The sequence below is a fragment of the Anomaloglossus baeobatrachus genome, chromosome 9 (genome assembly GCF_048569485.1).
Source record: "Anomaloglossus baeobatrachus isolate aAnoBae1 chromosome 9, aAnoBae1.hap1, whole genome shotgun sequence".
Lineage (NCBI taxonomy): Eukaryota > Metazoa > Chordata > Amphibia > Anura > Aromobatidae > Anomaloglossus > Anomaloglossus baeobatrachus.
The window spans coordinates 29,317,886-29,384,955 of NC_134361.1; the positions used below are offsets into that span (position 1 = coordinate 29,317,886).

Sequence of the window (67,070 nt, forward strand, 5' to 3'; positions counted from 1 at the left end):
TCTTTCAAGCGCTGGGGTTGCCGGCAAGGGGTAGAGGTCTGCGCTCGCTCGGGCCTCCGGGCCCCTCCTGAGGTTAACGTCCAGCGCAAACCACCCTCGCTCCCCAAAGTGCCGGGTATACTGCACAATATCTCCCGGCATCAGGTTACGGCCGGGATGTTCTTCGGGCAGGTGAGCATGCACATCCTGCCGGGCTACAAACACTTCGGCCTCCAGGCCCGGCTCGTAGATGAACCCGTAGCCCCGGCGGACATCAAACCGCCTCACCTGCCCCTCGTACAGCGGTCCCCGGTCACGGAATGTCGCTTGCCGGAGATTCTCTTTCTCCCGGATCGCTCTGGCCACCAGCTCGGCCTTCTTCCTCTCCCTCTCGGCGATCTCCAGGCCCAGCGGTACCGGCTCCCTATCCCAGTACGGCGCTGCTGCCAGCGCCGGCGCACGGGTCGGGCCCCGCGGGACATCCTGGACATTACCCACTGTCAGGACTACGGGCGGCATGTCCCGCGGTGTCTTGGCCTTGGGCGCTGCCTTGCAGCAACAACCCGGCGCTACCTCAGCCGAGGTGTGGGGGATGGGCCTAGGGGCTTTCCGCTGCTGGGCCTTCGGCCCGGAGCGGGTCATCGGCTCCGGCTCGGGGAGTTTCTCAGGGGATGCCTCCGGTTCGGTCTTCGGAGTCTTCCACGGCAACACCGCTGACTTGCTGCGGGCTCCGGCTACAGGTTGGCCCGCTTGGGCGGGGACGCTGGGTACTGCTACCGGTTGCGGTGGTAGCAGGCCTAGTGGCGGGGTCACGGCCTCCGGGACGGGTGGCGAGGGAGGCAGCGAAGGGAGAGGGCTTGGACCGGGCCCCGCAGCCGCGATGACCGGCCCTTCCTGGGCATCGGGACATGGGTCACTCACCCTCCCTTTCTCCGCTTCCTCCTCGCATCTCCGCACGGTGGCTACAACGTCCGCCATGTCGGCCTCCCACTCCTCCATGAGGAGCTGCATCTTTACCTGCAGCCGTTGGTAGAGCTGCGCGGTCCGGATCTCCACCCACGCCGCGGTTCCAGGCGCGGGGGGTACGGTGTCGCGGGACGGCATCCACATGATGGCTTTCTCTCTTTCTTCCAGGAACAGGATATTTGCAGAGTCCTGGCGTCCCTGCTTTTATAGCCGCAGCTACATGAGTCCAGCCGCCATCGCGTCCCCCTTAGCTCTTTTCGGCCCCTACTCTCTCGGGGCGGGGTTCTGGCCTTCGCGCCTCTACTGCTCGAGAAGACGCTCGAGCGGGAACTTTTCGCGCCAAAGATGGCGGCTTCTGCAATTTTTCTGCCGGATACCTCCGGCGGTAACAAGGCGCACCTCTACCAGACGGCAGAGCGGTAAGATCCTGTTCGTGACGCCAAGTTGTCGCGGGCGGGGAGGAGGGTGTCAGCACACCGCGCTCACCCCTTCTGCTCGGGTCCGGCTGCTCAGTGGTGGCTCGAGCCGTAGGCCGGATCCCGGGGGTTTTCCTCGAGCGGCACTCCTCGCCCGTGAGTGAAAGGGGGGTTGTTTGGGGTGTTGGGATAATGTCCGTGACGCCACCCACGGTTGTGGTGATTGGTAGCACCACCGCTGCTTAATACGGGGATCCCGGGGATGGTGATGTGGAGCAGCCAGGTGTTGTGTTGCCCCTCCGTGGGTAGGGGTTGGTGATCCCGGGGCCCGGTGATGGCTTGTGAGGTGCGGGGCCTGGTGAGCGCAGGGACGCGGGGGCAGCGCTGTGCCTTGCGGCACTGTGGTACTCACTCAGCCTGAGACTTGGACACAGTTTGTACGGTAAACCAAACGGCTGGTAGGACAGTCCCACAGACGGCTGCTTTGCTCTCCCGGTAGGTGACGGTGATGTCCCTCTTCCTTGCACCTGTATGTACGGATGGTTGCGATGGGTCCCCACCGGTAACCCGCTCCCCGGCTTCAAGCTGGGCCGGAGGAGCACTACACTTTGCCCGCAGGCGCTGGCCCTCAGAGACTGGTGCCCTGGCGGTGGCGGTGCCTCTGTTGTACAGGTTGGACTGTTGCCTTCAATCGGGACTTGGTTGTTGGGGGAATCTACGTCCCCTTCACTGACGGATTCGGCAAATTTGGCGACTCCTAGCCTTGCCGCGGTCCGAGAGGCCCCTGCCCTGGTGCTGACTGTCCTTCGGAACACTGCTCCAGACCACCGGGCACACAGCCAACGGGGTCCTTCCAGGAACTTCCAAACGGTCCCCCTCCGGACAGTCACCGCCGTCGCTGACCTTGCTGTACTGGCCCTACACAAAGCTGGGCTCTCAGGCTTTCCTTTCTTCTTGTCACCTCACTTGCTTTCCTCCTTTACCACTTCTCTGTTGTTTACTCTAGCCCCTGCCTGGGCTACTCTGCTGTTGACACAGGCTCACCCTGGGCTCATCTGCCTGACACTTCCTGCCTCCAGAGCTGTGAGCTCCTTGGTGGGCGGAGCCAACCGCCTGGCCCACCCCCTGGTGTGCATCATCAGACTCCTGGAGGAAGGCAACAAGGATTTTTGGTTCAGCTTAGGTGTGCCTACCTGGGATGTGGGGTGTGGTGGTGTTGTGACCTGTGACCCCTGGCTTGCCCAGGGCAACACATGAACATTATCGCTACGGCAGTGTCACACGCACATACCTTTCCAGCAACGTCACTGTGACCGTCGAACAATCCCTCCTTCAAGCGGGAGGTGCGTTCGGTGTCATAGCGACGTCACTGCGGCGTCACTAAGCAGCCGCCCAATAGCATAGAAGGGGCGGAGAGGAGCGGCCGGAAATGCCGCTCCCCTCCTTCCTTCCTCATTGCGGGCGGCCGCAGGTATGAGGTTGTTCCTCGTTCCTGCGGTGTCACACATAGCGATGTGTGCTGCCGCAGGAACGACAAACAACATCGCAACTGACCAGACAACGATTTTTGGTAAGTGAACGATGTGTCACAGACCAACGATTTTTGCCTCTTTTGCGATCGTTTAAGGTCGCTCATAGGAGTCACACGCTGCAATGTCGCTAACGGCGCCGGATGTGCGTCACAAACACCGTGACCCTGACGAAATATCGTTAGCGATGTCGCAGCGTGTAAAGCACCCTTAAGTGTACAAAGGAAGCATCAAAATTAATGATCCCAATTAGATGGTTGAATTGCTATGCACCATAAGTGGCAATGTAAAAAAGCTGGTGTTTTAGACTTGAAGGCATATTCCCAGTTCCAAGTTCCTATCCCAAAATGTAGTAGTAATAATAATAATAATAATAATAATATTAGCAAATACTTCCAATTAGAAATGTGGTATAGTTCTTCTGATTCACTATGGTCAGGGTATTGCAGGACCTTAGGTGTCCATGGTTATGACCACGAGCAACTGACTAACTAACTTTCCTTATATGCGTGATCGTAACCATGGATACTTAAGGTCCTGCAATATCCTGAACATGAGGTAAGCAACCACATTTCTACATTTCTAATAAAATACAGTACAGACCAAAAGTTTGGACACACCTTCTCATTCAAAGAGTTTTCTTTATTTTCATGACTCTAAAAATTGTAGATTCACATTAAAGGCATCAAAACTATGAATTAACACATGTGGAATGAAATCCATAACCAAAAAGTGTGAAACAACTGAAAATATGTCTTATATTCTAGGTTCTTCAAAGTAGCCACCTTTTACTTTGATTACTGCTTTGCACACTCTTAGCATTCTCTAGATGAGCTTCAAGAGGTAGTTACCGAAAATGGTCTTCCAACAGTCTTGAAGGAGTTCCCAGAGATGCTTAGCACTTGTTGGTCCTTTTGCCTTCAGTCTGCGGTCCAGCTCACCCCAAACCATCTCGATTGGGTTCAGGTCTGGTGACTGTGGAGGCAAGGTCATCTGGCGTAGCACCCCATCACTCTCCTTCTTAGTCAAATAGCCCTTACACAGCCTGGAGGTGTGTTTGGGGTCATTGTCCTGTTGAAAAATAAATGATGGTCCAACTAAACGCAAACCGGATGGAATAGCATGCAGCTGCAAGATGCTGTGGTAGTCATGCTGGTTCAGTATGTCTTCAATTTTGAATCCCCAACAGTGTCACCAGCAAAGCACCCCCACACCATCACACCTCTACCTCCATGCTTCATGGTGGGAACCAGGCATGTAGAGTCCATCCGTTCACCTTTTCTGTGTCGCACAAAGACACGGTGGTTGGAGCCAAAGATCTCAAATTTGGACTCATCAGACCAAAACACAGATTTCCACTGGTCTAATGTCCATTCCTTGTGTTCTTTAGCCCAAACAAGTCTCTTCTGCTTGTTTCCTGTCCTTAGCAGTGGTTTCCTAGCAGCTATTTTACCATGAAGGCCTGCTGCACAAAGCCTCCTCTTAACAGATGCTCTAGAGATATGTCTACTGCTAGAACTCTGTGTGGCATTGACCTGGTTTCTAATCTGAGCTGCTGTTAACCTGCGATTTCTGAGGCTGGTGACTCAGATAAACTTATCCTCCGCAGCAGAGGTGACTCTTGGTCTTCCTTTCCTGGGGCGGTCCTCATGTGAGCCAGTTTCTTTGTAGCGTTTGATGGTTTTTGCCACTGCACTTGGGGACACTTTCAAAGTTTTCCCAATTTTTCGGAGTGACTGACCTTCATTCCTTAAAGTAATGATGGCCACTCGTTTTTCTTTACTTAGCTGCTTTTTTCTTGCCATAATACAAATTCTAACAGTCTATTCAGTAGGACTATCAGCTGTGTATCCACCAGACTTCTGCACAACACAACTGATGGTCCCAACCCCATTTATTAGGCAAGAAATCCCACTTATTAAACCTGCAAGGGCACACCTGTGAAGTGAGAACCATTTCCGGTGACTACCTCTTGAAGCTCATCAAGAGAATGCCAAGAGTGTGCAAAGCAGTAATCAAAGCAAAAGGTGGCTACTTTGAAGAACCTAGAATATAAGACATATTTTCAGTTGTTTCACACTTTTTTGTTAAGTATTGCATTCCACATGTGTTCATTCATAGTTTTGATGCCTTCAATGTGAATCTACAATTTTCACAGTCATGAAAATAAAGAAAACTCTTTGAATGAGAAGGTGTGTCCAAACCTTTGGTCTGTACTGTAGTTAGAGATCAAACAGTGGGTCAGATAAAAGATGTGAGCATGCGAGTATGATAAAAGCAGTGCGTATGCGTCCTACAAGAGCGACGCACATTATTAAGAAGCTAAACAAAATATTCAGAGTATTTGCACACACATGCAGACTGGAGCCATGTGGGGGCTTGTTGGTTGCACCCCTAGCTCACGTTCAGTCACTGCTCAGTGTACTGAGAGCGGCGGCTGTAACTGTACACCCCGCACTGACTGCTCAGCATTAGAACCAGCTGTCAGTCAGTATAGAGGGAGCGGTTACAGCAGCCACTCCCCATACACATAGTTTTGACTGAACCCTTGCTGGCGCCACCTCTATGACTTAAACCAGAATGCTGCCGGGAGGATTAAAGTTTATTTCTTCCCAGCAATAGGGTTTAATGTGCAGGCACTGGGCAGGTTTAGAATGCTATTATCCTGCTGTTTGACCCCATATATGTAGATTAGTAGCATTTTTCCATGTGACAGGTTCCCTTTAAGAGAGTTGCCTTAACCTGTTCATCATGACTAGTTGACTTTTTGCTTTTGTGCTTTTCTTTTTTTTCTCCCCTTTTTCCAACAGCCATGTTTTTTTATATTTTTTTGTTGAGAAAACAGTATGACGACTTTTTATTTGTGGGACAAATTGTGGTTTTGAAGGGCATCATTTACGGTATTTTAACATAGCACAGAGACCACTAGTGGTAAAGGAGCCACCCCATGCCAGTTGTACTAGTCTATGCACACGGCATTATCAGCCTTTTCAAGCCATGTCACCTTGCTTTGAAAGTCTTATATTTCTAGTACACGCTTCTCCCGTCCAATTATGGCCATAGTTGGAGGATCATCCAACCAGATACATCACTCTGTATCCCCCATTGTATCACACTACACCTGTGATATTTTCTTACAAATATGTAGGAAACCCGGGAGACCCTGGTATGGTGGTTCTCTGTGTTAATCATGGATCCCTTCTCCAAGACCTTGACTATCATTTACAATGGTTTGGTATGCAACCCGATGCTCCACCCTCTCACTCAAAGTTGATAGTCATCCCATTAAACCATGTCTTTCCTCCTTCCATACTCAATGGAGGATTGTAATGGCCACTGGCCTCTCCTTCTAATCTCACTGGGTCTGGTGACCTATTTGAAGAGGCTTCCTGCAATTGAACTCCAACAGATGATTAAGATGGCTTCATCTTGGTTCTGTTTTCTCTGTTATTCATATTGTTAAAGAAATTGTGTTCCTTATCACAATCTAACTTTTCCCGACTGTTCTCAAACTAGAATAGTGTAGGGTAGAGCCTATTCTTGAACTCCAATGGTGGGTTTTGTACATAAATTCCAATGGAAAGATAGAGCTGGTTCACTTCATTACATTGAGGTCTGCAGAATGTGTCCCAACCTTTATGAACATGGAGCTAGACAGTTCCATTTGAGTTATTCCCTTTCACATGGAGCCCATAGATTATTTTTCTAGATAAATCCTATATAGTACCATGGGGACATTGATGCCATTCCTATATAGTCACAAAGGCATGTAATTAGCAACACTAAAATTTACCCTGATGCAGAAAGACTCATTACTCCCAATCCTTTATAGATTGTAAGTCCTTGAAAAAGACCCCTTGTGAGGTTGAAATGTTGGATAGGACTTTTGAATCACATGCCTGCGTACATATAATAAACAAACATTTTTGAGCATCAATTTTTCTTTTATTCTCCTTTTCATGTGCCAAAGCTTTCTTTCACGATGACTGTACTCTTTTAGCTTCTGAACAACGACTTTGCTAATAGTTGAGCCAGGTTTAATCTCATTTTTGTCCAACCAATCACAGACACTGTCACACAGAGTAGGGAAGCGGTCTGACTGCAACCAATGACAGACACCGGGACTGACGTTGGGCAGGTAAGCAGTGAATGTGTATGAGGGTTAATGAGCGGACCTAGAAGTAGTGTTATTGCTGTGCGGGAGACGCTCCTGATTTATTTGTATATTTTTTTTTAATTATCCGGTTGGCTGAACCCGAACAGTAACACAGAGTTCCATGAAAACGTCCGTTTTGCGGTTTGTGCACTGACACTAGGTATCTGATACAGACCCAGAACTTTACAGTTCGGATTCACCCATCACTATTCAAGACACTTTCTGTATGGAAAAACTTGTTGCCTGCATTGCTCAGGTGTGATTTTGGACCATTCTTTCACACAAACACTTTTCAAATCCTGAAGGTCTCGGCTCCTTTTCTGAACTCTGAGCTTTAGTTCCTTCCATAAATTTTTTATTGGATTCAGCTCAAGTGATCAGTGCGACCATTCTAGCAGCCATATTATCTTTCTTTGAAACCAATTAAGATTTTCCTTAGCCGTGTGTTTGGGATCATTGTCTTGCTGAAATGTCCACCCTCATTTCCTCTTCATCATCCTGGTAGATGGTAGCAGATTTTTGACAAAAATGTCTCGGTACATTTGTTCTTTCATCCGTCCTTCAATTATATGAAGCTTGCCAGTGTTGTGTGCTGAAAAACAGCCTCACCCCTTCATGTCCCACCTCCAAACTGCATTGTTATGTTTTTGTATTTTTTTTGGGGTGATATGCACTGCTGCCTTTTGGCCTCCAAACATGGTTTTTATTATGGAATCCGAAGATTTCATCTGACCCGACTCATCTGACCAAACTATATTCTCCCAGTACTTCACAGGCTTGTCTAAATGTTGTTGATCAAACTTTAACACTAGAACTACTGGACTCGTGACACCTATATAGAAATACATGGTGCAAAGTAGTCAAAATGACTACCTCAGTAGTTCTAGTGTTAAACTCACTTGACCATGCTTTGTGTTCAGGCCATGGAGGGGAAGTGCATTACCTATTGTTTTCTTTGAAACAATGGTACTTGCTGATTCCAGGTCTTTCTGTAGCTCTCCGAGAGTAGTTCTTGGCTCTTGGACAACTCTTCTAATAATTATTTTCCCTCCTTTGTCTGCAATATTGCAGGCATAACCTCATAGTGATTCATTTTTTGTGAAATCATGTGATTTTCCCACTTCTGGATTATAGCCCCAACAGGGCTCACTGGAACCTTCAGTAGTTTCGACATTCTTCTCTAAGCAATGACATAAGTAGAGTCGAGCGCGGTTTGCGGTTCGAGGTTCTCCAGTTTGCGGCTCGAGTGATTTTGGGGCCTGTTCTAGATCGAACTAGAACTCGAGCTTTTTGCAAAAGCTCGATAGTTCTAGAAACGTTCGATAATGGTTCTAGCAGCAAAAAAACAGCTAATTCCTAGCTGGCTTTCCGCTGTAATAGTGTAAGTCACTCTGTGGCTCACACTATTATGAAATTTCAGTGTATAGTGTGCGTGAACAGCGCCTTCAGATCACTGCTGTTTGTATAATGGCGATCGCCATTGTTTTTTTTTTTCCTTGTCTTCCTTCCCTAAGCGCGCGCGTCTTGTGGGGCGGGCCAGCATGTCAGCCAATCCCAGACACACACACAGCTAAGTGGACTTTTAGCCAGAGAAGCAACGGCATGTGTGATAGGATGTCCATGTCACATGTCCCTGCATTATAAAAACGAGTATCTGCCCGTCCGGACGCCATTATCTCTTCTGCGTCCTTGGTGTCAGACATCACTGGCGCAGCTCCGTCCTTTTTCCTATCGCCGATACAGCTGTATGCGCTCCATACACAGCGCTGGACAGCTTAGGGATAGCACTTTCCATCAGTCCTTTTAAGGGCTCGTACCGGCAGGGTCAGAGCCATAGGTGACAGGTCCTGAAAACAGAGACAGCGTCTGTGTAGCTAAGGTCAGGGATTTCGTCGCTGCATTTCCCCATTAGGAGGGAATAGAAAGGCAAGCTTCCTTTCCTCTACCCAGAGCCCCACAACCCTGGCACTGTACCCTCCTGTCCTCTGCACACTCCAACTCATTATAACTAAGCCATTATACTAGCAAACACTCAGTGTACTTAGTGGCATCCTAAACGTGGCTATTGGACTTTTGTCTAGTCACACTAGTGCAAAGACATTTGCAGCACGTCTGCCTGCATTGCACACTCCAACTCATTATAACAAAGCGATTATACTAGCAAACACTCAGTGTACCTAGTGGCATCCTAAACGTGGCTATTGGACTTTTGTCTAGTCCCACTAGTGCAAAGATATTTGCAGCACCTCTGCCTGCATTGCACACTCCAACTCATAGTTACTAATCCATTATACTAGCAATTTTTGCTGCCAGTTTAAGGGCCGTAGTTGCATTGTCAGGGATATTTATTCTTTATTATTCTGCTGTTAATAAAGCTAGACCACCGCTGCAATCTACACCACCTCTCAATTTTTACTACCACATTTTCAGTGCACAATCTTGTCGCAATCAACATGAGTGGCAAAATGACAGATGCTGGTGGAAAGCGGAAGAGGCGTGGTGGAAAAGGAAAAAAAGGGTTTGTCCGTGGGGAAGGTGGCAAAGCTCCATTATCATCTGCTGAAGATAGACCATCTACCAGCAAAAGTAAGATGTCTACTACTTACCGTGGACAATCCGATGTGCTCCCTTTTTTACGGACACGAACAACAGGAACAAAGCTAGATGATGGCCAAAAAAGCAAAATGCTTGAATGGATCTCAAGTGGTCCAACAAGTGCCCTCTCAGCCACTTCAAGTACCGCATCCAAAAAACACCAGTCCTCTGAGTTGTCATCCCAATCAAACTTGCTTTCTCCCAGCTCTGAAGTCTCCATCAGCCCTGCACAGTATGGTGGAACTGAGATGGCTGAGTCTGCAGAGCTGTTCAGTCACACTATAGCCTGGGAATCAGAGGTCTGCTCCCAAGCTACAGTGAGTACAGAACATGAAATGGTCTGCAGTGATGCCCAAAACCTTTGTGACTCTGATTCAGGCCGTGAGGACCAAGTTTCTGAGCCAAATGTTGACCCTTTGTCACAAACTGTAACACCTGTGGTTATAGACAATGAGGAACATACTGATGAAGATGAGACGCAGAGACCCGATTGGGATGACAACTTAAATATTCGGTCAGGGCAAGAAGAGGCTCGGTCTGAGGGGGAGGGGAGTGCAAACACAACAATTGATGATGAAGTTCTAGATCCCACCTACTGTCAACCCACAGTCAGGCACTCGAGGAGGTCAACAGAGGTGGTGGAGGAGGATGCAACTGATGACGAAGTTACCTTGCGCCTTCCTGGACAGAGTCGGAGTACTGGTAGCACGTCTACAACTGCATCCTCAGCCACCACTCTGCCTCTGAGCACTAGTCGGGGTGGATCAACAGGTCGCATGCCCTCTAAGCCTTGCCTAGCCTGGTCCTTTTTTGACATAGCAAAAGATCGCCCAAATTATGTGATCTGTAAAATTTGTCATGGTTCTATTAGTAGAGGTCAAAACCTCAGCAGTTTGACAACTTCTTCCATGAATCGTCACATGAATAAATATCATATGGCCCGGTGGGAAGCTCACCTTGCTGCAATGCGGCCTAGCGGAGCGAACCATCCACCGCCTGCCCCTTCCAGTGCATCCGCGCGCTCTTCATCTTCTAGGACTGTGGGGACAGCTGTCACACCTGTTTTTCCATGCACAACTTCCACCACTGTAACTGCAACAGGCACTTTGCTTGGTAGGTCGTCAGTTGGTTTGGAAGGGGAAACAAGTGAGTGTGTACAGCTCTCTCAGACATCGATAGCACCAACGTTGGATGAAGGCAACATCATGTCTCCGCCTGCACTTTCCTCACAAACCTGCATTTTTCCAGGGACACCCTACTCAACACCGTCTACACACAGCAGCCAGATCTCTGTCCCTCAGATGTGGTCAAATAAAAGGCCACTTCCTGCGACCCATGACAAAGCTAAGAGGTTGACTCTATCCCTCTGTAAGCTCTTGGCTACCGAAATGCTGCCTTTCCGCCTGGTGGACACACAGGATTTTAGAGACCTTATGTCTGTCGCTGTGCCCCAGTACCAGATGCCTAGTCGCCACTACTTCTCTAAGAAAGGTGTGCCCGCGCTACACCAGCATGTCACACACAACATCACCGCTTCCTAGAGAAACTCTGTGTGTGAACGGGTGCATTTCACCACCGATACTTGGACCAGTAAGCATGGACAGGGACGTTACATGTCGCTGACTGGGCACTGGGTAACTATGGTGATAGATGGTGAATGGTCTGCTGCACAAGTCTTGCCGTCCCCACGACTTGTGTGTCAATCCTCTGTCTGTCCAAGTTCCGCCACTGATTCTGCCTCCTCCACCTCATCTGGGTCCTCCACCTCCGCCCCAAGCCTGCCTGGTCAGGCCACCAGCGTTCTCACTGCGCAGAAGGAATCACGCACGCCTCATTACTATGCTGGCAGCAGAGCGCAACGGCATCAGGCGGTCTTTAGCTTGACATGTCTTGGGAATAAGAGTCACACAGCTGAGGAGTTGTGGTCAGCTCTGCAGTCCGAGTTTAATAAATGGTTGTCTCCGCTCAACCTGCAGCCTGGTAAGGCCGTGTGCGACAATGCTGCAAACCTGGGTGCGGCCCTTCGCCTGGGCAAGGTGACACACGTGCCTTGTATGGCTCACGTGTTGAACCTTGTTGTCCAGCAATTTTTAACACACTATCCCGGCCTAGATGGCCTTCTGAACAGGGCACGAAAACTGTCTGCTCACTTCCGCCGTTCAAGCGCCGCAGCTGAGCGACTTGCATCGCTCCAGAAGTCTTTCGGCCTGCTGGTTCATCGCCTGAAATGCGATGTGGCGACACGCTGGAATTCAACTCTCCACATGTTACAGCGACTGTGGCAGTACCGCCGAGCCCTGGTGCAATACGTCATGACGTATAGCCTGGGCCAACGAGATGCAGAGGTGGGGCAGATCACCCTGATGGAGTGGTCTCAGATCAAGGACCTATGCACCCTTCTGCACAGTTTCGACATGGCGACGAATATGTTTAGCGCTGACAATGCCATTATCAGCATGACAATTCCAGTCATTTACATGCTGGAGCACACGCTAAACACTATTCGGAGTCAGGGGGTGGGACAACAGGAAGGGGAAGAACTACAGGAGGATTCATATGCGCAAGGGACAACAACATCACCAAGGTCCAGACGTTCATCATCACCAACGCGGCAGGCATGGGAACATGGGGGACAGGGATCAACATGGGCGCATGGTAGCAGGCTAAATGTTGAGGAAGGTGCAGGACAACATGAAGAAATGGAGGATGAACTGTCCATGGACATGGAAGACTCAGCGGATGAGGGAGACCTTGGTCAAATTTCTGTTGAAAGAGGTTGGGGGAGATGTCAGAGGAAGAAAGAACGGTTAGCACCTCTATGCCACAAACACAGCGTGGACTTGGTCCGCATGGCTGCGCAAGACACATGAGTGCTTTCTTGTTGCACTACCTCCAACATGACCCTTGTATTGTCAAAATTAGAAGTGATGATGACTACTGGCTTGCCACACTATTAGATCCCCGGTACAAGTCCAAATTTTGTGACATAATTCCAGCCATAGAAAGGGACGCACGTATGCAGGAGTATCAGCAGAAGCTGTTACTCGATCTTAGCTCGGCTTTTACACCAAACAACCATGCAGGTGCAGGGAGTGAATCTCCCAGTTGTAACTTGACAAACATGGGACGGTCTCGTCATCTTCAACAGTCTACCCGTACCAGTAGGACCGTATCTGGTGCTGGTAACAGCAATTTTATGGAATTTTTTCATAATTTTTTTAGACCCTCCTTTGCAAGGCCACCAGAGACAACAAGTCTGACACATAGTCAACGGCTGGAGAGGATGATACAGGAGTATCTCCAAATGAACATCGATGCCATGACTTTGCAAATGGAGCCTTGCTTATTTTGGGCTTCAAATCTAGAAAAATGGCCAGAGCTATCCAGTTACGCCTTGGAGATTTTGTCGTGTCCAGCTGCCAGCGTTGTCTCTGAACGTGTCTTCAGTGCTGCTGGGTGTGTGCTGACAGATAAGCGCACGCGTCTGTCCAGTGACAATGTGGACAGACTGACGTTCATCAAAATGAACAAGTCATGGATCCAGAAGGAATTTACTACCCCTGTGTCATCCTGGGAAGAGTAAATGCTTGTGGATTTGGAATGTGCTTGATGCAAATCAAAACATCCTGTTTGCAACTAGGGCACAAGTGCTGCCACTGAAAGGGGTGGGTGTGTGTGGGGCCCAATTTTTGGAAAAAAGGGAGACTCCGCTTGGAGTAACCCTTGCTTGCTGTGTTTTTTAAAAGGAGCCAAGATGAACAAGTCATGGTTCAGCAAAGACTTTTACCTACCCCGGTGTCATCCTGGGGACGGTTAATTATGGCGTATTTTTGAATGTGCTCGATGCAAATCTAGCTGTGAATTGTACAACTGGGGCACAACTGCTGCCACTGAAGGGGTGGGTGTGTGTGGGGCCCAATTTTTGGAAAAAAGGGAGACTCCGCTTGGAGTAACCCTTGCTTACATTGTTTTTAAAAGAAGCCAAGATGAACAGAGCTGGGATCAGGAAAGACTTTGCTACCTACCCCGGTGTCATCCTGGGGACGGTTAAGAATAGCGTATTTTTGAATGTGCTTGATGCAAATCTAGCTGTGAAGTGTACAACTGGGGCACAACTGCTGCCACTGAAGGGGTGGGTGTGTGTGGGGCCCAATTTTTGGAAAAAAGGGAGACTCCGCTTGGAGTAACCCTTGCTTGCTGTGTTTTTTAAAAGGAGCCAAGATGAACAGAGCTGGGATCAGGAAAGACTTTGCTACCTACCCCGGTGTCATCCTGTGGACGGTTAATTATGGCGTATTTTTGAATGTGCTTGATGCAAATCTAGCTGTGAAGTGTACAACTAGGGCACAAGTGCTGCCACTGAATGGGTGGGTGTGTGTGGGGCCCAATTTTTGGAAAAAAGGGAGACTCCGCTTGGAGTAACCCTTGCTTACATTGTTTTTAAAAGAAGCCAAGATAAACAAGTCATGGTTCAGCAAAGACTTTGCTACCTACCCCGGTGTCATCCTGGGGACGGTTAAGTATGGCGTATTTTTGAATGTGCTTGATGCAAATCTACCTGTGAAGTGTACAAGTGGGGCACAAGTGCTGCCACTGAAGGGGTGTCTGTGTGGCCCAATTTTTGGAAAAAAGGGAGACTCCGCTTGGAGTCACCTTGCGGTGTTTTACATGATTTTAGAAGGGCATGCCATGCCTATATCTGTGTCTCGTCCTCTTTTTCCTTGTCCAGCTCTTTTGTTTTCGCATGAGTATATGTCCTTGTCACTTTCCCATGTGTTTGTGTTGTGTTGTGAGTTGTTTGTCACCTTTTGGACACCTTTAAGGGTGTTTTCTAGGTGTTTTTATGTGTTTGTGATTGCCTGCCATTGTTTCCTATGCAGTTCGAGTTCGGTTCGTCGAACGTTTGACGAACCGAACTCGAACGGGAGCTCCGTTCGGCGAACCGACCTCGAGCCGAACCGGGACCGGTTCGCTCATCTCTAGACATAAGTATGTTTTCCAACAATAAGGTTACGAAGGTCTTGAGGCAGCTCACTGGTTTTACCCATCATGAGATGTTTCTTGTGTGGCACCTTGCTAATGATACACCTTTTATGGGACATCAGTTGAACCAGCTGTTATTATTTTTCACAAAGTGGCAGGATTGCTTTCTGTTTTCTGATAGAGTTCAGCTGGTGTCATGACTTTATGGTTTGATTTCTTTGCTTGTGTGGTTAGAATGGGTTGTTACTGACATTTGGTGAGAAATTGATGTCAATAGCACCTTTAGAAATATATTTACTTACAAAATAGGTGAAGCGTTAAATACTTATGTCACTCGCTGTACATCTAACAACCAGTTGTAGCCTTTGGTCAGTTTTCATAGCACCTGACTTACAGAACATACAGGATGGTTGCATTAACACATTAACCACATTTCCATTTGAGGGGCGTGAGATGTGTAATATAAAGCAGAAGACAAGACTCGCTGATTGTTGTATCTTTTTTTCACCACTGATGCAAAATGGAGCTTTCTGGGAAACTCTCAATATTTTTTCTTATTAGTCCTGTTCTACAGATCGGTAAGAAAAAAAATATTATGACGTCTAACACTTTATTCTTATTTATAAAGTTCTGAATAGTTAATTTCTTTAGTACACGGATTAAAATAAAAATAAAGACTAATATGTTATTTGGGGAGAAAAGAAATGTGTTTGCTTTTAGAACCATAGCAGTAGCTCCTTTAAAAAAAACAAAAATAGCAAAAAAACATAAAAACTTTTTACTTAATATGATCTGCTGTAGAGTTACAAATAAATAAAATAAATATCTACTTTTCGTTTAATGTCTACTTTTACTTAAAGGCTTAAACATATACACAAGAAAATACAGATAGCTACTGTATATATTTTATGATTTGGGCGTAGTGATAAAGTTCATAAAGTAAGAACAAAAAAATGCTGAAAAAAAAAGACAAGAAAACTTTTTATATATTATCATGTCTGTTTTTAAGCCAGTATTTTAAACAGTATAAATGATATAATGTCTGATTACAATATGTATGAAATCAAAAATTATATTTTTCAATTTATATAAAGTTGTTATATATTAAAAAAAATAAAACAATAAATGCAAATTCTATAAAAATATTAACATAGATCAAAAGAAGTAGAAGATTATTAAAAAGAAGATTTCATTTTTCTCACAATCTCTCTTCATGCTTTTATACTGAACCTCGGGTGATCGTGTCTCAGCAGAGATTAAATTTTCTATATATCTTTAATTTTACATTTGATTTTCTTTTGGCGCTATTGCAATTACTCTTCTAAAAATGTGAACACAGTCACAACAGAGAAAATGAGAAAAGAGGATGAAAGTTTTCTTCAAATTCTAAAATTTGTTAGATAATGCAAAGTACAAAATAAACCATATAAAATGTCAATTTTGTAATATAACATGTATTTTTAATTACATAAAATAAGAAGATAAAAAATTCAATATATTATATTTTGTTTGAGATGAGAATAAAAAAAAAATATTAACATGATGTGTTCATAAGCAATTTTGGTTTGTAAAATATAATAATAATAATAATAATAATAATAATAATAATAATAATAATAAAAAACAAAAGCAAGAGATATACTGTATAATTAGATCTTTGAATTTCTTAAGGCATCAAGAATGGGGCATGTTAAGAAAATATATTTGCTATACTGCATATGTGTATGATGCTTCAATTTATACATTTAAGTGTTCATGCACTTGACTGTATTGTCCCAATAAATAACATTGGGACATTTATTTATTTATTGGGGCCAAGCAGATGTACAATTATTTTCAAGTGAGAAAAAAAATTGTCCCACTTTTCTGGATGAAATTAGACCAATTTTTTTATACTGTTGTATTAACCCTAGCCTAATTTGTATTAATTAATTTTATGCAGAAAAAAAAAGAAAAAAGCGCTAGATTACTGCTAATGGTAATGTATCCGCTGCTTCAAGGCAATCACCCGACATTCTCGCTCTGGACTAGGACAAGAGTTCACCGACAGAGAAATATCAAAGGGAAAAAGGAAGTCCAGTGAGCAGGCAAAAAATAAAAAAAACATTTATTGAGAAATATTAAAAATTCAGAACAGCAGCGGAATAATAATCTGACAGTGTCCTATTATAATCTGTTACTACTATGTTATGAATTTTGTATATTTTTTCAATAATGTTTTTTTATTTTTTGTCTGCTCACTGGACTTCCTTTTTCCCTTTAATAATTATTATGGACAGAACACAAAAAAAAGTCAAAGTGGATTTTTTTTTACATTTTTTATTTATCCTTATTATCATCAATTATCCAAGTTTTATCCTTATTATCATCAATTATGTTACAAAACATTTTAACATATGTTATGGGTAATTAGATATCAAATATTAATTATTACGTTCCGTAATTTTTTAATGTTTACAAAATAGTTTTTACTTTTAACAAAGATTTAATAAATTTATTATATTTATACATTTTATTTCATTATGATTGTGGCTTGTAATTACACTATATTGGTAGTATTAGATTTTAAAATATCATGCCAATCTATATATATATATATATATATATATATACATATATATATATATATATACATACATATATTCATACAGTATATGCATATATGTAGATATATATAAAAAGTATATATATATATATATATACACACACACAGTATATAAATATATATACATATATATATATATATATATATATATATAGACACACATGTTTATGTACAAATATATTTGGAGAGAGTACTATGGAGAAGTTTTAGGCAAGTATGAAAAAATGTGGCAAAGTAAGAATTTTCTTCAAAATAGAAGTGTTAAAAGTTTATTTTTGATGAAAAACAGTACTGGATAGGTATGGGTTAACTGTGCGGCTGCTGAAGACCATAATGTGGAGCACTCCAGGTTTATCACTTGCGTGCCCTTTACTGCTGTGCCCTGTTAAGGATATTAAATGGTTAAACCTCATCCCTCATAATATCCCCTTTTTCCTCCTCCCTATGATGCTTTTTACCCTTCTAAATTGGGCTCCTTAAATTCCTTGGCCTTCCGGTTCCAGACTCTCTCTGAAACCCGGAGCTCATCTCCCACCCATCCTCCCTTCTCTTGTTTAATTGTATATTATTGTGCCTCACAAGTCACAGTGATTGTCTAGGCTAACACGAAGACGTTTTTGCACCGGGAGTCTGGTCGGAGTACACCGCTTCGTTGCTGATGGTTTTCCAGGCCGGTTGCCTGATGATGAGACAACTGTGACCGACCCCATCCACAAAAGATGAGAGTGTTAATGTTATCTACCTCTCCAGTAAAGTTACAGTTATAGTAGTGGGGTGTCTGTGTTTATTACATGGGACTTTGGTTCGGATTGTTGGGTTGCGTCAGTCAAGGAATCTAGAAGACCAAAAAATATTCAGTGTGGTTCATTGTCTTTCAAAATCACCCGATTTCTTCATCAAGATAAAACCCCTGCTTTCCTGTTGCAAATATCGGATGATTTTGAAATACAATAAACTATATTGAATATTCCTTGGTTTTCCAGATTCCTTTTCTGGTCTTCATCATCAGTTAACCCTCTCCTCTCCAGTACGTTTTTTTGTCAAAAGTCATTGTGGGCTTGGTGTAGCTGATATTTGGCCTACTCTAGTCATTGTGTTTCACACCTTTTTGTACCTTAATATCGCCACTCACCGTATAAGACCCTATTGCACTCCGCTTTGTTTCTCCAGCTCACCTTACTCAATAGTTTGTTTTTTATCAATTAAAATGTAAAGTAAAAGGACAATAAACATATGTGGTGACCAGTAGAATTCACCAGGTTCAAATAATTTATTTAAAAAAAAATCAATTCACCCAAAATTGTAATATTGGAAATTCTCTAATTGCCCTAAAAAGATGTGTATAACACTCAGACGTTTTATAGGACTGTATGCAATCCTAGACACCGATGGTAACCAACAACCTATTTAATAACAAAGCACTGACAGAATTTTTTCATGTTTTTCTAAAATTAAAATATGGTCCTAAATGTATCTCTCGAAAGGGCACTTTACACACAACGATATCGCTAGCGATGTCGCTGGTGAAAGCACCCGCCCCTGTCGGTTGTGCGTCATGGACAAATCGCTGCCCGTGGCGCACAACATCGCTAGAAACGGTCACATGTACTTACCTCCCTGGAGACGTCGCTGTGGCCGGCGAACCGCCTCCTTTCTAAGGGGGCAGTTTGTGCAGCGTCAAAGCGATGTCACTAAGCGGCCGCCCAATAGAAGCGGAGGGGCAGAGATGAGCGGGCGGAACATCTCGCCCACCTTCTTCCTTCCTCATTGCCGGCTGCCGCAGGTACGGTGATGTTCCTCGTTCCTGTGGTGTCACACATAGCGATGTGTGCTGCTGCAGGAACGACAAACAACCTGCGTCCTGCAACAGCAACGATAATTGGGAAAAGAATGATGTCGCTAACGAGGCCAGATGTGCGTCATAAATTCCGTGACCCCAACGACATCTCGTTAGCGATGTTGTTGCGTGTAAAGTGGCCTTTAGTCATTTGTGACCATATATGATGGCCTCCATGTCCTCCCCATTTACACTAATGTGTATTAGTATTTCTGCCCGAATCGCTGGTGCCGGTGGTGGTTCTGTTTCTCCTTCCACATTCTTAGACACGGTATGTTTTTTCTTTTACGCTACTACATTCGTTGTCATTTTAATTCTACCACACATTTTATTCAACACTATAAATAACTGTTGACAATCTTTTACACCCAATTATTTAACCTCTTGCTAGAAGGGACTGAACAAGACATGCAAGGTAGGTACACATCCAAAAGCCTATGGAGTTGTGGGGCCACTATACTGTATATAGAAGCTGTGGGGCCATCATAATGTACAGTGCCTACAAGTTGTATTCAACCCCCTGCAGATTTAGCAGGTTTGATAAGATGCAAATAAGTTAGAGCCTGCAAACTTCAAACAAGAGCAGGATTTATTAACAGATGCATAAATCTTACAAACCAACAAGTTATGTTGCTCAGTTAAATTTTAATACATTTTCAACATAAAAGTGTGGGTCAATTATTATTCAACCCCTAGGTTTAATATTTTGTGGAATAACCCTTGTTTGCAATTACAGCTAATAATCGTCTTTTATAAGACCTGATCAGGCCGGCACAGGTCTCTGGAGTTATCTTGGCCCACTCCTCCATGCAGATCTTCTCCAAGTTATCTAGGTTCTTTGGGTGTCTCATGTGGACTTTAATCTTGAGCTCCTTCCACAAGTTTTCAATTGGGTTAAGGTCAGGAGACTGACTAGGCCACTGCAACACCTTGATTTTTTCCCTCTTGAACCAGGCCTTGGTTTTCTTGGCTGTGTGCTTTGGGTCGTTGTCTTGTTGGAAGATGAAATGATGACCCACCTTAAGATCCTTGATGGAGGAGCGGAGGTTCTTGGCCAAAATCTCCAGGTAGGCCGTGCTATCCATCTTCCCATGGATGCGGACCAGATGGCCAGGCCCCTTGGCTGAGAAACAGCCCCACAGCATGATGCTTCCACCACCATGCTTGACTGTAGGGATGGTATTCTTGGGGTCGTATGCAGTGCCATCCAGTCTCCAAACGTCACGTGTGTGGTTGGCACCAAAGATCTCGATCTTGGTCTCATCAGGCCAGAGAACCTTGCACCAGTCTGTCTCCGAGTCCTCCAAGTGATCATGAGCAAACTGTAGACGAGCCTTGACATGACGCTTTGAAAGTAAAGGTACCTTACGGGCTCGTCTGGAACGGAGACCATTGCGGTGGAGTACGTTACTTGTGGTATTGACTGAAACCAATGTCCCCACTGCCATGAGATCTTCCCGGAGCTCCTTCCTTGTTGTCCTTGGGTTAGCCTTGACTCTTCGGACAAGCCTGGCCTCGGCACGGGTGGAAACTTTCAAAGGCTGTCCAGGCCGTGGAAGGCTAACAGTAGTTCCATAAGCCTTCCACTTCCGGATGATGCTCCCAACAGTGGAGACAAGTAGGCCCAACTCCTTGGAAAGGGTTTTGTACCCCTTGCCAGCCTTGTGACCCTCCACGATCTTGTCTCTGATGGCCTTGAAATGCTCCTTTGTCTTTCCCATGTTGACCAAGTATGAATGCTGTTCACAAGTTTGGGGAGGGTCTTAATTAGTCAGAAAAGGCTGGAAAAAGAGATAATTAAACCAAACATGTGAAGCTCATTGTTCTTTGTGCCTGAAATACTTCTTAATACTTTAGGGGAACCAAACAGAATTCTGGTGGTTTGAGGGGTTGAATAATAAATGACCCTCTGAATTAACTTTTCACAATTTAAAAAAAAAATAAAAAAAGAAATAACATTCTTTTTTGCTGCAGAGCATTTCACACTTCCAGGCTGATCTACAGTCCAAATGTCACAATGGCAAGTTAATTCCGAATGTGTAAACCTGCTAAATCTGCAGGGGGTTGAATACTACTTGTAGGCACTGTATATAGGGAACTATGGGATATCAAATAATATATAGGGAGCTATGGATTTATCATAATGTATATAAGCAGCTGTGAGGCCATCAAACTATATAGGGAGCTGTGGGGCCATCATAATTTATACAGAGAGCTGTAGGGGCCATCATTAAGTATATAGGGAGCTGTAGGGGCCATTAAACTACATATACGGAGCGGTGGGGCAATCATAATGTATACAAAGAGCGGTAGGGGTCATCAAACTATATATACGGAGCTGTGGGGCCATCATACTGTATACAGGAAGGTGTGACGACATCATAATGTATATAAGGAGCTGTGGGCCAATCATAATGTATATAAAGAGCTGTAGGGGACATCATAATGTATATATGGAGCTGTAGGGGTCATCAAACTATATATACAGAGCTATGGGGCCAGCATAATGTATATAGGGAGCTCTGGTGCCATCAGATGACAACATAATGTATATAGGGAGCTCTGGGATCATCAAACTATATATAGGGAACTGTTAGGACATCATAATGTATATAGGAACCTGTGAGGACATCATAATCCAGTGACCTGTTGTTGAATAGGGCTGCTGGGCTATTGCCTTTTTCTTCGCTCTACAAAAGCTGATAGTTCCAATTGTCTTTGTTTTCCCTTCTTGGTTCACTCCTCTCTAGGTGTGCCTCATTTTCCCAGATTGGTTTACCCTATCACATTCTTAATTGGGTTCTTTATGTTCCCCTTTCACTATCCTTCCTTGCTGGCTATATCTCTAGGTGGAGATGTGTTTAGTAGTTCCCGTGCTACAGCTTAGGGTTTTACCTTACTGGGTAAACACCATTGTAGCTTCTTCAATTAGTTTGTTTTCCTTCCCAGCACCAATTCCTTTTACCTCTTTTAGGCTTTTAGAAGGTTTTACTTGATCTGCTTATTTGTAGGTCTCCTTAGCTTTCCCTTTCTAGCTTATTTGACTTTCTTAGATATTTCTATCTTCGGGTTTTTATAGCTTCCTGTACACCATCCTCTCTCCTTGTTGGCAGTGTTGTGGCTTCTGCTCTGGTCCTTCAGGAGATATGAGAAACCCCCGATGGCCTTTTAGGGAGCCAGGTTCAAGGTGGTGTTTTGAGTTGTGCAGCTAGGGTCTTTCTAGTCTATATAGGGACTAGTTGGATTTAGCAGAAAAATGTCACATTGTTGTCACCTGAAAAGTTGGATATGTCTGAAATCAGACTGCAACTGTAATTGTCACTATGGTCTAAAATGTGTTTGGCTGTGTGGAGAAATGATCATTTACCAATCATGGATGCAAAGGTTGTTCAACCATCAACCTACTTCCATCTAATGTATATGACCATCTTTATTCCTTTACAGGAACCGTCCGAGGATCGATGGTAACACAACCAGAGATGGTGACAGCTGAACATGGAAAGTCGGTGACCATCACTTGCTCATTTACATCTGAGTTTTCTGCTTACTCTGTGACATGGACCATAGGGTGCAAGAGTACCGAGAACCTTCAGGAAAACCCTTATTACCAGCGTAGGGTAAACATCTCCTTCCCAGATGCTGTCCAGACATCACACAGCTCACAAGTACCAACCTATGAGGGGAAGACTGCAATCACTATCAACAAGCTGACAGAGAATGACTCAACAATGTTCTGCTGTCATATAAGGTCTGGGGGAAAGACTGGAACCGGAGCTGGGACTAGACTGGAAGTCACTCCGAGATCATTTACCGCAGGTAGTTTATGACAATATAGTAGTTTATAGCAGTATCCTTTCCATTCTAAGAGGACTGTGTTCACAACGCAGAGTTTGAGAACCAGCCAGAGGTCTCTTAGTTGTTCAGCCTGACTCGGGCGTTGGCTGTTTTTAGCTTCACTGCTCTCCAGTACAGCAGTAGTTAATTCCTGCTGGCTTGTGAACTGTTTCTAATAGCTTAGGCTAAGTTCACATTTCCGTTGTTTTGTATCAGTCACATGCGTCGCTTTACGCATGTGACTGATGCGTCAGTCACATGCGTCGCTTGACGCATGTGACTGATGCGCTGTACAACGCTGTACAACGGATGACAAAGAACAGAATTCTTTGTCAGATTCCGTTGTGTGCGGGGGGCGGAGTTCGGGGGGGGGAGCCGAGCGGGGCTGTGGCTCTGAGGACGTCAGTGCCGCAGGGACTGCAGGACAGGTGAGTGTGTGTGTGTGTGTGTGTGAGAGTGTGTGAGTGTGTATACACATGCTGAATGCGGGAGGGGGCGGAGCCGAGTGGGGGACGGGGCCAGGCGCTGAGGATGTCAGTGGCAGTTCTGCGGTCTACATGGCTGGGGACAGGTGAGTGTATGTGTGAGTGAGTGTGTGTACATGTGGGGGGCGGGGCCAGACGAGGGTGTCAGTGGCAGTGCTTGTCTGCATGGCTGGGGACAGGTGTGTGTGTGTACATACATGTGCGGAGTGCGGGAGGGGGCGGGGCCAAGCGGGGAAGTGTCGGCCTCCCTGCACACATAACCAGACTAAATATCGGGTAACAACAAAGCACCCGATGTTTACCTTGGTTACCCGATATTTACCTTGGTTACGGGCCTACACCGCTTAGCGCTGGCTCCTTGCACCGTAACCAGGGTAAATATCGGGTAACCAACCAAAGCTGGTTACGTGTGTAGGGAGCCAGAGAGCATGCGCAGCGAAATCCGACGGATCGCGCTGCTCAAAAAACGTTACATGCTGCGTTCCTCCCACCCGGTGGTCAGTCGTTCCACGACTGATCAGTCGGGCGGAGGGTGCAACGCAGCATCATCAGTCACAATCCGCTGCTCATACAAGTCTATGGGAGCAACGGAATCCGCTAAACGGATTCCGTTGTTTACAAGAGCAGCGGATTGTGACTGATACATTTTAGCGGAAATGTGAACTTAGCCTTAGGCTGCAAATGACAACTCACAGCCGCTTTCACTCTTTATAAGGTACTGGATCCGGTTGCTTGTCACCGAATATAGCTCAGCGTTGCTTCAGCAATAACAGCCTGATGATCTGTTATGTGCACATGCACACAGGTTCGGATAAGGAGTTAGGGTTATGCTGGTGGCCCAGACCTAGCTACCATCAACCTTACCTCTGGAATAAGGGACAACGCAGGGTCCCTAGCTTGAGGGCCAGCTTAGAGGTTCCCACTTCAGTTACCCCATTTCCCTGTGACAAATATCCACCCCCTCATGTTTTCAAGCGTGCGTTAAAAATGCATCTCTTTAGACAAGCTTATCATCTCAACTCAATAACCTTACTCTCTCTTGTTCCTGCATTCTTAATGTTGTTCATAACCTTCTCCCTCCTATTTCTTTCCTCCCATCCTCCATACATATAATAGCACGTAAGTGCGTTTAAACGGTTAATATCTGATGACCGGATCATTCAACTTTATATGAAATCTATTATTTATCATAATGATGGACCAAATACTACAAGCATATTTTACCTATTGTGTCTCCCTATTTCCCCATAGATTGTAAACTTGCGAGCAGCAACCTCACTCCTCCTGTTGAACTTTGTGCTACTTTGTTTTGTTTTTATTGTCTGTACAAGCCCCCGCTTAATCGTAAACTGCTGCGGAATATGTTGGCGCTATATAAATTAACTTTATTAATATTTTAAGAAACTTGACCCTGAGATCATCTAATCACTTATGCTATATACTGCAATAATACATTATGGAAGTATATACTGAAAATCTGTTTCTTATGAAGCTTAACCTGTGGTTGAACCTCTCATCGGTGCCCTGCAAATGTGTTAAGGAGGGTAGATGCGGTCAAAGTGTGATGGAATGATAAAAAAAAAAAAATGATGAAAAAAATGATGAAAAAAATGAAATTCCACCAAATGACCTGGAAACATGATTGTCCGTTTCAGTCCCATTATGATGACATGTCAAACTTGCATCGATTTTTTTTTCTTTGATGATAAAAAAATTCAGAATATTCCAAACATGTTTTTTTTTGCAATTTTCTGAGAATAACATTTCTGTTTTGTGGCTGAGTGAGGTTTTGCTTTATGTGCGGTGAGCTGACATTTTTATTGATATTATCCTGTACATTCCATTTTGATTTTTTTATTATTGCAGTTTTTAGAAAGGCAAGGTGATAAAAAGAGACAATTACAGGGTTTCGATTTTTTTTTCTCTTTATGGCGTTTACCAATCAGGTAAATTAATTCCATATTTTACTAGATCAGACTTTTACGGACGTGTCAATACTATATCCAGTATTTTTATTTTTTTCTTTTATCTTTAATAGAGGAAATGGAGGGGTAATTTAAACTGTTAGATATTTTTGATGTGTATGGCCATTACATTTTTTAAAAACTTAAATTTGATATTTTTAAAAGTGTTTTTATCTTTTTACATTGTTTTTTAGTCCATTTTGGGGACTTGAACCTGCGATCATAGGATCACTTTTACTACCATGTTTCCCAGAAAATAAGACACTGTCTTATATTTTTTTTTTTTCCCCGAAAAAAGGACTAGGTTTTATATTCGGGGGAGGTCTTATTCTCGGGGAGACATGGTTGGGTGTATGTTTCATAGGGTTCTGATCTACTGTAAATCCTAAGTCATATGAAAAGGCCACTTGTGACTTTTAGGATTGCTACTTCCAATAGGTGGCGGTAGAGTTTGTTTCCTTCCTCCCTGGAGGGACAATTTGAATATTTCCCAGAGGGGCATTGCAGCTATAAGTCCCCTCACTGGCAGCCAGACTGGTTTGTCAGGTTTCCGCAGGGAGAATAGTCTTCCCCGTGGTCCCCACTATAGATTCTCATTAGCCAGATCAGATCCCATACTTTGCACTGATGAGGGGCAATCACCCTGAAACACTGTGTCTGCAAATTGGGGTTCCGATCTGGTATAAATCCTAAATCATATGAAAAATTGAAAAGGCTTGTTAAAAGGCCACTTTTGACTTGTAGGATTGCTACTTCCAATAGGTGGCGCTAGAGTTTGTTTCCTTCCTGGAGAGACAATTTGAAGAATTCCAACAGTATAAGTTTAGAATTTTGAAATGGACATGAAAATGGTAACTAATCATTACATTAAGTGGAAAACATATTCCTGCATACAATTTCTGCATTGAACTCAGTAGTAACACAGTATGCAGTGAGCTCCTGAGCTCCCTCTAGTGGTGGCTGGATTCCAAAATGTAAAACTTTCTGAAGGTGATTTGAAGATCAATATAAGTAAAAAGGATCCATGGTTGAGCTAAAAGGTTCATTCCATTTGAGCAACCAATGAAATATCTACAGTGTCTAATCTGATTGGTTGTTGAGAGCCCACCATTGTTTTCTTTTATATATTTTTTTGTAAAAGAGCTCGATTGTAACCTGCGTCCAACTATTACTCATTTGTTTTGACTAATTCTGTTTTTGTTTCACAGTGTGTACCTACAATGAGCTCTATGTAGTGGAAATCATCCGCATCATCTGTCTCATCATCCTCATGACACTTTTGGGCCTCGCCGTGAAGATGTCCTGCTAGCGTCATTTTACTCGGCCTTGGTTTCTTCTCCACTTATGATGGATTTGTTTCTGTGTTTTTATATATTTTTTGTATGTTATGATGGCAGGAGCAGCTACGTACCTGAAGAGAACTGGTCCGGCCACATCACAGACCACACAACTTGTAGGGGCTTATCACTAGAATTCAGCAACACGTTTTGTTGGACCCTGGTCCTGTGGCCATATGGGTAGTCCATGTCCGTCAGACCCCTGAGAACCTCCTGCTTCCTTCTGGTCTCTCTTTTGATTAGAAGGCTTGGCATGATGTCATCATTGCAGCATGATGCATGGAGGACATTGCATGGGGTGTACAAATCAAAAGAGGCACCGGGTCTGATAGCCAAGGACTACTGATGGTACTGCTGGACCTGGTTCCAACAAATCTTTTTGCTAAACCCTAACCCGAACTAATCACCTGTTGATGGCCAAAACTGAAAAGGTAGTTTAATCATATAATCTCCTTTCACCTTCTGGTGCAACTAGTTGATAACACTTGGATCACAACCACCAGCAAGCCCAGAAAAATAGCAGAAGTCTCAGCCAGCTAAAGGACAATGTAATATCATATGGTGCCCATTCAGATAAATGGCTGTCCATGTAATACAAGGACTGCTTTGGTCTGAGAGAGTCGGAGAGGTTCTAGTGTATAGACAACCTCCTCTCCTAATAGATATCCTATTAGGAGAGGAGGTAGTCTATACACAGAAGCTTTCTACATCTTTAATATTTTATCCTTAAAATCCCTCGAAGGCAAGTAGAAATATGAAATATGTGAATGAAACAGATGTTTCTGGAAGTTTTTGAAGAGCAGTTTAAAAAAAACTTACTATTTCTGAGTCTAAAGTGAAAACTTCAGGCATTTACTAGATGAAAGGCTTTACCCCTTCTGTGCTTTTGGTTCTATCTTTCTTCATTTTTTGCAATAAAATAAAACATTGGATGAGATGTTGTTTTTCTGGTTGAAAATAAAACGTTCATGACTGTGCCTCTTGTAATCACGGAGCAGACGTTTGTGCCGCAGAGCTGCTCTTCCTTATCAGTGAAATGGAGCTCGAACCTCATAGAAATACAATATATGAGACTTGATCAGGGGCATATTAAAAGAGTTGTCCCACTCTGGTAACATTTTTGGAAAACATTGCAGCTTGCCGAATACTAATAATGTGTAATTTACACGATTTTAAAATTTAGATCCACTTGGTGGTTCTGATGGTCTTTCGTGACTGTAAGTGAACAAAGGAAACATCAAAATTAATGATGCCAATTAGATGGTTGAATTGCAATGGACAGTAAGTCGCAATGCGAAATAGCTCATGCTTTAGACTTAAAGTACTTTTTCCAAGCTCAGTTTTTCAAGCTATGCCACTTTGCTATGAAGGCCTATTACATGCTTCTCCCGTCCAATTATGGCCACGGTTGGAGGATCATCCAACCAGACACATCACTCTGTATCCCCCATTGTATCACACTGCACCTGCTCTAGTTTCCTAAAAAATATGTAAGAAACCTGGGGGACCCTGGTACAGTGGTTGTCTGTGATATTCATGGATCCCTTCTCCAAGACCTCGACTATCAGTTGGTAAGCAACTCGATGCTCCATCCTCTCACTCCAAGCTGATAGTTAGTCCATGAAACCAGTCCAGAAAACAGAATTGAAGGTATGGCATTCACCGGTAAAGAACAGCTCTTTATTATCCTCATGTCACATTAACATACAAGCGGGAGGGTGAGTGCAGGACACAGGTGGAACCCAGACGGCCGTTTCACTTGTATACTGTATTTTAACATGTCCATGCAATCATGTCTTTCCTCCTTCCGTCCTCAATGGAGAATTGTTATGGCCACTGGTTTCTCCTCCTAATCTCACTGGGTCCAGTAACCTATTTAAACAGTTGAACTCAGAAGAAGATTACGATAGCTTCATCCTGGTTCTGTTTTTCTCTGTTATTGATATTGTTATAATGGCTGTGTTCAGGATCCCAATCAAACTTTTCCCGACTATTCTCAAACTCCAATAGCGTAGGGTAGAGCCTATTCTTGAACTCCAATGGTGGGTCCTGTACATAAACTCCAATGGGTGATAGAGCTGGTTCACTTCATTAAATTGAGGTCTTCAGAACTAATGTGTCCCAACCTTTAGAAAAAGATACAGGAACCATTAATGAGACTTTTGATTTATGAGAAACATAAATGAGAAAAGCTCTATTACTGAGATCAAGTCAAAGAGCGATGGTTTTACAATAAATGGTCTAGATTAGTGTTCCCCAACTCCAGTCCTCAAGGCCCACCAACAAGGCATGTTTTCAGTATTTCCTTAGTATTGCACAGGTGATAATTTAATCAACTGCACAGGGGATGCTTCCAGCTCCAGTGCATTGCAGAGGAAATCCTGAAAACATGCCCTGTTGGTGGGCCTTGAGGACCAGAGTTGGGGAGCACTGGTCTAGATGATTAAATCTATCTTCCCATTAAAAAAGTTGTCTGCCTCTATATACTTTTAAACTCTAAAACAGGTGCATAGTTTGTATAAATTATTACTTATTATTATATGTCTGTGTGGCGCCCTGGCCTAGCCAGGTCGTCACAGATAACACACAAACACCCCACCCGCATTAGACAGGAACACCAGCCAAACACAAAACCCTTGTTGCCTCCCTCCAGGGTCTGATGTCCACACCAGGTGGGGCGGAGCTAAGCAGTTGGCTCCACCCACCGAGGAGTTCACAGGCCTGGAGGCGGGAAAAGTGGGAGATAGAGTTTGGAGTTTGAAGTGAGAGGAGTGAACACTTGGGTGTCTGGGTTGGTGGCCCAGGCACTGACAGCAAAATGGCCATCTGCAGGAGTGGTGGAGCAACGCGGAACCGTAGGACCGGGTCGGGCGACGGCCCGCCGGTACCGACCAGGGAACGAAGTGAAGCCAGCACACACAGGCAGGGCCATTGGACCCCGACCAGGATTGGAGCCGCCGACAATAGTCAGATCCGAATGTGACTGGAACCCCAGGGGTTTCACAACAGCAAAAGTCCCGATAGAAGGCAACCACCCACACCATGAGGGTATACAGCTACCGCCTAAGGCTAGAGACCCAAGGGCCAGCGCCTGCGGGCAAACGGGCTCCTCCGGTACCCATACACCGGGGAGCGGACTACCGTTGGGAATCCATAGTAGTCAGAAGAAGAACATCAAGGTGCAGGGAAAGACAGCCGCCATCACCTGTCCGGGGAGAGACACTGCAGCCGGCTGTGGGACCCGTCCATCCAGCCGTTTAGTTTACTGAGGACTTTGTACCTTTCTTGCTGAGTGAGTACACCCGTGCCATCCGGCACCGTGCCGCGCTGCCCCTGCAACCCTGCACCTCACCGACCCTGCCTCCCCGTCACCTCACCGGGCCCCGGGACCACTGACTCCTACCCACGGAGGGGGAAAATAACATCCCAGCTGCTCCCTACCATCGCTCCCGGGATCCCTGTCATCAACAGCGGTGGTGCCCATCTTCACCACGACTCGTGGGTGGCGTCACGGACTAAATCCCCCAAAGCAACCACCCCTTTCACTCACGGGCGAGGAGCGCCACTCGAGTCCCCGGATCCGGCCCACCGCACGAGCCACCGAGCAGCCATCACAGCAGCGCCGGACCCGAGCGTTAGCGAGAGCGCAGCAGCGACGGCGTCCTCCCCGCCCGCGACATCTGGTTCATCCAGTGACTTATATGGATACAAAACTACATTTCAATAATGTGAAAACAGCGCCTTAGTAACAGCTTCCTAGCACTAGTTTTGTACTCAACAGTTAGCTTAATTATATAATTTGTAGAAAACGTAATCATTTCTGGAGTAAATAGTAGTGGTGTCCCTGCAGCATCTTTTGTATAAAATAGCGCCTATCAGTTTTAACCCCTTTTACAAAAAAAATGTTCAACTTTACATCTGACAAAACCACAGGCCATCTAGACTAACTAACCACAACACCTGCAACCTACTGACAGGATGAAAGTCCAACGCTCAACGTCCAGCACGATAACATCTCGATGTTACTCACCATGAATTATCTGGTTCTACTTGTCATCAGAACACAAACCATATACTGAAGCAGAAGAAAGGTTGTGGTTGGCACTCTGGGTGTATGGTGGTGCTCAATTTTAGGATGGAAATCTAGACATTAGTGCACAAAAGACTACGTCATTTTTTATTTGCAGTAAAGAAAATAGTATTGATCTATCAGCATGTCATGATCAAGGGTACCACATGTTACAAGATAGCCTCCCGGACCTTGATGATGGCTTGTTGGGAGCAGAGTGGTGGATGCTATGTGGAGAGGCTGACAGCCTGAAAGGTGAGAACAGGAGGAACCAGGAAGTACCCCGCAACCTGAACCGTCCAGCGTGGAAGGATGCTGTTGTGGATCGGTAAGGTTTTCCTATGAGATGATATCGCGCTGCGATGACTTTTACACTTTTTTGAAAAAAATAGTGTATGCTAATTACCCTATGATAATTATATGTACGATTACTTTTTACTTAACTTTTACAGCAGGTTATATGCTGATTTTGTTTCTATTTTTGTTTTTCTCTGTAAATCGGTAGAGAGAGAAGGGGTGATCACAGCCGGCTGCTGAAGTGAGCTGGTGGTGATACCTGCACATGTCTGGTGATTTGAACAGCAGACATGTGCAGCTAACAAGCGCAGGTTGATCCGCAATCCATCTGAACCTTTTACCTCCCAAAATATGACAGTGTGATTTAAATGGCCGCGGCGAGGAAATCACGCAATCACAAGGTACTGATGGTTGCCATGGTAGTGATGGGTCATGTGATGACCCCTGTCACTATCATGACGTAGTTCCTGTTACAGCCGACAGAGCCACGACTCTAACAGGAGAGCAGCATTTCTGCTGATCCGAGCCGTGCAGCTCTGATCAACAGAAATGAATCAGTGATCAGCCTGCTGATCTTTATTGTCCCCTAGGGGGACTAGTAAAATAAAATAAAGAAGTAACAAAACAAAAAAAACTTAGAAGTTCAAATCGCCCCCATTCACTCCATTAAAAATGAAACGGTTAAAAAAAATAAAAAATATACATATATTTGGTATTGCCACATTCAGAAATGCCTGAGCTATGAACTATGAAAATATCAAATCAATTTATTAATTGGTAAATGGCATAGCGGAAAAAAAAGTCCAAGCGCCAAAATTACGTTTTGCGCCAAATGCAATAGCAAGTGATCAAAACGTGGCATTGCGCAAAAATGGTACCATTAAAAATGTTAGCTCGAGATGCACAAAGTAAGCCATCATTGAGCTCCTTATCCCGAAAAATGAGAACGCTGCGAGTCGCGGAAAATGGTGCAAAAAGTGCGCCTTTTTTGGACAAAATTCTGATTTTTTTTTAAACCCATTTTAGATATAGGTAAACCTACACGTTTGGTATCCACGAACTTGTACCGAGCTGAGGCATCACGCCAACACATCAGTTTTACCATATAGTGAATACATTGAATAAAATACCCCCAAAACAATCGTGGAGAGAAGAGAAAGAGAAGAAAGTCTCCAGCATCCATGGAAGGTACAGGTGAGTAAATTAAAAAAAGTCTTTATTGAAGAATCATTAAACACAAGTATGGAGCCAGATGTAAACCACTATGATTTACACAGGGGAGAATAATCCTACACGTTTCGGCAAAAAGACACCTTATTCATGTATCTATATATATATATATATATATATATATATATATATATATATATACAGTATATATATATATATATATATATATATATATACATACAGTATATATATATATATATATACCTATCTGTATATATATATATATATATATATAGGTATATATATATATATATATATATATATACCTATATATATATATATATATATATATACTGTATATATCTTACAATAGGTTGTACCTTTGGTCACTTTTCATAGCGCCTGCCTTTTACACAACATACAGGATGGTCACATTAACACATTAACCACATTTTCCATTTAAGGGGTGTGAGATGTGTAAGTAATATAAAGCAGAAGAGAAGACTTGCTGAATATTATATTTTTTTTTCTACGCTCTGATCTCAAAATGGACCTTTTTGTGAATCTCTTCATATTTTCTCTTCTGGGTCTCCTTCTACAAATCGGTAAGAAAATATATAATGACATTCACCAGTTTATTCTTATTTATAAAGTATCGAATGCTCAATTTCTTTAGAACAGGGATTAAAAGAAAAATAAAGACTAATAAAAAATGTGTTTGATTTTAGAACCAAATTCTCTTTAAAAAAAAAACCAAATATAGCCAAAAAAACTTTCAAAACTTTTTACTTAATATATTCTTTCATAGACATAAAAAGAAATAAAATAAATAAATATATACTTCCCATTTAAATATGTATGAAGTTAAAGAGAAAATATATTTCACTTTATAAAAAGTTATAATATACATAGAAAACAGTAAAACAAAAAAGTTAAATTCTATATAAATATTAGATCTAAAGAAATAGAAGATTCTATTAAAAAGAGGCTTTCAGTTTAATTACAATCTCTCTAACTTTGGAGATTAAGTTTTCTTTCTTACTTTAATTTTACTTTAGATTTTCTTTGAGCTCTAATGCAATTAAATTGCTAAAAACGTAAAGATAGTGTCAGTAGAAAAGATGAGTAATGCACCTGATTTTTTTCTTCAAATTCTAATATTTCGTAGCTAATAAAAAAAAATAAAAAATTTAAATATAAATTTTATAATATAATACGGTCCAGAAAGATTTGGACGGTGACACAAGTTTTGGCATTTTAAATGTATACCAAAACATTCCAGATACGGTTATACAATCAATATGGGCTTAAAGGGCCAACCCTCAGATTTAATTTGAGGGGATTCACATCGTAATTGGAGTAAAGGTTTAGGAATGAAAACTTCATAATATGTAGATAGGTAGAAAAAAAAATGAAAAAAATCCAGCGCCATGATCTGCTTCAAAAAAGTTGATTTTTAAAACTCCATTTTATTAAAAAAAACCCTTTTTTGAAGCAGACCACAGTGCTGGATTTTTTCTACCTATATAAAATTAACCTACTGGGAAAGTCTATCCTGGATTCTGTGCACTGAATCTGGACTTGATATATGGCTTGGTACGGAAGGCTGAAAAAACTTTTTTTTTTCATTTTCAATATATAGCAGCCTTTTTTTCAAGGGATCAAAGGTAATTGGACAAATGTTAAAAGCTCTTTATTAGGCTGCATGGGATATTTCTTTGTTAATGAATCAATTAAGCAGGTAAAAGGTCTGGAGCTGATTCCAGGTGTGGAATTTTCAATTGGAAGCTGTTGCTGTGAACCCACAACATGCGGTAAAAGGAGCGCTCAATGGAAGAGTAAAATACCATCATTAGACTGAAAAGAGAGAATAAATCCATCAGAGAGATAACAGAGATTTTAGGAGTGGCCAAATCAACAGTTTGGTACGTTCCGCAAAAAAAATAAAATAAATAAAAAAGAGCACACTGTTGAGATTGGGAACTCAAAAAGCCCTGGCTGTCCACAGAGAACAACAGTGGCGGATGATCGCAGAATCCTTTCCATGGTGAAGAAAACCCCCTTCACAACATCCACCCAAGGGAAGAACAGTCTCCAAGAAGTAGGAGTTCCAGTATCTAAGTCTACCATAAGGTGAAGACCACAAGGAGCAAACCATTAATTTGCCTGAACAATAGAAAGGCCAGATTAGACTGTGCCAAAAAACATATAAAGAAGCCACTCAGTTCTGGAGAAGCATTCTGTAGAAGGATTAAACTAAGATTGACCTGTACCAGATTGATGGGAAGAAGAGAGTCTGGAGAAGGCATAGAACGGCTCCTGATCCCGAGCACAGCACATTCTCTGTAACACATGGTGGAGCCGATGTGATGGCCGGCCATGCAAGGCTTCCAATGGCCCTGGGACACTAGTGTTTATTGATGATGTGACTGAAGACAGAAGCAGCTGAATTAATTCTGAAGTGTACAATGTGAGGCTTTCTGCTCAGATTCAACCGCTTTCTGCTCAGCTTCAACCAAATGCAGCAACAAATGGATGGTACTTCAGAGAACATATGGTCAATGACCCAAAACTTCATGCAAAAGCAAAGAAGTGGAATATTCTGCAATGACCGAGTCAGAATTATAATAATATAATTTTTATTTATATAGCGCCACACAGATTCTGCGGCACTTTACAATTCAGAAGGGACATCTACAGACAATATGAGACATTACAGAGTAACGAAATTCAACAGATACCAAGAGGAGTGAGGGTCCTGCTCACAAGCTCAAAACCCCAGATTTCAACCCCATCGAGCTGCATTTCACAGGATTAAGACAAAACTCAAGGCAGAAAAAGCCACAAACAAGCAACAACTGAAGTCACCGCAGTAAAGACGGCAAAGCCTCACAAAGGAGGAGACCCAACGATGGTGACGCCCATGGCCGAAAGACTTCAGTGGTCATTGCTGCAAATAATTTGGTATAAATATTAAAAATGAACATTTTATTTATGATAAAGTTAAGTTGACCAATTACTTTTGAACCCCTGAAACGAGAACGTTTTCTAGAAAAAAATATTGCAATTCCTAAACATTTTGTTCAACCCCCTTAAATTTAACCTAAAAGTTTCCGATTCAATTGTATCTCAGTTGTTTCTCTTTAAATTAAAAAATAGTGGCCTGCAGAGCTGAAATCATGAGGATTCTGTCACTGTCCAAATCTTTCTGGATCTTAGAAAAATAAGATGAAAAATACAATATATTAAATTCTATTTAAGATGACAGAAAATAAAAACAATATTAACATAATTCTGCAAAAGATAATAATAATAATAATAATAATAATAATAATAATATTAATAATAGCAAGAGATATAGAATTAGATCTTTTAACTTCTTAAAGCACCAAGAATGTCCATGTGAAGAAAAACATTTGTTATACTGCGTTCGTGTATGGCGCTTTCATTTATACATTAAAGTGCTCGTGCACATGACTGTATTTTCGGTCCTAGTGATATATATTACCAAATGGATCACACTCAGACCCATGATATTCACTGGGACAACGCAGATAAACAATTATTTTTTCACTGACTGATTTTGTATGTGAAAAAAATTGTAGTATATACGATTTTCCTCCGAAATTTGGATGATACTCATCCATTAATGTCTATGGGTGTGACAAAAAAGCCGACTACACGTGGATGACAAGTGAGAAATAAATCGTCCCACTCTTCTAGACAAAAACTAGGGTTTTTATAATATCAGGTGACCGAAGCTTAATTTGTATCTCTATTATTCTGGGCAAAACATAAAAAGTCAAAGTGGAACTTTTTTTTTTTTTTTTAACTATGTTTTATCCTGATCACTAATTATGTATAAAATGTTTTAACTCATGTCATTAGTATTGGGTATCAAATATTATTTATATATTCCATGATTTATGAATGATTACAAGAGTTATTACTTAAAAAATTACATTTATCATACTTATAAAACAATGTTATTTATGTATTTTCTTTTTAATTTCATTACGATTGTTACTTGTACAGTAAGTATACTATAGTGGTAGTATTATGTTTCAGCATATCATGTCTATATATTTATATATTAATGTGTGTACGTAAATATGTGCTTTTATATATATATATATATATATATATATACTAGCTGGACTACCCAGCTTCGCCCGGGTGTTAATAACTGCTGTTAACAAAATAGAATGTATTCACAAAAATGTATTCTGCACACAAAAACCACAAAACAAATAGATAGAAATGTAATTATTAAATAGTTTCACATAGTGAAATATGTGCTGAGGGTGGTATATGTGTTCATGCACGTGGTAGTGTGTGGCGCATTTTGTGTGTGTGTTCATATCCCCTAGTGTGGTGAGTATCCCATGTCGGGGCCCCACCTTAGCAACTGTACGGTATATACTCTTTGGCGTCATCGCTCTCATTCTTTAGGTCCCCCTTGTTCCCATCTGGCAGCTGTCAATTTGCCCTCAACACTTTTCGTTTCACTTTTCCCCCATTATGTAGATAGGGGCAAAATTGATTGGTAAATTGGAATGCGCGGGGTTAAAATTTCACCTCACAACATAAGCACCCGGCGCTGCCCGAGATAGTAACTGTCTCTCTGCTTCTCTCCCATTCTCTGCTGTCTCCCCCTCTGTATATATCTCTCTGTCTCTCTCTCTCTAGATAGATCTCTTTGTCTCTCTATCTCTTTCCCTGTCTGTCTCTGACTGTCTCTGTCTCCGTCTGTCTCAATCTCTTTCCCTGTCTGTCTATCTATCTCTTTCCCTGTCTGTCTCTTTCCCTCTTTCCCTTTGTCTCTTTCCCTGTGTCTGTCTCTTTGTCTGTCTCTTTACCTGTCTTTGTCTGTCTCTTACCCTGTCTGTCTCTTTCCCTCTCTTTCCCTGTCTGTCTGTTTCCCTGTGTCTGTTTCTGTCTCTTTGTCTGTGTCTGTCTCTTTACCTGTCTGTGTCTGTCTCTTAACCTGTCTCTCTCTTTCCCTCTCTTTCCCTGTCTGTCTCTTTCCCTGTCAGTCTGTCTCTTTGTCTGTGTCTGTCTCTTTGTGTCTGTCTCTTACCCTGTCTATGTCTGTTTATTACCTTGTCTGTGTCTGCCTCTTTCCCTGACTGTGTCTGTCTCTTTCCCTGGCTGCATTGTGACATGCCAACATTCCATATAAGGGCATGGCTGCGCATTCTTCTGAAGTTCTGGCTGCATTGTGGCTCCCAGCTCTATTCGCTTTAATGGAGGCAGGTTTTTTGGTGAATAACTGTAAAGCACGGGGTTAAAATTTCCCCTCAAAGCATAGCCTATGACGCTCTCGGGGTCCAGAAGTGTGAGTGTGCAAAATTTTGTGGCTGTAGCTGCGACAGTGCAGATGCCAATCCCGGACATACACACACACACACACACACACACACACACACGCTGCTTATTAATCAGATTTTTATTTTTGAAGGATAATCCCAGACTTGTGTGTGTTTAGGGTGATTATGTGGCGAGGTTGGTGTATGTGTGGTGAGATGTGTGCTGAGGGTGGTATATGTGTTCAAGCACGTGATAGTGTGTGGCGCATTTTTTGTGTGTTCATATCCCCGAGTGTGGTGAGTATCCCATGTCGGAACCCCACCTTAGCAAATGTATGGTATATACTCTTTGGCGCCATCGCTCTCATTCTTTAAGTCCCCCTTGTTCACATCTGGCAGCTGTCAATTTGCCCCCAACACTTTTCGTTTCACTTTTTCCCCATTATGTAGATAGGGGCAAAATTGATTGGTAAATTGGAACGCGCAGGGTTAAAATTTCGTCTCACAACATAGCACCCGGCGCTGCCCGGGATAGTAACTGTCTCTCTGTTTCTCTCCCATTCTCTGTCTGTCTCCCCCTCTGTATATATCTCTCTGTCTCTCTCTATATCTCTTTGTCTGTCTGTCTCTTTCCCTGTCTGTCTCTGTCTCTCTCTCCGTCTGTCTCATTCTCTTTCCCTGTCTGTCTATCTCTGTCACTTTCCCAGTCTGTCACTCCCAGTCTGTCACTTTCCCAGTCTGTCACTTTCCCAGTCTGTCACTTTCCCAGTCTGTCACTTTCCCTGTCTGTCACTTTCCCTGTCTGTCACTTTCCCTGTCTGTCACTTTCCCTCTCTTTCCCAGTCAGTCTGTCTCTTTGTCTGTGTCTGTCTCTTTGTGTCTGTCTCTTACCCTGTCTATGTCTGTTTCTGACCCTGTCTGTGTCTGCCTCTTTCCCTATCTGTGTCTGTCTCTTTCCCTGGCTGCATTGTGACACGCCAACATTCCATATAAGGGCGTGGCTGCGCATTCTTCTGAAGTTCGGGCTGCACTGTGGCTCCCAGCTCCATTCGCTTTAATGGAGGCAGGTTTTTTGGCGAATAACTGTAAAGAGCGGGGTTAAAATTTCCCCTCGAAACATAGCCTATGATGCTCTCGGGGTCCAGAAGTGTGAGTGTGCAAAATGTTGTGGCTGTAGCTGCGACGGTGCGAATGCCAATCCCGGACACACACACACACACACACACACACACATTCAGCTTTATATATTAGATATACACACACACTTTGCATATACACATATTTATCTTCATATATATATATATATTGATATGTACATACATTTATGTGTATATATTAATACTTTTGCACAGTACTATATATATATATATACATATATGTATATATATACATATATTAAAAAAAAGGAAATGTATATACTGTATATACAGTACTATTCAAATGTTTTAGGCAGGTGAGAAAAAATGTGAAAAAGGCAGAATTCTCTTCAAAGTAGAAGTGTTCATAGTTAATTTTCATCCATGTAAAATGTAATGTGAAAGAACGATAGAAAAAGATAAATAACACCAATATTTGATGTGACATCTAGAGATGATCGAATCTTGTGAAATTCAAATTCACCAAGTTCAATTAATATATTTAATAGAAAAATTGATTTGGCCCAAATTTTAATATTGCAAATCCTTTATTTGCCCTGAAAGGACGCATGTAACACTCTGACGTCTTATTGGACTGTATTGAACCCCTTTCAAGCTCCATAGACACAGGTGGTGCCGCCCCAGGAGTAACTAACAGCCTAATTATTAGCAAAGCACTGACAGATTTTCTTTGTTTTCTAAAATAAAGAAATAGTCCAAAATATATCCCTCTTAGTCATTTGTGATCAGGCATAACGTCCTCTGTGTCCTCCCCATTTACACTAATGTTTGTTAGTGTTTCTGACCAGACGTCTGGTGCCCGTGGTGGTTCTGCTTCAACTCCCACAGTCTTAGATGTGGTATGGGGTTTTCTCTTTTACTCTACCCATTCATTGCCACTTTTATTTTACCACACATTGTATACAACACAAGAAATAACTTTTGACAATCTTTTCACACCCAATTATACAACCTCCTGCTACAAGGGCCTGAACAAGACATGCAATGTAGGGGCCATCATACTGTATATATGAGATGTGGGGCCATCATATTACATATAGGGAGCTGTGGGGACATTATAATGTATGTAGGGAGCTGTGGAGAGACATCATAATGTATATAGGGAGCTGTGGGGCCATCATAATGTATATAGGGAGCTGAGGAAATATCAAACTATATATAGGGAGCTGTGTGGTCATAATAATATATATAGTTAGGTGTGGGGCCATCATAATGTATATAGGGAGCTGTGGGAACATCAAACTACATATAAGGAGCTGTGGGGACATCATAATATATAGAGAGCTGTGGGGCCATCATAATGTATATAGAGAGCTGTGGGGACATCATAATATATATAGGGAGCTGTGGGGACATTCAACTATATACAGGTAGCTGTGGGGGACATAAAAAATAAATCTGGAGCTGTTGGGCCATCATACTGTATGTAGGGTGCTGTGAGGCCATCAAACTATATATAGAGAGCTGTGAGGTACATAAAAAAATATGGGGAGTTGTAGAGCCATTATACTGTATGCAGGGAGCTTTGGGGCCATCATAATGTATATGGAATGCTATGAGGCCATTATACTGTATATAGAGAATTGTGGGGCCATCAAAATGTATGTTGGGAGATGCAGGGACATCATACTATATATAGGGAGCTGTAGGGACATTATAATGTATATAGGGAGCTGTGGGGCCATAAAACTATATGTAGGGAGCTGTGGGGACATCATAATGTATATAGAGAGCTGAGAGGACGGTATTATATATATATATATATATATATATATATATATAACTATATGTAGGGAGCTGTGGGGACATCATAATGTATATAGAGAGCTAAGAGGACGGCATAATATATATATATATATATATATATATATATATATATATATATATATATATATATATATAAAACTATATGAAGGGAGCTGTGGGGCCATTACACTGCATGAAGGGAGATATGGGTAAATCATATATGTAGGGAGCTGTGGGGCCATTATAATGGACATAGGGAGCTGGTGTTGCGCTTTCAGTGAAGCCTCATACTTTTAGGCTGCATATTAACCCTCTATCTGAAGGTTATTACCGTTATCGGATCTGACAGGTTCCCTTGAAGTTGAGCTGCAGTATTATATTTTTTTACAATTCTTCATGACCCCTTTAAGGCGAGACTAATACAGTCGTGAGGAAATCTAAGTACATCCACCTACAGTTTTATAGTTTTATGTATTAGGACCAGAGATGAACAAATCAGTCAAAATTCTCATTCACCGTTCGCACTGATTTTCTTCGGAAACTGAATTAGCCCTGATGTTTCTCTCCACAAATTTAATGTCACTTTTTATGCTCTGGGGTCTCTACAAACCCAAGAAATATGATATGCAAAACATAAAACCCCCTTCTAGCCATCTCACCACGCACCTCCCCGGCCCTCCGGCCTCACTGAGGCTTCTTCTAAGTAGCAGGTCGGTCTGAGTGACTCACGTTCTTTCCATCTGTGTGAGTCATCTCTTAGTCCTAATATGTTTATCTCTAAATATGATTATTTCTAATGAAGCATGAAGCCGCACGCACAAAAGAACATATCTTAAAGCTTACATTTAACCACAAAATAACATGTATCAGATGCTATACAGTAGGTTACACCATTGCAGTGTTTCCTGTGTGAAGCCACCATCTACTCCAATTGATGTTTTCACCTGTCAATCAGATTATCACTTTGTAACTTGGTGACCACAGATACTTATATGCCTAGCGTATGTGGTGGAGGGCACAGGGCAGGCAGTGGTCATAGTCGTGGTAGCAGGGGATGACAGGTCACAGCACACCCTGTCATTAACACCTCGCCTCCCAGTTGCCGCACCACACACAGGAGAACTCCGTAACCGTTCAGGAAACACCACTTTCTCACTTACAGAAAATAAAGTCCTGACACTGTTTCTTCTCTCAAATGTGAAAACTTTATTTTCCTTTAATTTCTGGGTTACTTCGGTCCACGTTTGCCAGTACCGGTACACTTCCCATAGAGATTCCTTTCACTCTTTCTTCTCATATGCAATTTAGCAGCAGTCCGTATCCCTGGCACCTGGGTTCTTTCTGACACCTCTAGGCCTCTCATTCCTTCACTATACTTCACACTGGCACCAACCGGTTCATTAAGTCCGTTGAGCCACTTCACCCCACCCACAGGGAACGCTAAAGGGTGCTTTACACGCTGTGACATCGCTAGCGATTGCTAGCAATGTCGCGAGCGATAATACCCGCCCCCGTCATTCGTGCGACATGTTGTGATCGCTGCCGTAGTGAACAATATCGCAACGGCAGCGTCACACACACATACCTGTTCAGTGACGTCGCTGTTGCTGCCAAACAATCCCTCCTTCAAGGGGGAGGTGCGTTCGGCGTCACAGCGACGTCACAGCGGCGTCACAAAATGGCCGCCCAATAAAAGAAAAGGGGAGGAGATGAGCGGCCAGAACATGCCACCCACCTCCTTCCTTCCTCCTTTCCGATGGATGCAGGTAGGATGATGTTCGTCGTTTCTGCGGTGTCACACACAGCGATGTGTGGTGCCGCAGGAATGACGAACAACCTGCGGAATGAAACACCAACGACATTATGATTTGGAGCAACGTGTCAACGATCAACGATTTTTGCCGTTTTTGTGATCGTTGATCGTCGCTCCTAGCTGTCACACACTGCGATGTCGCTAACGACGCCGGATGTGCGTCACAAACACCGTGACCCCGACGATATATCGTTAGCGATGTCACAGCGTGTAAAGCACCCTTACACATAAGTAGGATGGCATCCGACAGGGCTCTCCCATCCGTGCCTAGGCGATCCAGCCATACTCCATGACAGTTCATGTATCTCTCACAGAATCAACATCTGGCCTGAAATATCTCAGCAGATGCACTTTTTGTGTTTCTTTTTAACTGTAGCGAGGAACTTCTAGATGGGTTTCTTTTTAATTGTTCTTTTCAGTTTCATTCATGCTCTAGATTTTTTTTTATACTCCTTGAGGGTGCACTGACCTTCAAGTAGTGAGGAAGTCGCTGAGTATCACAAGCCAGGTGATACGGATGCCAGACCCCTGACCGTCATATACTAAAATCCTCTTCTTAGGGACGCAGTTCAACAATCCAGACGGATCCTGCATTTCACGACCGCAAGGGTGACCCTAAGGCTTAGTGTGTCGCCAGGGGTTAAGGGGATACCCAGAACCGGGCCAAGGGGTTGCTTCTGGAAAGGGGATCACGGTGTCGTGACCCGGTCCGTGCTCCCTGGTTCCACAATAAAAAGGGGAGTTATGTTCGTGACGCCACCCGTGGAATGTGATCAGAGATGACCACCGCTGCTGCAGAACCTCCGGGGTGATGGAAGGCAGCTTGAGATGGGACGGCTCCCCACGGGTAGAGCCTTTTCCCCGGGGCAGTGTGTTAGTCTATGGGGGGAGTGCAGGACACGAGCACAATAAACAGGCAGACTCACGGTTTTGCAGTTTCTTTGTCCTTTACTGATGATGTTATTCAGCAGAGTACTGTCCACGGAGTCTGTGAGGGGTTCAGGGTTTCTCCCACCCAGCCGGGCCGTTTTGGCTTCCTTGCCTGCACTGTGTGTCTGTGGCCCTGCTGATGTGTGAACTATGCAGCCGGCTCTGCTTCTGCTCTGCTCCTAGGTACCAACCTGACAGGCAACTCGAGTCCTTCCTAGTATGTTCCTGAACTCTGCGTTTGTTGCTTGTGTCTGTGGTACAGGTGAAAGATCTGGAATCTTCACTTCTCTGGTGGTAACTGTGCAGTATGTAACCTGCAGTCTCGGATCCAGCATCCGTTCTGTGTGCTCCACTGGGATGAACTCAGCAATGCTCTGTCTCCCAGGAATGTTCCTTTGTGTAATCTGTCTCCTTTCCTCAGACCCTCAGCTAGGCCTGGAATTGGTCAGTGGATCCTGAGGTGAGCTAAAGCCAGCTTCCAACCTGCAGAGATCCTGTCTCCTCAGTGCTCTGCACTGAACTTCCAAACTGAAACTACTCCTGACACTACTTCTGACCATTTCCTCCCTCCACCAGAATATACAGGGAAGCAGCTTGGTCTCCCCCTTCTGGCCAGGAGGTCTTGGTGTTGTGTGTGGGGAGTTAACCCTTTGTGTGGCAACCCTGGGGTGCCACATTAGAATCTACAAATTAGGGTTCTTATTAGCAAATCTCCTCAGGGACTCTCCTGCTGTCTACTTCCTATCTCACCGCTTTTATACATGCTGCTCTCCTCCTCTTCCTTAACTCTTTCTCTGCTCACACAGGTGCAGGGTTACCACACTGCCACCTGGTGGCCATTGACATAACATACCATACAAAATATACATTACACAGCATTATACATAACCTGGATATGCCGTCGTCTTCTTCAGGGGTGGGCATAACCCTGACCCTCTACAAGTAGACGATGATAGACAGATGAGAAAAAATAATGTCCTAATGTGTATAGAGCTACAGAGTTTTTGTGCAGACGTTAGAGGGATCATAGACATAACAATTCCTTTCTACCCCAATAAGATCACTGATGGTTTCACCTTGTTAGAGAACATAATCCATTTTGTTCTTAGTCTCCATCTTGTCTTATAACTAATGCTGTCATAGGTTCAGGTTTCACATTTCTATTCATGTCCATACTTCTCTTATTGGTTCATAGTTCAGAGAGAACTTATCGTTTGTTTTTGACCCTATATAAACTGGTCGCATGTGCTAATAAAGGAGAATTCTTTGAGTACACCATACTAAGCGTGTGTGCTGTATTGATTTCTCGAGCACTCGAAAAACAAATCTTATTAATTTGGAGAGGCATAGAAGGAGTGTATTTTGCTCACAACTTGCTAAGTGAGCATTTTAGGTAAACCATAATCCCATCAGGTTAATTTTGTCAACTTGTTCCTTTTTTTTTCTGCTGTTTGATTGAAAAAATTGGCTCATGGACCACTTTCTTTGGCACTTTCTCATCACTGCATGAGCCTCCAAGGCCTGTTCTCTGAAGACTAAGGTGCCTGTAGAGACAGATGATCTCTGCCTAGGTCCATACCTTGTTTTGGGAAGTAGGATTGGGCTCTGCTTTTCTGTAGGCCTTGTTTTAGTAACAAATTCGGCCTCTGTCAGCCAGGGACCATGTTACCATAGCCAGAGACCAGACTAGTTCTGTGCCACTCCTGGCCCGGTTTCTTTCAGCTCTGCTAGAGGTTATTGACAGGTTTGCCCCTTGTATGTATAGAGAGAGCCTTGTCAATTAGCTGTTGCAGTGGAGGGAGATGGCAGCTGGGGGTAGACTAAGGCGGGCTTTACACGCTGTGACATCGCTAGCAATTGTTATCGCTACGGTAGCTTTACACGCACATACCTGGTCGGCGACATCTCTGTGACCGCCGAACAATCCCTCCTTCAAGGGGGAGGTGCGTTCAGCGTCACAGTGATGTCACTAACCGGCCGGCCAATCGAAGCCGAGGCGTGGAGATGAGCGGGACTTAACATCCCGCCCACCTTCTTCCTTCCGCATTGCTGGCGGGACGCAGGTAAGGAGATGTTTGTCGTTTCTGCGACTTCACACACAGCGATGTGTGGTGCTGCAGGAACGAGGAACAACATCGTACCGGCAGCAGCAGTGATATTATGAAAAGGAGCGACGTGTCTCCGATCAACGATTTTTGACGTTTTTGTGATCGGTGATCGTCGCTCCTAGGGTTTACACACTGTGATGTCGGTAACGGCGCCGGATGTGCGTCACTAACGACGTGACCCCGACGATATATCGTTATCGATGTCGCAACGTGTAAAGCCTGCCTTAGACCAATTCTGTCTCTGGTTATAGCTATTTAGCTCAATTTTTTGAGTAAGTGGCATGTCTTCTTTAGGTTCTGACACCTGAATAATGGATCTCAGCCTTTAGTGCACTGCTAGTAAATGCTACAGACATAAGATGCCCAAATCCATTAGACTAAACGCAACCATATACTGTATATTACATGAAAGTTAGCTGATTCAGCTGACCATCTTAAATCATAATCATAAATTACATATGGGGGCTTCCAAGCTCGCCCCGACAGTTGATGAGAGAAAAAAGGATACGGACATTGGAATTTCAACAGCCGATCCTTTTGTTTTGAGGGTAGATAATCCCCTGACATAGGATCCTGACTTTTTCTTCTTTCCCCATTGAAAACACATAGACACTAAACAAAGTTGAGCACTTGTGTCTATGGGGTAGATGGGAGAAGTGGTTATCTGCTGAACAAATGTTCAGAAAGCCATGGAACCCATAGGGTGGAGGGGCGACATGACTAGAGGGAAGGGAAGGAGTGATGGGGTTAATGGAAACAGGAATGGTTTGTTTATAAGGCAGAGTAAAGGGATTGGTGGGTAGGAGGAGTTCCCTGGAGGAAGAGGTGGGACAGTTGAGGGGTGTAAGTAAAGGACTTTGACTTACCCCCTCTCTCTTGACTTCCGGATATGGAACGATCTGACTGGAGAGGTTCCTATAAGGTGTCAGGACGTCACCTTCTATTTCTCCATGGAGGAGTGGGAGTATTTAGAAGGACACAAAGATCTGTACAAGGACGTCATGATGGAGGTTCCCCAGCCCCTCACATCACCAGACTTCCGGATATGGAACGATCCGGACGTGCGACAGGATGGCTGCTACCCGGGAGCAGCGGATTCATCATGGCAGTGCACGGGCCCCTGGCAGCGCGGTCCCACGTCTTGGCTGCTGGGGGTTAACCCGTTGGCACTTTCCCCTCGCTCCCCTGTCAGCTGCGGGCGGCGTCCCCCCTCCCTCATATCTCAGGTACTTGCCGTGTGCGGGGGGAGCGAGGAGGAGATGCGAGAGCCCCTTCGGGGACCCTCCGCGGTAGGACGTGGGCAGGGCAGTACTCAGCTGCTGCTCCGGCCGCGGGAGGAATCTCCGTCCGGGCCGCGGCAGCCGGGAGGGGGGCGTGGCTTGGCTGCGGCCTACTTCCGGTCCGAGCCGCGGCCTGGATTGCTGGATGCGGCGGCTCCCGGACGGGGAGAGCGCCCGGCGGTGACAGAGGCCAGCTTTACCCCTCGCGGAAGGCGGGGGGGGGGGCCGCGGAGCTGCAGCCAGTGGTGGGTCCGGCACCAGGGCAGGCGGGCCTGGGGCGACGGGTGCCCAGGAAGCGTCGGTGAGTGGGGGTGACGGCAGGGGCCCTGCAGTTCCTGCTTGGTCACCCAGATCAGGTTGCAGCTCCCGGCCGCGGCGGTCTCCCCCAGGAGGGGGAGGGCCCAGCGGACAGAGGCTTTCATGGGGCCCAGGAGGGCTGGATGCGGCGGCTCCTGGCCAGGAGAGCGCCCGGCGAGGACGGAGGCCAGCGTTACCCCCCCCCCCCCCGCGGGTGGAGGGGGGGGGGGGCGGGGGGCTGCAGCCAGCAAGGGGTCCGGCACCAGGGCAGGCGAGCATGGTGCGACGGATGCCCGGGAGGCGTCGGTACGTGGGGGTGACGGCGGGGGCCCTGCGGTCCCCGCCTGGTCACCCAGAGCAGGCGTGCAGCTCCCGGCAGCGGCGGTCTCCCCCAAGGGGGGGAGGGCCCGGCGGACGGATGCCTTCTGGGCCCAGGAGGGCAGGAGGCTGGCGGCTCTGGATGGGAGTCTGCTGGCTGCGGGTCGGGCCACAGGTACCCCCTGTCCTTGCAGGTAGCAAGGGGGGGTCAGGCCAGAAGATAAGGCCCGCGGTGGCAGCCCGTAGGACGGGACGGTTTCCGGGGTTGTCGCCGCGGGACAGAAGATGGAGCTTGGAGGATGGTGCCCACGCGGCGTACCAGGAGGACGGCCGTGGTGGTGGCAGCGCTTCGGCGGCGTCTGCATTACATGAGCCAGAGGCGGTCGGCTCCAGCGAGGAGGAGGAAGCAGCGACGGATGAATCAGACGTCCGGATGGCGTGATTTTTATTCCAGGATATGCCGGGTCGCGGTCGGGTGAGACGGCCGTGGATTTGGCAGGGCTGGGGGGGGGGGGCGGCTGCGGACACGGCAGCGCCGAGTGGGTTGGTGTTTTGACCAGGTATGGGGTTTACTGAAGTGGTGTATACGGTTGTGGAGAGTGCGCATGCACCGCAGGCGGCATGGACGGGATCGGTGGTTAGTAGGCGCAGGTGCGGCAGGCAGAGTGAGGGCGCATGAGGCGGCAGGGGAGCATTTTCGGGCAGAGGCGGCAAGGGCTGTGACAGAGTGAGTGGTGAGGAACGAAGAGGGGGATGAGGTGGTGCGTCTGGCTGACAGTGGCCAAGTGTGAGAGGTATGGGTGCTTCAAAGGCCCGCTGGGGGGGCTCACTTGCTGGAGGATGTGAGGGATAAGATTTGAATGGGGAACGTGTAGCAATAGTTTCGCTGCTCCCCCGGGAACAGTTTCACCTGGATTAGGTTAAGCCAAGTGATTCCAGGAAGGATAAGTAGAGGGAGGGGAGCGCCGGTGGAGGCTCACCCTCGTACATTTGCAACGTGGCCGCGGGCATTTGCGTTTTTTGGCAAGGGTATCGGGGGAAGGAATTGGGTAATTGGTTCGGCATGGTTCGGTTATATGGATCCATTTGGGGTGGCTTGTTAGGTCATATGGCGGTTTAGTCTGGCTTCAGTACGCCGAGTAATTTCAGCAAGGGAAGGTGTTGCGTGCCAGTATGCGGTAGGATCATACGGGCACATCCTTATGGCTGCAGTGGATGGCGGCTCCTAGTCAGCCCCCCCCCCCCTTTTTGGGGGGTAGTTGGCTGTTCGGGGCTTGGAACCCCGGCGACACGGACGATGAGGGTTTTTTGGGGGGAATAGAAGGATGGGTGGTGCAGATTTGGCGCGGACGGTTGTCTTAAGCATAAGTGTTGGGTTGTGGTAAGGAACATAGTAATTCTGCGTCATTCTATTTATATTGGTGGATCTTTGCCTCCTTATTGGAAGTTTGCGCTGGGCTAGGGGACACCTGGTGGTTGTCAGTGGAAAGAGGGGTCAGGAAGTGGTGTTGGGCAGGATGGGTGGGCCATTCGGGGCACTCCTTGTCACGATTGGGTTTCTCTGTTGGGGGGTAGTGCCGGAAATGAGCCGTATATAGATGTATATATTTCGGCTTGTTCAAAACGTATCTTATCTGGAGGAGTCATCGGTGTATGCCTGCTTGGCTCCAGAATTGTCGGCGGTTTATTATGTGTCGTTTGACAGAGGGTGGGATTTGGTAAAGGCGGTGAGCCGGGGAGCATTGATGGCAAAGGCGAATTTGGAGGCGGCATTTAGGTTGTTACTGGTCCACCCTGCTAGCTAGCAGTTCTGGTGCTGCGGTGGGGAGGGGAGTTATTATTATGTTGATCGGTGGGTGCTAATGGGTTGTTGTCCCATTTTATGTTCCTTTGGAGGCGGTTATTTCTTGGTGGAGTGGTTTGTGCGTGGTGTGTCCCAGCTTACACCTCTTATTCATTGTAGGTTGATTCTCTTTACATCGGGTTGGCGGGTTGATGATTCGTTGAGGTTGATTGTTTTATTACAGATGGTGGTGGATACTCTTTTGGGCCTGTTGGCGCAGGCGAAGACTGAGGGTCCAACGCCAGTGATACGGTTTGTGGGGATAAAGTTTGATGTTATGGTCAGAGGGGTAGGATTCGTGGGTAATGGTGTGGTCCTATGGGCTGCGATAGAGGCAGTTAGGTCAGCTAAGACGGTGCGGTTTCAGGTGGTGCAGTCTTTGCAGGGGCGGTCGAACCACGGGTGCAGAGTTACGCCGCTGGGGTGCGTGTCTGCTGGACGGCTGGCGATGGCTGCGCCAAGGGTGCAGCCATCGGATCCTTTGTGTGTGGTCACGAGGGAGATCAATGATGATCTGATGGTGTAGGAGGTTTTTTCTTACGGCGATTTAGTGGCCGCGGATTGTGGCTGGGTAAGGTGCTACCTGATGGAACGTAGCTGCGGTACTCGGAGGCAGCGGGTCCAGTTGTTTTCTGGTTGGGCATTGTGGGGTAGCGCTTCCAATCGGTGGTAGTGGTCGGGTGGTGGAGGTTGGCAGTTTTTTCCAAGAGGAAGGTGTGCTGTCATTCTGGCTATCAGTTGGTGGAGAATTCGATTAATAGTTGGTTTGCTAATCCTGGGGCCAAGGGTGGCGTACTTGCGACAGTTGGTTTCTCAATTGGATGTGTTTTAAAAAAAAAAAAAAAAATGTTATGCGTGGCGCAACCAGTACTGGGGTTCGCCAAGGGAATAGCAGCTGCTGTGTTTCCTTCCAGTTCTGCAGGTCTCGGGAGTTGAGGCCGGGTAGCAGACGAGGTGGGCACGGTGTGTCCGGAGGGCTTGTGGAGTCTGGTGTGGCGGTGTTGGGGAGCGGCTCGGTGCCCAGTGACTGAGGTTATTTGGGGCTGATATTCAGAAGTATGGGTGGCGCGGATAACGTTTGGGACAATGTGTGAGGAAGGCCCGGTGGAGTATTTGATGGTGACGTTGGCAGTGGTGAGTAACGGTTTTCAGGCTGCTAGGCCGGCGTCCGCAGTGGAGCAGAGGGTGGCGGCTGTGGCTGTCTTGTTAAGGATTAGATGTGGAGAGATGTTTTCGCAGGATCTTAGGGCGCGGCAGGCCTTGAAGGGTTTGGTCGTAAGGGTGTGAGGGAGCGGGATACAAGGGTCCGTCTCCGTTGTTTTGTGGCAGCGTTTGGTGAGTGGTTTGTGGCGGCTATGTTCATCTGAGCACGAGCGGGTTTTTGTTTCCCTTGTCCAAAACGGTTTGTTAGCCTTTTGGGGGGCTTTGAGATTGTGGGGTTGGTCAGCCCATCTACGGTCAAGAGCGGAGGTTGGATGTTGGAGGATGTGTCCGAGGTGGTGCAGTGGGTTGAGCGCCGGCTTTGTCGCTCACCGAATTAGATTAGGCGGGTGGTGAAGGTTGGTGTTGTTATACGCGGTCCCGGGTGCGGAATTATGTTGTGAGGGCGCCCAGGCTCATTATTGTGTCGCGTTTGTTAAGGTACCATTTTGAGGCAGTGCTGCAGACTTGATTGCAGGTGGCGGGGGTGGGCGCCCGGAATACTATGGGTCGTATTCCTTCTGGATTGGGCTGCCACGGAGGCCCCTCGGTGGGCTCAGAAAAGGGGTTGTGAGAAGTATTGGGAGGTGGGAGTCCTCTTGTTTCGGTGTTACGTTTGGCCTCAGTTGTTATCGGGTTAAGGCAATGGGGGCATTTGAGTCTTTTGGGAGTGGAATGGGTTGGCGTAACAGGTTGGTGTTATCTGTGGGTTTATAACCCCTGGGGTTTTGTGGTGAGGGTGTGCCTCATTTGGATATTTGGGCATTCGTTGGTTCTCGGGGCCTCGACGGTCTGAGGCTCGCCTGAATGTTGCCAGTTGGGTCTGGACGGGTCGATGGTACTGGTCCAGTAAATTGGAGGCAGCGATTTGGTATCTCGAGGTTATTTATGAATGTTTTAAAAAAAAAAAAAAAAAAAAATTGTTGGTTGTTGCATTGTGTAAGACATACCTGAGCTTAATCGTGGGGTAGTTTTGATAGTGTGACCAGGTTGGAATGGCGTGTGGCTCGTGCGATAGGCAGTATCAATCGAGCCTTATTGGGGGGGCGGCGCCAAAAGTTGGTGGCGCTGAACTGGTGGTTTTGGGGGTGCATCTTCACGTGCTTGGTGCTGTTTTGTGGACGCTGGGATTGCGTGGAGGTGTGGTACAAGCTTTTGGTGTGTGGCGGGTCCAGGCCACGTAAGGAGTCACGTGCCCTGTCCTGTGGCGGGGGGTAGGTCTGGTCCAGAGGCGGTTGAAGGCAATGGTAACTGGACAGAGAGACACCATCTTGGTATGGTGGCTCCAGGTTCCGGGATGTTGCAGGCACGGGGTTCTGCAAAGTTGGGGGGTTAATCCGTAGGTGATTAATACCTCATCTCTGGGTCGGTGTGTTGCGGCCAGGGATACTGGGGTGAGAAGTGGTTCCTGGACTGGGCCTACTCAGGGTTGTATATTTACTGTATTGGTTACTGTGTTACCTATTGTTATTTGTTGGGGTCGCCCGTTGGACGGCGCCCCCTTGTGTTAGTATGTAAATAATAGGTAATAAAGGCTGCTGTGGCCAATTTTAAACCAAGTCACATGCAGTTCGTGTATTATTTACAGATGGTATTGGTGGGTAACACACATACAGCACGACTGGAGAATCCTTCCTCAATGGTCAAGAAAGCCATGGAACCCATAGGGTGGAGGGGCGACATGACTAGAGGGAAGGGAAGGAGTGATGGGGTTAATGGAAACAGGAATGGTTTGTTTATAAGGCAGAGTAAAGGGATTGGTGGGTAGGAGGAGTTCCCTGGAGGAAGAGGTGGGACAGTTGAGGGGTGTAAGTAAAGGACTTTGACTTACCCCCTCTCTCTTGACTTCCGGATATGGAACGATCCCCGCCCACCCTCCCTTGTGTTTAATACCGAGGGGAATTTGGTCTGGGTTGTTTCTTTGTCACAGCAGCGGGGGGTAGGTCTGGTCCAGAGGCGGTTGAAGGCAATGGTAACTGGACAGAGAGACACCATCTTGGTATGGTGGCTCCAGGTTCCGGGATGTTGCAGGCACGGGGTTCTGCAAAGTTGGGGGGTTAATCCGTAGGTGATTAATACCTCATCTCTGGGTCGGTGTGTTGCGGCCAGGGATACTGGGGTGAGAAGTGGTTCCTGGACTGGGCCTACTCAGGGTTGTATATTTACTGTATTGGTTACTGTGTTACCTATTGTTATTTGTTGGGGTCGCCCGTTGGACGGCGCCCCCTTGTGTTAGTATGTAAATAATAGGTAATAAAGGCTGCTGTGGCCAATTTTAAACCAAGTCACATGCAGTTCGTGTATTATTTACAGATGGTATTGGTGGGTAACACACATACAGCACGACTGGAGAATCCTTCCTCAATGGTCAAGCCAAAAAACATCTTGCACATGGCCTTCTTGAAGTTGAAGAAAAGGAGTGATTTTATCTATGAGATCATCGGGCAAAATTTATCAATGAGGTTTTAGCAGAAAAATGTCACATCTTTGTCATCTAGAAAGAGGCTGGATAAGTCTGAAATCAGACTGCAACTGTAATGGCCACTACGGTCTAAAATGTGTTTGGCTGTGTGGAGACCTTAACATTCAACAATCAGTAATTCAAAGGTTTTTGAACCATCAACCTATTTCTATCTAATGTGTATGGTCATCTTCATTTCTTTACAGGAACCGTCCTAGGATTGGTGGTGACACAACCAGAGACGGTGACAGCTGAGGATGGAGAGTCGGTGACGATCACTTGCTCATTTACATCTAAGTTTTCTGCCTATTCTGTCACATGGACCATAGGATGCAATAGTACTGAGAACCTTCAGCATAACCCGTGTTACCAGCGTAGGGTAAACATCTCCTTCCCAGATGCTGTCCAGACATCACACAGCTCACAAGTACCGACCTATGAGGGGAAGACTGCAATCACTATCAACAAGCTGACAGAGAACGACTCCGGAACATTCTGCTGTCATATAAGGTCTGGGGGAAAGATTGAAACCGGAGCTGGAACCAAACTGGAAGTCACTCTGAGAGCATCTCCTGAAGGTATTTTATGACTTGTTGTTTATAGCAGTATGCCTTCCATTATAAATGTAGCTGGGATGAGGAATCCTAGATTGCTCTGAATCAGAGGAAGGCAAAAAAACCCAACAACTTGAGAAATAAGAGATTTGCCATAAAAGGACAGAGGCCGGGCCCCATAAAAGGACGGAGGCCGGGCCCCATAAAAGGACGGAGCCGGGCCCCATATGAACCCAAGATTGTAGGGAAATTCTTTCTGCGTCAGTACAATTTTTTTTTATTTAAATGATAGAAAAATTAAAAATTTGGTAAAATTCAAAATTTAACATCTTGAGAGCTGTTTTTGCATAATGACCTGATGCCAATTTGCCATTTAAATAACTTATTGATCATGTTTTATTCCATTAGTTTTGTAAGGAGTGGTGATATAAAATATGTTTTATTTTTTTATATTTAGTTGGGAAAAGTGGAGTGACTTCAATTTTTATATATATATTTTTTAAAACGTTATTTTTTTATTTATTATTTATCTTTTTTATGGGACTTAAAACTGGGATCATCTGATCACTTATACTATTTATTGCCATACCACAGTATTTCAGTTTATAGTGAAAATCTGTTTACTATGAAGCTTAACCTGTGGCTGAAACTTACAGGAGTGCCAAGAAGGCCCCGAGTTGTCCCGGTAATCCATCAGCGCCTGGCAAACGCGTCATGGAGGGCTGATGCAAGCTTGGTACTCAAGAGCTCCATGACACGTTCCATTTAGAGATTGACAGCAGAATTTAAATGGTTAACAGCCAAGGGCGTAACTCAGTTTTTTCTGATGCTGTTACCTATGATATATTATATAGCCGACATGTACCATGTGTGGAGAGAAATAAAATCCTGAGCCCTCTCCATACTTGGGAACCCTATCATTAGTCAGGTGTTGCCCTATTTTTTTTAAGAAAATAGTGCACAGCCCCAGACTGGGGAATTTAGAAAATATAAGATAGTGTTAAAAGTGCTCATCGGTAACTCTAATGCTCCTGAAAGGATGTGACTTTTGCTGAACTTTCTAGTTGTGGAACTTTAGCAACGTAGAGACTACAACCCTTCATAGCCTCTCTCAAAGTGAAATAGCGGTATACTTTTACTTTAGGCTGGAACTCAGCTGAAATCCACATAGAAAGAAGACTGGTGCAAGGTGAATATAAATAGCTCCATCCAAGCTGTGATAGGACAGAAACAAAATAGGAAAATGAGAACACCCGACTAGCAGCACAGCAAGGGAAGAAAAGCAAAGATAACAGAACCATTATCAGTTGGACAGAGACCAACAAGCCTGTGGTATAGCAGGGAAAGGAACCTGACTATGCATCAAGAGGTCAACGGATCAAGTCCCGAAGCCATGGCATGACAACAACTTGATCTAATTTCATAATTTGATTAAACAGATAATCTGAAGGTACCCTTAATAAGAATAATGTTGATCACCCCCCAAAATCACTTTAATGTGCAAGCCATTAGGTGTGTATTCCCTCTGTGTAACTTAGTCTTCACTGCTCATTGTCAAATGTAATCAATTTCCAGCAGCAGATGCTGAGATTCATTGCAGGAAGTAAGAGTGAGTCATTTTATCTATACAGGAAGTGTGGGTGCATTTTTGTTTCTGTACTGGAAGTGGCGGCAGGTCTTATTCTTTAGACAAGAAGTGGGGGCAGGTCTTATTCTTTAGACAAGAAGTGGGGGCAGGTCTTATTCTTTAGACAAGAAGTGGGGGCAGGTTTTATATTTTAGACAAGAAGTGGGGGAAGGTCTTATTCTTTAGACAGGAAGTTGGGGCAGGTTTTTGTTTCTGAACAGTATATATGTGTAGGCTTTTGTATCTCTACAGGAAGTAAGGACCAGTTTTTGTTTCTCTACAGGAAGTGGGGGCAGGTTTTTGTCCCTGTATAGTTAGTGTGAGTGCATCTTTGTGTCTCTACAAGAAGTGAAGGCAAGTCTTTGTATCTCTATAGAACGTGGGGGTGGAACATTGTAGCTCTACAAGAATAGTGGTCATTTTTTTGTCTTCACAGGAAGTGTGGGCAGGTATTTGTCTCTGTACGGGAAGTGTAGGCAGGTTTTTGTCTCTGTACAGAAAGTGTGGGCAGGTCTTTGTCTCAGTACAGGAAGTGTGGGCAGGTTTTTGTCTCTGTACAGGAAGTGTGGGCAGGTCTTTGTCTCAGTACAGGAAGTGTGGGTAGGTCTTTGTCTCTGTACAGGTAGTGAGGGCAGGTTTTTGTCTCTGTACAGGAAGTGTGGGCAGGTTTTTGTCTCTGTACAGGAAGTGTGGGCATGTCTTTGTCTCTATACAGGAAGTGTGGGCAGGTTTTTGTCCCTGTACAGGAAGTGTGGGCATATCTTTGTCTCTGTACAGGAAGTGTGGGCAGGTTTTTGTCTCTGTACAGGAAGTGTGGGCAGGTCTTTGTTTCGCACAGGAAGTTGGGGCGTGTCATTGTCTCTGAACAGGAAGAGGGGGTCTTTGATTACATAAAGTGGGTCCTTGTCTTTTTGCTCCTGCTCTCCTGTTTGCATAGCTACATTCAAGCATTAGAGTCGGCCAGGATTTCAGTTTGAGGCAGGTAAGCTTTTGGACAATGATAGGTACAGTGAAAGCTGGGAGGTGAAGAAAATAAAGTAGCACCTGTAGTACTGGCAAAATGCTGATGAAAGAGTGGATAGCAAGCTACAGCGCATGGGAATTCAGACTGTCCTTGGACATATTGGGCTGGAATGTAGTTTTTCTATACAAGTTGTATGAGAATGCATAGTTACACTTTATATGTAGTTGAAGAGGGAAGTATTTTTGATAAGAAAGTTTAATAAAAGCCACCCAAACCGATTCTGTAATGTTTCCTATTTTTTTTGCCTAGAACCACAAAGTGAAAAATGGAATGAGTATATTTTCTATGCAGTCATTGGGGCTGAAGCCTGTGTTATCGTCATCCTGATTGCTGTGGTTATTAGGAATCATCCCCGAGGTGTGTATGACTGTGTCTATAAATCTTTCTATGCGGAAGGCCATGATAATAGTTCTCATGATTTCATACAGAATATTGTTGAAGAATAATCTAAAAAACAAAACCTAACCTGCAGGAACAGTTCATAAAGCTTCCATTTTCTTGTTAGTGTCTATGATCCCTTTAAAAGGTAGAGTATAAATATTGTGGCATCAGGAGCATATAATATATGATCTCTCACCTATTTCCCATACAATGCGCCATTCAGTGCACTAATAAATCCCCCATACACTATACAAATACTACTACCTTATTGTGCTTACAATCACATGGTGCCATATATTTCCAAAAGTTATCATTGATTTACATTAAAAATGGAAAACTGCAATAAAATAAAAATAAATAAATAAAAGCAAAAAGTATTCAAATAATATAACTATACAGTGTCTACGTAGTGAAGAGATTAGTAGTAGAGTCTGTTTTGTGCTTCATTTAGACGTCTGCTTTTTTCTCATCCGTTTTTCTGTGTTAACCTTCAATTATACATGGGTGTAATGAAAGTGGATGTTATACATCAGGAGCGAGAGGCCGGATGTTATACACTGGGGGGCAATGGGGCCAGATATTATATATCCGGGGGTAATGGGGCTGGATGTTATACACTGGGGGTAATGGGGCTGGATGTTATACATCAGGAGCGAGAGGCCGAATGTTATACACTGGGGGGCAATGGGGCCAGATATTATATATCCGGGGGTAATGGGGCTGGATGTTATACACTGGGGGTAATGGGGCTGGATGTTATACACTGGGGGGCAATGGGGCCAGATATTATATATCCGGGGGTAATGGGGCTGGATGTTATACACTGGGGGTAATGGGGCTGGATGTTATACATCAGGAGCGAGAGGCCGAATGTTATACACTGGGGGGCAATGGGGCCAGATATTATATATCCGGGGGTAATGGGGCTGGATGTTATACACTGGGGGTAATGGGGCTGGATGTTATACACTGGGGGGCAATGGGGCCAGATATTATATATCCGGGGGTAATGGGGCTGGATGTTATACACTGGGGGGAATGGGGCTGGATGTTATACACTGGGGGGAATGGGGCCGGATGTTATATATCGGGGGGCAATGAGGCTGGATGTTATACACTGGGGGGAATGGAGCTGGTTGTTACACATCTGGGGTAATGGGGCCAGATTTTGTACACTGAGGGCAATGTGGCTGGATTTTATACACCGGGCGCTATGGGGATGGATGTTATACACCAGGGGCAATGGGGATGGATGTTATACACCAGGGGCAATGGGGATGGATGTTATACACCAGGGGCAATGGGGATGGATGTTATACACTGGGGGTAATGGGGCTGGATGTTATACACTGGGGTAATGGGGCTGGATGTTATACACCGGGGGTAATGGGGATGGATGTTATACACTGGGGGTAATGGGGATGGATGTTATACACTGGGGGCAATGGGGCTGGATGTTATACACTGGGGGTAATGGGGATGGATGTTATACACCGGGGGTAATGGGGATGGATGTTATACACCAGGGGCAATGGGTATGGATGTTATACACCAGGGGCAATGGGGCTGGATGTTATACACCGGGGAAAAATGGGGCTGGATGTTATACACTGGGGGTAATGGGGATGGATGTTATACACTGGGGGTAATGGGGCTGGATGTTATACACCAGGGGCAATGGGGACGGATGTTATACACCAGGGGCAATGGGGATGGATGTTATACACTGGGGGTAATGGGGCTGGATGTTATACACCGGGGAAAAATGGGGCTGGATGTTATACACTGGGGGTAATGGGGATGGATGTTATACACTGGGGGTAATGGGGCTGGATGTTATACACCAGGGGCAATGGGGACGGATGTTATACACCAGGGGCAATGGGGCTGGATGTTATACACCAGGGGCAACGGGGATGGATGTTATACACCGGGGAAAAATGGGGCTGGATTTTGTATACCAGAGGTAATGGTGTCGGGTGTTTTTACACCAGAGGTAATGGGGCCTGATATTACACACTAGGGACAATGGGGCAACATGTTATACATTATGACCAATGAGGCCGGATGTTTTACACTGGAGGGGCCATAGAGCCAAATGTTATACACTGGGGGCCATGCGGCTGGATGTTATACACTGGGGGCAATGAGGCCGGATGTTTTACACCAAAGGGGCCATAGAGCCAGATGTTATACACCGGGGGCAATGCGGCCAGATGTTATACATTGGGGGATAATGGGGCCGGATGTTATACACTGGGGGTGATGGGGCCGGATGTTATACATTGGGGGATAATGGGGCCGGATGTTATACACTGGGGGTGATGGGGCCGAATGTTGTACACTGGGGGTGATGGGGCCAGATGTTATACACTGGGGGTGATGGGGCCGGATGTTATACATTGGGGGATAATGGGGCCGGATGTTATACACTGGGGGTGATGGGGCCGAATGTTGTACACTGGGGGTGATGGGGCCAGATGTTATACACTGGGGGTGATGGGGCCAGATGTTATACACTGGGGGTGATGGGGCCGGATGTTATACACTGGGGGTAATGGGGCCGGATGTTATACACTGGGGGTGATGGGGCCGGATGTTATACATTGGGGGATAATGGGGCCGGATGTTATACACTGCGGTCAATGTCTCCAGTTGTCAACAATCATGTGCGCTGACTCTCCCTATAACAGCGGAGCTCTTCCTCCCGGCTACATTACATTCCGGGGAGAGTCTTTCCCGTGTTGGAGTCTTTGTTCTGTGTCTGGTGCAAGAAAACACAACCAGATGTAATATATGATGTAATATTATATTATCATTACTGACATAAAGATAATGGAACGCTATTCAATGTAATCCATTTCTTTTCCTTATTTCACAGGTTTATCGAGATCTAAAGAGCAGGTGTGTGGAGTCTTTGTAATAATACTATATTGGGGTGATATGAGGAGCGGACGTCGCTCATACGCGGAATTTGTCTTATAACGTCTATAGGGACAATAGGGATCAGACAGTTTGGATTTAACCCTTTGTGATGCCAGATATGAATGTTTCCAGATGTGACTGACAGTCGTCTATTTTTCTTTCCCATTTATATAATATGCAGGATCAGTCATTGGAGGAACGGTCTGCATGTTCTGTGGCAGCTTAGAGCATCTCTGACAGAGTAAATTATAATAAATGCTTTGGTCACGCCCCTACTAAGCTCCACCCACTGTGGGGGTCACACCCCGTTGTCAAATTAATTAAAAATGCTAGTGTTTGTTACTCCAGTCAATAGACTTTAGTAGAATTTCTAGCAAGGGGCACAACATTGAGAAGATGCACCAAATTGTTAAAAGGCATGCGCCTATTAATGATTTCGGAGCATGGTCCTCCATGAAGCTCTACTTTAAGACTGGCATGCGCAATGAATCAGCCCTTAGGGGTTTGATTTCCTTGCTGAGCCACCATAGGGGAAACTGAGTATTGCCGCTGCCCATGAAATAAATGGTTTGCCTATATGATACAGGACAGGATAGGTCATCCAGATGGAGAGACCCTCTTTGATGTTGGTCTACACTGTGGCCAAGAGATAAGCATCCGGGATGTGATAACTTTCCCAAGATAACTCCAAATGAAAAAGGGTTTTTCTAAACTATACAAAGCTTTTAAAATGGTATTCCGACCATAGACTCTTATGGCTTATCCCTAGGATTAGAAATCGACCACTACCTATAGGAAGGACAGGGGCCCGGTAATCTCATAAGACAACCTAAAGTTCCCATCGGTAGAAAATATAGTTAAGAAGGGATGGATTTGTTAACTTTGCAACCCTCTCTCCGTTACAGTCTATAGGAGAACAGCTGAGCCAGTTTGGTTATCTATCCCATAGCCCCCATAAATGACACACAGCTCTTTCCATTATATTCTATGGGACGTAATGCGTTATATGATGTCTATTTTTCAGGATTTACAATCAGATCCTTCTGGGCTCCAGTACGCTGTGATCGGTAAGAAGAGTTTCCCTAAACAATCAAGACCTAGAGTCAAGGTGGATGCCGTCACCTACTCCACAGTCAAGGTCAACAGAGAAGAACATCTGAGCAGTCAAGAGTGTGAATTATATTAAATTGTCTTTAAAGGGGTTGTCCACTACTCGGACAACCCCTTCTCATTCCCTTTGTTTGCCCCTGTAAAAATAAATATGCCTATAATTACCTCCGGTGCAACCTTAGTTCCAGTGATGACTATAGCCGCGTTTCCTAGGGAAAGCGACCAATCAGTGCTAGTGTCCTCCTCCCTGCCTTTGGATGTTTACAAGTACTCACATCCTGCTCAAATATCCGAAGGTGGGGAGACAAACGACTGGTATTGATTGGTCTCAGGGCTTGTGTGTCATAACAATGTCACATTGGCTCCTGGAACGCGGCTTCAGATATCGCTGGATCAGTGACCGCACCGGAGGTGAGTATAGGCTTATTTATTTTTACAGGGGTGAACAAGGGCAATGGACATCCCCTTTAAAGTAAAAATCCAAGCTAAACTAATATTGTGTTATGCCTAATGCATGGTCTAAAGAGGCCAAAAGTATCAAATAGAAGATGTGCGTCCCGCTCCACCCCGGCAGTGCTTACACAACACATAACACAGGGTAGCAGTTTAGCCTGATGTAAACCTTTAAACCCATGTTGTGTAATTCAGTATCATGTTTTGCTTCATGAGTCTTCACAAATATAATAAACTTGCACAAATAAAAACTGTGTTCTTCTACATATATATGCGATTCTCACAGATATGTGGCCTCTTCTCTAGTTTGAGAATTGTAAAAGGATAGGGACAACTTTGGGGGCAACATTTACATAAATATATTAATTTTTGTCAATTTTTTGTCATTAGGTTTCGTTAACGTTGAACTATTTGGTTTCTGCAGCCTCTATGTATCACAGTATGTAACAGACTGCAGAATGAGATACCAGCGAATATGTCATTCTGATGGCTGAGTTTGATAAATAAGACATAAGAAGCTGCAGGTTTTTAGTAATATTTACTAAAATGAGGTCTCACATTGCTCTACAGTAGAAACTCTGTAATCACAGGGAGTAGAATTGAGGTCCGAGAGACCAGAGCCACAATGACCAAATGGTTATCGCCCATCCAGTGGATGAGATATTTTTTTTTAAACAGAATGCTTTAATAATACAAGAGGACTTAAATTCTAGTACCACCTACTGGAAATAGCAATCGACCCATTAAAGAGTCTTGCCACATGACCTAGAGATTCTGGTCTGACTTTAATCCTATTTGTAGACGTGTTTTGGGGTGTTACTCCTCCTCAGCGCAAAGCAAAAGATCTGATTTGACTATATGAGGGTCTCTGCCTGGTTTCTAATCATATCAGGCATGTTACTCTCTACAAGGAGAGATATTACCCTTTAGACCAAAGTCAAATCAAATGTCCTGCTTTGCACTGATGAATGGAAACTCCCCAAGACAAATGTCTACAAATAGAGAGTCTGGTTTGGCTTTTATCCTAAGTCATGTGGTAAGAATTGTTAAAGGGTTGATCCTGACTTTTAGAATTGAAACTTGCAATAGATGGCACTAGAGTTAAAGTCCTCCCCCTCCTCACTGAAAAGGCAATTTTCATATTTACTTTCCAACGGGAGCATTGCATGGCCTTATAGATAAAGGTAATCTTTTAGACTGTGGTCCCAGCTCGCTTCAGTTCATTGACCAGGTCCTCCAAGTTCTGGGCTGATTCATGACCTTTCTCAGAATCATTATTACTCCATGAGGCAAGATCTTGCATAAAGCCCCAGACTAAGTAAGATTGACAGTCATCTTGTGTTTCTTCCATTTTCTAATAATTGCGCCAACAGTTGTTGCCTTCTCACCAAGCTGCTTGCCTATTGTCCTGTAGCCCATCCCAGCCTTGAGCTGGTCTACAATTTTGTACCTGGTGTCTTAAGACAGCTCTTTGGTCTTGGCCATGGTGGAGAGGTTGGAGTGTGATTGAGTGTGTGGACAGGTGTCTGTTATACAGGTAATGAGTTCAAACAGGTGCAATTAATACAGATAATGAGTGCAGAGTCAGAGAAAAAATAACAGATCTGTGAGACAGAATTCTTGCTGGTTAGTAGATGACTGAATACTTATTTCATGCAAAGAAATGCAAATTAATTATTTACCAATCATACAATGTGATTTTCTGGATTTTTCAGGGAATCCTGCCTGTCACGGTTGAAGTGCACCTGTGATAAAAATTACAGACCTCTCCATACTTTGTAGGTGCGAAAACTTGCAAAATTGGCAGAGGATCAAATACTTACAGTATTTTCCCATATATATACACTACAGACTAAAAGTTTGGACACACCTCATTCAATGAGTTTTCTTTATTTTCATGACTCTGAAAATTGTACATTCACATTGAAGGCATCAAAACTATGAATTAAAACATGTGGAATGAAATAATTAACAAAAAAGTGTGAAACAACTGAAAATATGTCTTAAATTTTAGGTTCTTCAAAGTAGCCACCTTTTGCTTTGATTACTGCTTTGCCCACTCTTGGCATTCTCTTGATGAGCTTCAAGAGGTAGTCACCGGAAATGGTCTTCCAACAGTCTTGAAGGAGTTCCCAGAGATACTTAGCACTTGTTGGCCCTTTTGCCTTCACTCTGCGGTCCAACTCACCCCAAACCATCTCGATTGGGTTCAGGTCTGGTGACTGTGGAGGCCAGGTCATCTGGCGTAGCACGCCATCACTCTCCTTCTTGGTCAAATAGCCCTTACACAGCCTGGAGGAGTATTTGGGGTCATTGTCCTGTTGAAAAATAAATGATGGTCCAACTAAACGCAAACCGGATGGAATAGCACGCCGCTGCAAGATGCTGTGGTAGCCATGCTGGTTCAGTATGCCTTCAAGTTTGAATAAATCCCCAACAGTGTCACCAGCAAAGCACCCCCACACCATCACACCTCCTCCTCCATGCTTCACGGTGGGAACCAGGCCTGTAGAGTCCATCCGTTCACCTTTTCTACTAAGACGCGGTGGTTGGATCCAAAGATCTCAAATTTGGACTCATCAGACCAAAGCACAGATTTCCACTGGTCTAATGTCCATTCCTTGTGTTCTTTAGCCCAAACAAGTCTCTTCTGCTTGTTGCCTGTCCTTAGCAGTGGTTTCCTAGCAGCTATTTTACCATGAAGGCTGCTGCACAAAGTCTCCTCTTAATAGTTGTTCTAGAGATGAGAAGGTGTGTCCAAACCTTTGGTCTGTACTGTGTATATATAACATAGCTGGAGAATTAGACATGATCCACACATCCAAAAATCATACTTTGATCTAAAGCCACTAGGCAAAAATGTATACACCTGAACATGAGGTTCTTGGTTTAACATTCTGATCAGACTGTATGAAGCCCACTGGAACGTCACGACGAACTTCTGAGTGGGTCCCTAACTTATTTAAAGCCTTAAAGGTGCGCCACCACGTTCCAACCACCTCCACCTCCACAGCGACAGCGACAATGCACCAGCAGGGGAGGTGACTTGGTGCCTCACAACACCCATGCTGCAAGGCTGAGCCCCCATGATTCCAGGCCCCACCGCCCCACCGACAATAAACCATATATTATCATTATATATTCAGAAACATACTGAAAAAAATGTGGTTTCACTGCTGTTCAGAGTTATAGGAGTCATGTTGGAAATTTTATATTTTACAATGTACTTACATTACATCATTTTCAGAACTTTGATTCTTACCCATCTACCCCCCAAAAAAGTCACCAGATTTGTGGATTAAATATTTCGCCTATACGGATCATTCTATCAAAAATATTGCAAAGTCAATTGAAAATGCATTTTGTTTGATGTCCCTTAAGTTTTTTACGTGTGTATATACTGCCCCCTAGGCCCTGCTTTCAGAACTTCAGTATAAGGCTATGTGGGTAAAAGGAACCTGCCAGGTCCTCTGTGAACCCAAGACTAGAGTTGAGCGGATCGGCCATAATCCAGGTCCAGCGGATCCGGATCGGTTTGCTGCCGAAGTCCGGATCCGATATCCGCGGCCATGCAAATCAATGGGGAGCCGGATCCGGGACAAGAGAGAGAGAGAGAAAAAAGAAAAAAAAAACAACACGGATCCGGATCGTGTACCCCGAATCCCGGGTACTGGTCGGACTCGGATCGGGCACTCAAACCGTGCGGATCCGGATTTTGCGGATCCGGGTAAGCTCAACCCTACCCAAGACCATATCTACAGTATATTCCCTGCCTAACAGCCTCTGCATATAGTAGCACACATAAAGAGATATTTAGAAAAAGTATTTCTAAAGATCATTTACAGTTAGGTCCAGAAATCTTTGGACAGTGACACAATTTTGGCGAGTTGGGCTCTGCATGCCACCACATTGGATTTGAAATGAAACCTCTACAACAGAATTCAAGTGCAGATTGTAACGTTTAATTTGAAGGCTTGAACAAAAATATCTGATAGAAATTGTAGGAATTGTCACATTTCTTTACAAACACTCCACATTTTAGGAGGTCAAAAGTAATTGGACAAATAAACCAAACCCAAACAAAATATTTTTATTTTCAATATTTTGTTGCAAATCCTTTGGAGGCAATCACTGCCTTAAGTCTGGAACCCATGGACATCACCAAACGCTGGGTTTCCTCCTTCTTAATGCTTTGCCAGGCCTTTACAGCCGCAGCCTTCAGGTCTTGCTTGTTTGTGGGTCTTTCCGTCTTAAGTCTGGATTTGAGCAAGTGAAATGCATGCTCAATTGGGTTAAGATCTGGTGATTGACTTGGCCATTGCAGAAAGTTCCACTTTTTTGCACTCATGAACTCCTGGGTAGCTTTGGCTGTATGCTTGGGGTCATTCTCCATCTGTACTATGAAGCGCCGTCCGATCAACTTTGTGGCATTTGGCTGAATCTGGGCTGAAAGTATATCCCGGTACACTTCAGAATTCATCCGGCTACTCTTGTTTGCTGTTATGTCATCAATAAACACAAGTGACCCAGTGCCATTGAAAGCCATGCATGCCCATGCCATCACGTTGCCTCCACCATGTTTTACAGAGGATGTGATGTGCCTTGGATCATGTGCCGTTCCCTTTCTTCTCCAAACTTTTTTCTTCCCATCCTTCTGGTACAGGTTGATCTTTGTCTCATCTGTCCATATAATACTTTTCCAGAACTGAGCTGGCTTCATGAGGTGTTTTTCAGCAAATTTAACTCTGGCCTGTCTATTTTTGGAATTGATGAATGGTTTGCATCTAGATGTGAACCCTTTGTATTTACTTTCATGGAGTCTTCTCTTTACTGTTGACTTAGAGACAGATACACCTACTTCACTGAGAGTGTTCTGGACTTCAGTTGATGTTGTGAACGGGTTCTTCTTCACCAAAGAAAGTATGCGGCGATCATCCACCACTGTTGTCATCCGTGGACGCCCAGGCCTTTTTGAGTTCCCAAGCTCACCAGTCAATTCCTTTTTTCTCAGAATGTACCCGACTGTTGATTTTGCTACTCCAAGCATGTCTGCTATCTCTCTGATGGATTTTTTCTTTTTTTTCAGCCTCAGGATGTTCTGCTTCACCTCAATTGAGAGTTCCTTAGACCGCATGTTGTCTGGTCACAGCAACAGCTTCCAAATGCAAAACCACAAACCTGTAATCAACCCCAGACCTTTTAACTACTTCATTGATTACAGGTTAACGAGGGAGACGCCTTCAGAGTTAATTGCAGCCCTTAGAGTCCCTTGTCCAATTACTTTTGGTCCCTTGAAAAAGAGGAGGCTATGCATTACAGAGCCATGATTCCTAAACCCTTTCTCCGATTTGGATGTGAAAACTCTCATATTGCAGCTGGGAGTGTGCACTTTCAGCCCATATTATATATATAATTGTATTTCTGAACATGTTTTTGTAAACAGCTAAAATAACAAAACTTGTGTCACTGTCCAAATATTTCTGGACCTAACTGTATGAGATGCTAATTAGAGCAGTGACTAGTCGCAGAGCCATTTGTTCCACTGACTAGTCGGCCCACTTAGCATTTTATCACGCCCTGCTTTACAACAGTCAGCGTTATCGGCAGCGTAATACAAAGCTGTGCATGCACACGGCTTTGTACCACTTCTCTGGCGCTGGGTGTATGCGTCCCATCTTTTAAGAGGCTCCCTGTCCATGATTAGAAGTCGTCCCCACGTCTGGTCATAAGTATCAGCAGCACGTCAGCCTCCTCCAATCCTGAGGCACCAACCCCGTTACAAGAGGAAACCTATAATGGCCGCTAAGCTGAAGTGTAGGTGCTACTCAAAGTAAAGTGAATCTATAGAAAAAAAGGAGTATGGCGCCAAAGAAGTAACACAAAAGAACACAATTGTATTCAAAATCATTAAAAAAAATATCAATGTAAAAGAAGAGGTCACTCAAACAGATCCCAAAAAGCATTTACAGAAGAAATATACACATACACAAATAAATGCAAAATTGCAAAAAATGGTCTATACATAAAATGTGTGTTTGTAGGGCTCGCACAAGAGTAAGGGCGGCATCACACGAGACGATATATTGTGCGATCGCATGAGCGATCGTAACCGCCCCCGTCATTTGCGCGTCACGGGCAAGTCGTTAACCCCCTGTCACATGGACATAACTCCCGAAAGACCTCACTGTGGGCTCCTGAAGGGGGAGGGGCGTTCGGCATCACAGCGACGTCACACAGCGGCCGGCCAATAGAAGCGGAGGGGCGCAACATCCCGCCCACCTCTTTCCTTCCGCATTGCCGGCGGGAGCCGCA

The 67,070-nt window shown here is 44.7% G+C and overlaps 1 protein-coding gene across 1 annotated transcript; it reads left to right on the plus strand.

The window, feature by feature from the left end:
* The first annotated feature begins 32,769 nt into the window (after window positions 1-32,769).
* LOC142250367 (uncharacterized) lies at window positions 32,770-60,454 on the plus strand. Its single transcript, XM_075322520.1, has 7 exons — window positions 32,770-32,827; window positions 41,461-41,475; window positions 52,903-53,262; window positions 55,364-55,366; window positions 56,139-56,246; window positions 59,152-59,174; window positions 60,220-60,454. Exons 1-7 carry the CDS (start codon window positions 32,770-32,772, stop codon window positions 60,379-60,381), a joined length of 729 nt encoding a protein of 242 aa, XP_075178635.1. The 3' UTR covers window positions 60,382-60,454.
* The last annotated feature ends 6,616 nt before the right edge of the window (window positions 60,455-67,070 follow it).

Excerpts from the sequence above, each read along its gene's own strand:
- LOC142250367 (XM_075322520.1), top strand. The coding sequence starts at position 32,770 with ATGGACCTTTTTGTGAATCTCTTCATATTTTCTCTTCTGGGTCTCCTT. Across the intron at positions 56,247-59,151 it reads TATTAGGAATCATCCCCGAG|GTTTATCGAGATCTAAAGAG; the intron begins GTGTGTATGACT and ends CTTATTTCACAG. Across the intron at positions 59,175-60,219 it reads TATCGAGATCTAAAGAGCAG|GATTTACAATCAGATCCTTC; the intron begins GTGTGTGGAGTC and ends TCTATTTTTCAG.